This window comes from Argiope bruennichi, chromosome 7, assembly GCF_947563725.1.
Source record: "Argiope bruennichi chromosome 7, qqArgBrue1.1, whole genome shotgun sequence".
In the NCBI taxonomy this organism is placed as follows: Eukaryota; Metazoa; Arthropoda; class Arachnida; order Araneae; family Araneidae; genus Argiope; species Argiope bruennichi.
Genome location: NC_079157.1, coordinates 99,998,387 through 100,070,475, shown reverse-complemented (window position 1 = coordinate 100,070,475; position 72,089 = coordinate 99,998,387). Strand labels below are relative to the sequence as shown.

Here is a 72,089-nt window from a genome sequence, read left to right as displayed (position 1 = left end):
CGGTCTGGCTACGAAGCTTCGTACCCGGAGTGCGTCTGAATGGCATAAGACTCTTATTAAGATTATAAACTAAAAGATTTAACACGGTTTCATTCTGGTCTAAAAGCATAATGCTTTGAATGGGAATGAATTCTGTGCATGTGCGTGAACTTGACTCCTAAAATTTCTCTTGAAAATAGAAATATTTTGACATTAAATTTTATTTTAAAGGTAGAACATTTTGAAATGTGCTTAGGAAGTGTTGGAATAATGTATACCTAAAATAAATAAAAGAGAAAAAAGAAAAGAAAAATATATTTAAAAAAATCTCATTTTCGAGATTCGAACTGAAGACCAGCAAAACTAAGTGGCTCGTTCTGCCGATCTGGCCACGAGGCTTCGTAACCGGGTGTGCGTCTGAATGGCCTAAGACTCTTATTAAGATTATAAACTAAAAGTTTTAACACGGTGTCATTCTGGTCTAAAAGCATAATGCTTTGAATGGGAATGAATTCTGCGCATGTGCGTGAATTTGACTCCTAAAATTTCTCTTGAATATAGAAATATTTTGACATTAAATTTTATTTTCAAAGTATAACATTTTGAAACTTTATTAGCAAGTGTTTGAATAATGGATAAATATAACTAAAATAAATAAAGAAAGAAAATTATATTTAAAAAATTCTCTTTTTCTAGGCTCGAACTGAAGACCGGCAAAACTAAGTGGCTCGTTCTGCGGATACGGCCACGAAGCTTCGCACCCGGAGTGCGTCTGAATGGCCTAAGACTCTCATTCAGATTATAAACTAAAAGGTTTTACACGGTGTCATTCTGGTCTAAAAGCATAATGCTTTGAATAGGAATGAATTCTGCGAATGTGCGTGAACTTCACTCCTAAAATTTTTCTTGAATATAGAAATAATTTGACTTTAAATTTTATTTTCAAAGTATAACATTTTGAAAATTTATTAGCAAGTGTTTGAATAATTCATCAATATAACTAAAATAAATAAATAAAGAAAAATATATTTAAAAAATTCTCATTTTCGAGACTCGAACTGAAGACCATCAAAATTAAGTAGCTCGTTCTGCCGATCTGGCCACTCGGCTTCGTACGCGGAGCGCGTCTGAATGGCCTAAGACTGTCATTAAGATTATAAACTAAAAGTTTTAACACGGTGTCATTCTGGTCTAAAAGCATAATGCTTTGAATAGGAATGCATTCTGCGCATGTGCGTGAACTTGACTCCTAAAATTTCTCTTGAATATAGAAATATTTTGACATTCAATTTTATTTTGAAAGTATAACATTTTGAAAATTTATTAGCAAGTGTTTGAATAATGGATAAATATAACTAAAATAAATAAAGAAAGAAAAATATATTTAAAAAATCCTCATTTTCGAGAATCGAACTGAAGACCAGCAAAACTAAGTAGCTCGTTCTGCCGGTCTGGCCACGAAGCTTCGTACCCGGAGTGCGTCTGAATGGCATAAGACTCTTATTAAGATTATAAACTAAAAGATTTAACACGGTTTCATTCTGGTCTAAAAGCATAATGCTTTGAATAGGAATGAATTCTGCGCATGTGCGTGAACTTCACTCCCAAAATTTCTTTTAAATATATAAATATTTTGACATTAAATTTTATTTTAAAAGTATAACATTTTGAAAAGTTCTTAGAAAGTGTTGGAATAATGGATAAATATACCTTAAATAAATAAAAGAAAAAAAAGTAAAGAAAGATATATTTAAAAAATGCTCATTTTCGAGATTCGAACTGAAGACCAGCAAAACTAAGTGGCTCGTTCTGCCGATATAGCCACGAAGCTTCGTACCCGGAGTGCGTCCGAATGGCCTAAGACTCTCATTAAGATTATAAACTAAAAGTTTTAACATGGTGTCACTCTGCTCTAAATGCATAATGCTTTGAATGGGAATGAATTCTGCGCATGTGCGTGAACTTGACTCCTAAAATTTCTCTGAAAATAGAAATATTTTTACATTAAATTTTATTTTAAAGGTAGAACATTTTGAAAAGTGCTTAGGAAGTGTTGGAATAATGTATACCTAAAATAAATAAAAGAGAAAAAAGTAAAGAAAGATATATTTAAAAAATGCTCATTTTCGAGATTCGAACTGAAGACCAGCAAAACTAAGTGGCTCGTTCTGCCGGTCTGGCTACGAAGCTTCGTACCCGGAGTGCGTCTGAATGGCATAAGACTCTTATTAAGATTATAAACTAAAAGTTTTAACACGGTGTCATTCTGGTCTAAAAGCATAATGCTTTGAATGTGAATGAATTCTGCGCATGTGCGTGAACTTGACTCCTAAAATTTCTCTTGAAAATAGAAATATTTTGACATTAAATTTTATTTTAAAGGTAAAACATTTTGAAAAGTGCTTAGGAAGTGTTGGAATAATGTATAACTATAATAAATAAAAGAGAAAAAAGAAAAGAAAAATATATTTAAAAAATTCTCATTTTCGAGATTCGAACTGAAGACCAGCAAAACTAAGTGGCTCGTTCTGCCGATCTGGCCACGAAGCTTCGTACCCGCAGTGCGTCCGAATGGCCTAAGACTCTTATTAAGATTATAAACTAAAAGTTTTAACATGGTGTCATTCTGCTCTAAAAGCATAATGCTTTGAATGGGAATGAATTCTGCGCATGTGCGTGAACTTGACTCCTAAAATTTCTCTTGAAAATAGAAATATTTTGACATTAAATTTTATTTTCAAAGTATAACATTTTGAAAATTTATTATCAAGTGTTTGAATAATGGATAAATATAACTAAAATAAATAAAGAAAGAAAAATATACTTAAAAAATTCTCATTTTCGAAACTCGAACTGAAGACCAGCAAAACGAATTGGCTCGTTCTGCCGATCTGGCCACGAAGCTTCGTACCCGGAGTGCGTCTGAATGGCCTAAGACTCTCAATAAGATTATAAACTAAAAGATTTAACACGGTTTCATTCTGGTCTAAAAGCATAATGCTTTGAATGGGAATGAATTCTGCGCATGTGCGTGAACTTGACTCCTAAAATTTCTCTTGAATATAGAAATATTTTGACATTAAATTTTATTTTCAAAGTATAACATTTTGAAAATTTATGATCAAGTGTTTGAATAATGGATAAATATAACTAAAATAAATAAAGAAAGAAAAATATATTTAAAAAATTCTCATTTTCGAAACTCGAACTGAAGACCAGCAAAACGAAGTTGCTCGTTCTGCCGATCTGGCCACGAGGCTTCGTACCCGAAGTGCGTCTGAATGACCTAAGACTCTCATTAAGATTATAAACTAAAAGTTTTAACACGGTGTCATTCTGGTCTAAAAGCATAACGCTTTGAATAGGAATGAATTCTACGCATGTGCGTGAACTTGACTCATAAAATTTCTTTTGAATATAGAAATATTTTGACATTAAATTTTATTTTAAAAGTATAACATTTTGAAAATTTATTAGCAAGTGTTTGAATAATGGATAAATATAACTAAAATAAATAAAGAAAGAAAAATATATTTAAAAAATTCTCATTTTCGAAACTCGAACTGAAGACCAACAAAACGAAGTGGATCGTTCTGCCGATCTGGCCACGAAGCTTCGTACACGGAGTGTGTCTGAATGGCCTAAGACTCTCATTAAGATTATAAACAAAGTTTTAACACGGTGTCATTCTGGTCTAAAAGCATAATGCTTTGAATGGGAATGAATTCTGCGCATGTGCGTGAACTTGACTCCTAAAATATCTCTTGAATATAGAAATATTTTGACATTAAATTTTATTTTGAAAGTATAACATTTTGAAAATTTATTAGCAAGTGTTTGAGTAATGGATAAATATAACTAAAATAAATAAAGAAAGAAAAATATATTTAAAAAATTCTCATTTTCGAAACTCGAACTGAAAACCAGCAAAACGAAGTGGATCGTTCTGCCGATCTGGCCATGAAGCCTCATACACGGAGTGCGTCTGAATGGCCTAAGACTCTCATTAAGATTATAAACAAAGTTTTAACACGGTGTAATTCTGGTCTAAAAGCATAATGCTTTGAATGGGAATGAATTCTGCGCACGTGCGTGAACTTGACTCCTAAAATTTCTCTTGAATATAGAAATATTTTGACATTAAATTTTATTTTGAAAGTATAACATTTTGAAAATTTATTAGCAAGTGTTTGAATAATGGATAAATATAACTAAAATAAATAAAGAAAGAAAAATATTTTTAAAAAATCCTCATTTTCGAGAATCGAACTGAAGACCATCAAAACTAAGTAGCTCGTTCTGCCGATCTGGCCACGAGGCTTCGTACCCGGAGTGCGTCTGAACGGCCTAAGACTCTGAATAAGATTATAAACTAAAAGTTTTTACACGGTGTCATTCTGGTCTAAAAGCACAATGCTTTGAATAGAAATGAATTCTGCGCATGTGCCTGAACTTGACTCCTAAAATTTCTCTTGAAAATAGAAATATTTTGACATTAAATTTTATTTTAAAGGTAGAACATTTTGAAAAGTGCTTAGGAAATGTTGGAATAATGTATAACTAAAATAAATAAAAGAGAAAAAAGAAAATTAAAATATATTTAAAAAAATCCTAATTTTCGAGAATCGAACTGAAGACCAGCAAAACTAAATAGCTTGTTCTGACGATCTGGCCACGAGGCTTCGTACCCGGAGTGCGTCTGAATGGCCTAAGACTCTCATTAGGATTATAAACTAAAAGTTTTTACACAGTGTCATTCTTGTCTAAAAACATAATGCTTTGAATAGGAATGAATTCTGCGAATGTGCGTGAACTTCACTCCTAAAATTTCTCTTGAATATAGAAATATTTTGACATTAAAATTTATTTTCAAAGTATAACATTTTGAAACTTTATTAGCAAGTGATTGAATAATGGATAAATATAACTAAAATAAATGAAGAAAGAAAAATATATTTAAAAAATTCTCTTTTTCTAGGCTCGAACTGAAGACCGGCAAAACTAAGTGGCTCGTTCTGCGGATACGGCCACGAAGCGTCGTAACCAGATTGCGTCTGAATGGCCTAAGACTCTCATTAAGATTATAAACTAAAAGTTTTTACACGGTGTCATTCTTGTCCAAAAGCATAATGCTTTGAATAGGAATGAATTCTGCGAATGTGCGTGAACTTCACTCCTAAAATTTCTCTTGAATATAGAAATATTTTGACATTAAAATTTATTTTCAAAGTATAACATTTTGAAAATTTATTAGCAAGTGTTTGAATAATGGATAAATATAACTAAATTAAATAAAGAAAGAAAAATATATTTAAAAAATTATCATTTTCGTGACTCGAACTGAAGACCAGCAAAACAAAGTGGCTCGTTCCGCCGATCTGGCCACGAAGCTTTGTACCCGGAGTGCGTCTGAATGGCCTAAGACTCTCTTTAAGATTATAAACTAAAAGGTTTAACACGGTGTCATTCCGGTCTAAAAGCAAAATGCTTTGAATAGGAACTAATTCTGCGCATGTGCATGAAATTGACTCCTAAAATTTCTCTTGAATATAGAAATATTTTGACATTAAATTTTATTTTCCCAAGTATAACATTTTGAAAATTTCTTAGCAAATGTTTGATTAATGGATAAATATAACTAAAATAAAGAAAGAAAGAAAAATATATTTAAAAAATCCTCATTTTCGAGAATCGAACTGAAGACCAGCAAAACTAAGTAGCTCGTTCTGCCGATCTGGCTACGAGGCTTCGTACCCGGAGTGATTCTGAATGGCCTAAGACTCTCATTAAGATTATAAACTAAAAGTTTTTACACGGTGTCATTCTGGTCTAAAAGCATAATGCTTTGAATAGGAATGAATTCTGCGAATGTGCGTGAACTTCACTCCTAAAATTTCTCTTGAATATAGAAATAATTTGACTTTAAATTTTATTTTCAAAGTATAACATTTTGAAAATTTATTAGCAAGTGTTTGAATAATTCATCAATATAACTAAAATAAATAAATAAAGAAAAATATATTTAAAAAATTCTCATTTTCGAGGCTCGAACTGAAGACCAGCAAAACAAAGTGGCTCGTTCCGCCGATCTGTCCTCGAGGCCTTGTACCCGGAGTGCGTCTAAATGGCCTAAGACTCTCATTAAGATTATAAACTAAAAGGTTTAACACGGTGTCATTCCGGTCTAAAAGCATAATGCTTTGAATAGGAATGAATTCTGCGCATGTTCAGGAATTTGACTCCTAAAATTTCTCTTCAATATAGAAATATTTTGACATTAAATTTTATTTTAACGGTATATCATTTTGAAAAGATTTTAGGAAGTTTTGGAATAATGTATACCTAAAATAAATAAAAGAGAAAAAAGAAAAGAAAAATATATTTAAAAAACTGTCATATCCGAGACTCGAACTGAAGACAAGCAAAACTAAGTTGCTCGTTCTGCCGATATGGCCACGAAGCTTCGTACACGGAGTGCGTCTGAATGACCTAAGACTCTCATTAAGATTAAAAACAAAGTTTTAACAAGGTGTCATTCTGGTCTAAAAGCATAATATTTTGAATAGGAATGAATTCTGCGCATGTGCGTCAACTTGACTAATAAAATTTCTTTTGAAAATAGAAATATTTTGACATTAAATTTTATTTTAAAAGTATAACATTTTGAAAATTTATTAGCAAGTGTTTCAATAATGGATAAATATAACTAAAATAAATAAAGAAAGAAAAATATATTTAAAAAATTATCATTTTCGAGACTCGAACTGAAGACCAGCAAAACAAAGTGGCTCGTTCCGCCGATCTGGCCACGAAGCTTTGTACCCGGAGTGCGTCTGAATGGCCTAAGACTCTCTTTAAGATTATAAACTAAAAGGTTTAACACGGTGTCATTCCGGTCTAAAAGCAAAATGCTTTGAATAGGAATGAATTCTGCGCATGTGCATGAAATTGACTCCTAAAATTTCTCTTGAATATAGAAATATTTTGACATTAAATTTTATTTTCCCAAGTATAACATTTTGAAAATTTCTTAGCAAATGTTTGATTAATGGATAAATATAACTAAAATAAAGAAAGAAAGAAAAATATATTTAAAAAATCCTCATTTTCGAGAATCGAACTGAAGACCAGCAAAACTAAGTAGCTCGTTCTGCCGATCTGGCTACGAGGCTTCGTACCCGGAGTGATTCTGAATGGCCTAAGACTCTCATTAAGATTATAAACTAAAAGTTTTTACACGGTGTCATTCTGGTCTAAAAGCATAATGCTTTGAATAGGAATGAATTCTGCGAATGTGCGTGAACTTCACTCCTAAAATTTCTCTTGAATATAGAAATAATTTGACATTAAATTTTATTTTCAAAGTATAACATTTTGAAAATTTATTAGCAAGTGTTTGAATAATTCATCAATATAACTAAAATAAATAAATAAAGAAAAATATATTTAAAAAATTCTCATTTTCGAGGCTCGAACTGAAGACCAGCAAAACAAAGTGGCTCGTTCCGCCGATCTGGCCTCGAGGCCTTGTACCCGGAGTGCGTCTAAATGGCCTAAGACTCTCATTAAGATTATAAACTAAAAGGTTTAACACGGTGTCATTCCGGTCTAAAAGCATAATGCTTTGAATAGGAATGAATTCTGCGCATGTTCAGGAATTTGACTCCTAAAATTTCTCTTGAATATAGAAATATTTTGACATTAAATTTTATTTTAACGGTATATCATTTTGAAAAGATTTTAGGAAGTTTTGGAATAATGTATACCTAAAATAAATAAAAGAGAAAAGAAAAATATATTTAAAAAACTGTCATATCCGAGACTCGAACTGAAGACAAGCAAAACTAAGTTGCTCGTTCTGCCGATATGGCCACGAAGCTTCGTACACGGAGTGCGTCTGAATGACCTAAGACTCTCATTAAGATTAAAAACAAAGTTTTAGCAAGGTGTCATTCTGGTCTAAAAGCATAATACTTTGAATAGGAATGAATTCTGCGCATGTGCGTCAACTTGACTAATAAAATTTCTTTTGAAAATAGAAATATTTTGACATTAAATTTTATTTTAAAAGTATAACATTTTGAAAATTTATTAGCAAGTGTTTCAATAATGGATAAATATAACTAAAATAAATAAATAAAGAAAAATATATTTAAAAAATTATCATTTTCGAGACTCGAACTGAAGACCAGCAAAACAAAGTGGCTCGTTCCGCCGATCTGGCCACGAAGCTTTGTACCCGGAGTGCGTCTGAATGGCCTAAGACTCTCATTAAGATTATAAACTAAAAGGTTTAACACGGTGTCATTCCGGTCTAAAAGCAAAATGCTTTGAATAGGAATGAATTCTGCGCATGTGCATGAAATTGACTCCTAAAATTTCTCTTGAATATAGAAATATTTTGACATTAAATTTTATTTTAACAGTATATCATTTTGAAAAGTGCTTAGGAAGTGTTGGAATAATGTATACCTAAAATAAATAAAAGAGAAAAAAGAAAAGAAAAATATATTTAAAAAATTGTCATATCCGAGACTCGAACTGAAGACCAGCAAAACTAAGCTGCTCGTTCTGCCGATCTGGCCACGAAGCTTCGTACACGGAGAGCGTCTGAATGGCCTAAGACTCTCAGTAAGATTAAAAACAAAGTTTTAACACGGTGTCATTCTGGTCTAAAAGCATAATGCTTTGAATAGGAATGAATTCTGCGCATGTGCGTGAACTTGACTCCTAAAATTTCTCTTGATTATAGAAATATTTTGACATTAAATTTTATTTTGGAAGTATAACATTTTGAAAAGTTCTTAGGAAGTGTTGGAATAATGTATACCTAAAATAAATAAAAGAGAAAAAAGAAAAGAAAAATATATGGAACAAATTCTCATTTTCGAGACTCGGACTGTAGTCCAGCAAAACTAAGTGGCTCGTTCTGCCGATCTGGCCACGAAGTTTCGTACACGGAGTGCGTCTGAAAGGCCTAAGACTCTCATTAAGATTATAAACTAAAAGTTTTAACACGGTGTCATTCTGGTCTAAAAGCATAATGCTTTGAATAGGAATGAATTCTGCGCATGTGCGTGAACTTGACTCCTAAAATTTCTCTTGAATATAGAAATATTTTGACATTAAATTTTATTTTCAAATTATAACATTTTGAAAATTTATTAGCAAATGTTTGAATAATTTATAAATATAACTAAAATAAATAAAGAAAGAAAAATATATTTAAAAAATTTTTCTTTTCGAGACTCGAACTGAAGACCAGCAAAACTAAGTGGCTCTTTCGGTCGGTCTGCCCACGAAGCTTCGTACCCAGAGTGTGTCTGAATGGTATAAGATTCTCAATAATATTATAAACTAAACGTTTTTACACGGTGTCATTCTGGTCTAAAAGCACAATACTTTGAATAGTAATGAATTCTGCGCATGTGCGTTAACTTGACTCGTAAATTTTCGATTAAATATAGAAATATTTTGACATTAAACTTTATTTTTGAATTATAGGATTTGGAATAGTTCATAGTAAGTGTGGGAATAATGGATGGAAATACCTAAAATAAATTTAAAAAAAAGAAAAGAATAATATTAAAAAAGTGACCGTTGAAGTAGATTAGTAAGTTGCGAAAGCTTAATGTAAAACGCTATGAGAATCTATGTTTTACTACAGATTTGTTCATTCATTTGTTGTTTATATATCAGGCATTTGTTTGCATTATATATATCGTGCTTCTCGCCGGAAATTGTTTTGCATAAAGGTAGGACTTCGAAAGTCTTTACTTCGGAAGAATTGGTTATCCCAAGTGCAAAAAGTTTCGAACGAAAGCATTTTGTATAAGGAAGTTAAAAATCACTCGGTAATATTTACTACATGTATTTATTTTTAAAAAAGAACAAATAATTTTTTTTAAAAATTTTTAAAAGCAATATTTTTTTATAAATTACTTGCATGAAAAACACCTATATCATAATATTATTATAATCACAATAATTCTTACGATCTTAATAGATGAATCTGAATTGTTACTTTGAGCAATAATGTGTAATAATGTTTGAATCCTGTTTGTTATGTATTTCATTAAAGCATATCAATAGCTAAATAATAATTCACTGTTGTAACAATATTTCAAAGGTATAACAGTGTGAATAATGATGTGTTGTTTCATTATTTGCTTGTTTTTCTTGAGATACGGTGAGCTTGACTTCGACTGAAAATCGACGTTTGATTTTTCAAAGTTCTTTTGATTTTAAAAACTGCAATTCAAAATGACGAAGGAGATGGTAGCTACTGTTTGCCTTTTGCTCTTCTGGTTGTGGAGTTGGTTTGAAATATTCTTACGATCTTATTCTGCAATCTTAATTATTCTTAATATTCTTAAGTTCTGCAATTTTAACTTTTGGCATTGTTTCAATCTTTTTTCATATGTGGTTTTCTTCATGATTTTGAACCATTTTTACTCTAAAGGCAAAAGGCGTCAAGATATAGCTTTGCAAGCGGAAAGTGAAATTGTGAAGGATGTTTCCACTCAAACGAATGATTTGTTTGATGAAATGAAAGTTCATGAACGTATGCTGCTTCTTGTCAAACGTTTTGTAAACAAATTGCTCACTTGGTTTGAACATTGATAATGAAACAGTTAGGATGATTTTCCTGCAAATACCTGTACCCTACTTGCGATTTATATTCCAAATGAACTGAAACAAAAGAGTGTTTTCGACAAATAGCTAGGATTCCTCTGCAGTTTCTTCTTCTATTCAGCTGAAAAGCACGCACAAGATAAACTTTTTGTGACATATTATGTTTGAAACTCCATTACAAAGAGACAGTTACTATTCAAACCACCGAAAAATATAAACTGCAATCATTTCTGCTCACTTCCAACAATAGTTCTGTCAAAAAAAGACCTAATATTGAGATTTCCTCAGCACTGAAAAAAAGAAGCAATGAAAAATCCTCAAGTAAAACTACTCTGGTATCTCCTCGTCATTTTTGAGTATTTTGTAAATACTCGTGTAAATATTGTACATAGATTTTATTTTTATTATTTTGTTTGTATATATATTATCACTGCGGACTCTATTTTTATTATTTTTTAGTACATATACTTTTTATCACTGTGGACTTCATTTTTATATGAAGATAAATAACTTCTTCTGATATTGTGAAAATACTTATCCAAATGTGACTATATGAAGCCTCATGAAGGCACCACGGACTATGACATTTTGGCCTGCTCTTTAAGGCCTACCCGATTTTGACTTCTGCCTCAGTGAGGTATCCCGGACTTTAACTGTGGACATGTAATTGGAAGATTGAATGAACATACGAGACCAGCATCTGGCATTGATACTTTTTCAATGAACTGATATCGCAAATTGTAGCGCCACGGCTCTGGCACTGACTTCTGGTTGAACATCTAGTGGGTCTGTAAGAACGTACAAGACTGAATCACACTTCTCAGCATCTTCTGACTTGGCGACAGCATCTCTGGAACTAGTTTCTTTGAACATTAAAAAAATGGATCCTGAGCAATTTCTCCTTATTTTGATATAAACATTTTTTCTTACAATAGTCAAAATTTGCAATAGCTGGTTAACTCAAAAAATAAAATTTCGGCTTCAACCACATATGTGTATTTGTTTCCTTTATTTTATTGGTTTCTCATAATACCCCTATTTATATCGTCTCTAGCAACCACATGATTCATCCATAACCTTAATAGCATTAACTTCTTTGTGCTAACTACCTTTAAAATCGACAATTTATTCCGCTTTTGGTAAGCTGAAAGCATTCGTTATGATAAATAAATAAAGAATAAAAGAAATAATTTCAAATTTTTTTAAAAAAATTAGAAATTAAGAAAGTATATTAGAAATGAGTTTTAATATTTTATCTGAATTTTGATATATTAATCAAATCAAAAAGTGTGTAAGTTCTGTGTTTATTGATATATATAATTTGCATACCTTTTTTTATATTAAAGTTGCTAAAATATTTTGCAGAACGAATCTATTCAATATGTAATATTTAATGAACTACTTATTGAAAATGCTTTATTAACTTAATTCAACATGAATTCTAATTAAACTTTTATAAGATTTGACGCAAACTCTTAAGACAGCAGCGTTTTGCTAAGTTTCTATTTATTCGAAATTCTAATGTAAATTTCCTCAAAAGAATATCTTTGAGTTACATATTCCCAAATTACTAAGTAAATAAGTATCAAGTTTGGTAGCATTAGGTAAAAAAAATTCACACTTTTGAGAGCCTGTGTAGTTAAACACATAGTTATATACACACATTCATCTCGATTATTATTATTATTATTATTAGAGATTTGAATTAAATTTTGATGCATTAATTGAATGAAAATGGACCGACTATAATTTATCCAAAGAGGTTAATTCTTTTTATTAGTACGTTAATCGAATATTAAAGATTGAATCTACTGAAGATATGAAATTAAATTATTTTTTTTATTGTGATCATATATATTTTCAAGCGAGTTTCAAATATGTATACTTAATTGGATAGCTTCATTCTTAGAAAATATTAACTTAAGTAAATTATAAGTTAAAGAAAGAACTTCAAAGCAAACTTTACAATTCACATCTAACCAGTTCAAAGTTTCTAAAAATGCATTCTCCACCAAGATAAAGATCTTAAATTTACCCATTGACTATCAGGAACGAATATACCAATAGTCTTTAGTTTTAAATTCGAAGGCAGATGAATATAACTTGAACATAATGAAATTTCTATGAACACATTGTTAAAAAGCAGACAAAAGTTCCAAATCGTCAAATTCTAGTAATGCATTTCTAGAGCATGGCCTATTTCTAACTTTTTATCTATACTCTTTCCTTAAACTAGTGAATGAATTCCAATGATTCCATGCAACTAATTTACGTTTGAAAATAATAAAATCATTTAAGGTAAAGGATAGAAACAAATCTATTGATTCATCTTGTGCTTTTCTACTTTTTATTTAAAATCAACTCAATATTCTTCAAAAGACTTGGATGTATGTACGTCTTACATTCAGTGTACGGATTTGTTACAGGAGTGGCTTTCAAGAAATTTAATACTTTTGTCAAAACAATTACTCGAAAGGAAACAAGAATATTTGATAATTAAATACAAAATGAATTCTAATTATACAAACTTTATTTGCAAATTTAATATACAAAAATTAATCGTTACAAAAAAAACTGTTACAAAATTACAACAACATAAAAAGTAGAACATAAACGCATTGAATTAAGAATTCAGTACCGATATCAAATTAAATTAAACAGGTATCAAACTGCTGTCTTATATAATGAGCTTAACAGAAATTCAAACAATTTTGAAAATAAAAGTACTCAGTTATCATAAAATTTATATATTTGAAATGGAAAATTTAATACAAGTATTGATTATCAAAATGTAATTAAGGAAACAACACATTTATATAAATTATTATTTAAGGATAGTATATAACTTGAACATTCATTCTAAGATTTTTCCAATACATAATTCAATTTAGAATAAGTGAGAATTTAATATTTTATTAAATAGCATAGAATAAAAATTAAGAACTTCTGAAAAGCTGATAAAACTTAATTTACTCATATTAATAAAAGAAAGCAATCTAACCTACGTTATTCAACATTCATCGCATCCATTCACATTTTTTCCTCAACTAATATTTTATTACACTCGAGTAGATTTTTAGAAATTTTGATTCATGCTAATCATACGCGAGTATCATTTTCTGCAAAGGCATACTGATCATTGTGGGGATCAGGCACAATGATCAAATGCCTTCGAAGAATCTGAGGACATTTTGATTGGCTGGCCGGCCGAGTCAATCAAAGTATCCTCTATCGGCGGATGTATACATTTAAGTGTAATCGTAAGCCAAAATGGCGAGATTTAGAAATTATTACTTATTAAAAGATTAATGGTGAACTTGAAATACTAAGCATTACTAACTTTTTTTATTTTTAATAAATTAATTAATCATTAATTTAAATAAATTTAACAAGAATAAAATCTTAAAACCTAACTGCAAATCGATGCAATGAACAGATGCTTATTTAATATAACTACAAATACTATGCCAAAATTTTTCTGAAAATATTGAAATTAGATTTCAAATGAATGATTATTGATACCATGTTTTTAAATTTCTGTTCAGGAAAAATGAATGCGGTGCATTTTATAATTAATGAAAAGAGAAGAAAGCACTATCGTATCACATAATTTAAGAATAATTACAGTTCCATTAATTAATATTTCCAAATTCAATATATGAGCATAAAACATCTTTGCAATGCACAACACTGTTTCACGTGCGCAAACACGTAACTTAAGTTAGAGAAATATCTATTGAAAATATTTAAATTTCAAATAATCTTTTAGAGAACAAAGTAGACATATGGACAACGCTTTTGCCATTTTTTTCATACATGGTACAGACGCGTTTCCCCCGCCATTGACGGCGATTGATATATTTTAAATTAGACAAACATACAAATACATATTAAAGCAAATTTCATTTTCATAAATTTTGCTTTCAGATTAAAATTTGAGTAAAAAAAAAAAAATTAGAGATACTGATAACATAAAGCATAAAACAATATTTCAAAGGCTAATGTTAAGATCCTTAGAGAAAAAAAAATATTTGTTGCTAAATCAGAATTATGCGCAATATCCATTACAGTCAATATACTGAATTTATGGTAACTTATTTCATAGTCAGAAAGTGAAGTTCTATGAATCATTAATTATTACCAATTTTTAATAAATTTAATAAGAACAGAATCTTGATTTAAAAAATAATTGCAAATGGATGCAATGTACAGATATTTGCTTAATATATCTACAAAAAACGTGATAAAATTTCTCAAAGTGCTGAAATTAAATTTCAAATGATGATCTTTGATATTATGTTTTTAAATTTCTATTCAGGAAAAATGAATCAAATTGCTTCCTCGATCTTTGACATTCAGACATTAAAAAGAAAACGAAGAATATTTTGTAAAATCTGTCAATAAATTTAAAACTATCTGCAAACAATAATGCTGATGAGAAGGAATAACAGCTAATCAATTGACAATAACAAAAACATTAAATTTTTAGAATCATAATAAAGAAATCGATGAAAAATAATCTTAACAAATCATCCAATCATGAAGATGCATTCTCCGTTGACAATGATGGATAAATGTCAAATGCAAATTAAGTAGTTACGTATTTTTTTATTTCAAGTAATTACAATAATCTTACAGTGGTTGTGATCCCTGGCTATATTGCTGGGGCAGTAAAAAAAGTTTTACTTGCAAACTTTTAATAAGAGTATGGTTACAAATGAAATTTAAAAGCCAATTTTATACATCTTGAGAGAAAAATTCTTCTTTCGGTCTTGTTGGAAATTGGTTTTAGATAACTTAGAAAAATCAAACACACAAATTTTAATTTATCCATAAAAATGTTTCATATGTCTAGAATATTAAAAAAAAAAATACTTGTTTCTAAAAGAGTAGAATATAAACATCAACTTTGAAGGAAATATAATGAACCAAAAGCTTAACAATTTCCAAAACTTAAGAAATATTGATTCATATGCCAAACAGGCTTTGAACGATGTACATTTCATGCACTTCAACCTTTTCCAAGTTCGAAATGAATTACTGCATTGGTTGAAACAAATTATTCAAAACCTTAAAAATGGAAGAATAAAACATTTTAGAGATGTATTGATATCCTCAAGTAATGTTAACCCCATATGTACTCGCATTTCAACTATGCAGATCATTGACAATATTTTGGTACCAAATGTGCATTTTAGGTTTGGTCTAATATTTACAATTTTACAAACTGCATCTGTTGGATCTTCATGCAATATTTCATTTTAAAGGCTCCGAGTTCCAATATGCGCTTGCTAAAAATTCCGGATGCCATCCATTGTACTGCGATCATTTCGGTGAAAGTATGTCAATATCTGGAAAGATTAAATATCTGAATTAATACACATCTGAAAATATCAAGAATATCTGGAGTAGAAACGACTTAATTTTGCTCTTTAAATCAATTATTCAGTTGTTCGATAAAAGAATTTGCTTTCAATTTCGTTATTCATAGAAGAGAAAATAAAAATTTTTAAATGTAGATTTGCTAACACTTCGCCTTACTTACCTTTTCGCTTTTTGAAATTTACTGTTTTAAAATTGCATTTAAATCATTAGCTAAATAAATATTTCGTTCTTGAGTTTTTCGAAACTTTTTATTCTCTGAGGATTAGAAGTGACGCGAATAATGAATGCTCGAACAATCATACAATAACCGCAGTCATTGGTTACATTTCTGAATACAGTAGGTTATTTTTGCCAAGTCCTCAAAAACGTTCACCAAACCCTCTTATGCTCTCGAAGCAGACGCATTCGTCCATAGGACAAAAAAACATGGTCTAGAGTTTCGCTTGAAAAATATTTCTTTCGCAGGTTTGTAGATGACATTTTCTGGTTTATACATACATGAAAATGACCTTACTGATATCCGTATGTACCGATTACTACGATAACATTTTAAATATTAACTGCAATATGTTTTTCATTCTAAAAAGGAATTAATGAAAGAAGACACGAAACAAAATTACATGGAAACAATTTTTACTTATTTCTTACAGAGTAGGATTGAAAAGGTTTCTGGCCATGCAGCATCTCTCTTGAAAGTCTCAAATAAAATGATTCTCGAATGTCAGATCTTTGAAATTTCTGTTATGATTCAGGAACTTAGCATGTCTTTGAATGTCATCTTAAGAGAATGTTTTCCATGAATTAAGCACAATTAATGTGTATTGAGGGAGTGAGTATGGAATCGAAAAAGTTGTGTGATACCTAGTGCTAATGGAGTTTTTTTTCAGAACAGAGGAATCGGTAAATTGTCAAACCTATTAATATAACCAACAAAATGAAAAGGTACACTTTTAGTTATTTGACAGTCGAGTCAAATGATTGGATACAATCTTCATTTCGATTCGACAATTATCTTAATTTGCACCACTTACCGAAATCACTTCAGTACTGTTCTTTCCTGGGCATCCAGACATCCTCTGTATTTCCTGTTGAGCAGTTCCATGTATTTCCTGTTGAGACACGGTCATTTGGTCAAAACATGTCAATATCTGAGAAAAATAATTTAAATCAACATATATGAAACCATCCATCAATAATACCGTGAAATGCAGGAGTATATGCAATTACAATTTTGCTCTTCCAATCTACACCGGTAATTCAAAATCGTGAAAAGAATTTGCTTAAGATTTTATTTATAGAATGAAATAAACCGTTTCTTAACTAAGATTTTTTTTTTCAGAAATTTCATCAGGTCATTTTTTCCTTTAAAACTAAATCTTTTCGTATTTGAAATACACCAGTAAAACATTTCATCTAACCATTTCATTTCATTCGTTCTAAAAAAGAATTCTAATTTTTTTTCGAGAGATAGCGTATTTATTTAGAGAAAATAAATGATGCATCCAGTTTATTAATTACTCTTCAATCTCAATTGATTATACTTGATATTATAAGGTTTATACGAAAACGAATTTTCTTCGTTAGAATGCTCTTCTAGAAAAAAAGAACCACAATATGCATTGAGATAAAATATGAAATTTCATTTAAGAACAAATCAATTTTAATTTTTTAAAATTTCTTAATTAGATGCTTAAAGAAGAATTTGATGATCTTAACAATAAAAAACATTTACTGTTACGACAAATCAAAAAAAAAAATATTTTTTTTTACTTAATAGTGTTACGTTTGGTCATTCCAGAAAGAAAGTTTCACTTTGGCCTCTACAGAAACAATACAAAATCATCTAAAAATATTTTTTTACCCTTCCATAGGTTATGGAACCGATTATCTGACATGGTTCCCGGTCAAGTAATATTTTTCTAGCGACGATGACATATAGATGACCATTCCAAGCAGACTCCCTTCTCAGGCAAGTAATCGCTTGGAAATGCAACTACAGAAATTTGTCTCATGGCATGACACGTATTTCATATTATAATTCTTGTAGTTATTATACTGGGAGGAATCTGAATGAAATATTTTGATAAATTCTTCTAAATAATTATCTTTCGCATCTTTTTTGTATCCTCCAAAAACTTGCTTTCTAGATGAACAAATTAGCTTCCAAATGCCATATCATTTATCAGTTTCATTAATAAAATTCGAGTACTTACTGTGCCTTTAGATACATGGACGTACCTTAAGCGAATACTGCCTCGCTTCCAGCAACAGTGATATAAACAGTTGGCACGTGTATGAAACTGAGAAAATACGGTGTTTGGTGGCATACCTTTATCATGCAAACTGGTATCTATTAAGTGTCATCCAGCCTATGAATAAATAATGAAATAAAATGAGTACATTTTTATAGTTCCATTTACCATTTGAATAAATCAAATGATTTTATTTAATCTTCATTCCGATATAACAATTATCATAAATAGCATAACTTACCGATATTACTTTGTGTGAAACAGTAAAATGCTTTCAGGCCATCTGGACAGCTGCTCTCCGTACTATTTGCCAATAGCTGTAAATGCAGTCCCTCTTCTTATGGGGAATGACGTTGCGCAATTGTTCCCATTAAAAGTAATGTCTGCTTAGGATAATCTGCTTCTTTAATGATTTCTGTGACTTTCCATTTCACTCAAATGATTAAAAAAAATTGAATGAATCCAACAGAAACTATGTGGTTTTAGTCAAACAGTTTACATACAAAATCTACTGTTCCAATCATTTTTAACATTGAACATGCCAACTTAACATTAATTCATTTGGTACATTTGTAGAAAAGGCACAAGAAAGCAATCGCAATGGTTCTTGCCTCTATCATATTAGCCTGTACCAGGTAAAATCCATATAATTGTGGCACTCGCATCGTTTAGAAGATACGTGTATTGAATATCCAGAGATTAATAATGTGTCTCCCTCATTCTATCTAAGCTTCCATCAAGCGTGTATATTTTAATTTATCTTAGAAAATTTCAAATAGTTTAAAAATAGTTTAGCAGCAACTAATTATTAGCGATTAATGTTTTTAAATAGATATGGATATTATTCTGGTGTAAGATACTTTGAATTTCAGCGCAGATGATCCTACAAAAGTTCAGAACATAATTGTAATTGAATTCAGAAAGTAAAAATTATCGTTTTTAAATTTTCGAAGGTGAATTGCAGGAAAGTGATCAAATTTTTTTTTTTGTTTACAATAAGCAAAGTTGATCTCAAAGAAACGTCTTTATCTTGAAACATTATTTCATATTTTTTAAAAGTTCTACGAAAAGAAGAAATTTTTTTTACATATCTAAGTACAAAGAAGTACAATACGAAATTTGTTTAAATAAGTTTAGAATAGCTACATTTAAAGTTTTTATTTTATTTTTATCTCTAAAACTCAGTTTCCCAAGTTTTTCTATTGATTCTCTAGCCAATTACTTATTTTCATTGAAAGTTATTGAAATCCTTCCCCCCCCCCCACTGCATTCGATATATGAGGTTATTCAAACTTTCTTTTTGTTGTGATATGGAGCGAACTAAATTGTTTCTAAATTCTGGGAGAAAATGAAGTTCCAATAAGCTGAGCTAGTATACTTTATTCAGAAGAAATTACATTCCTTCAACTTCAGAAATATCTTATCAGTTTAGGGTTGATCGATAATGCAAGAATCAATCAAAACTAATTTTTTATGGGATGCAAAATTTTACATCAATTCGAAGAATAATATATATGATATTTTAAACTCTTAATTTAACCAAATTAATTTCCAATACCTTATCTTACTTTAGCCCATAGTGAAATATGCTCTTATTTCCTGATCTCCTTCCACGTATGAAGCTGTATAAAATTTACTGCGCAATCAATCCAAGTATCAAGTGAAAGCAATCCCTTCGGAGCCCTTGTCAAAGGTCACCACGTGTATTGAATTGGCGCGTGCCCGGAAGTCCCATGTTGAATAAGACTAGTGATCATTTGTTTCGTCCCTTTTTTCTTACTACTGCCTTTGTATCTTGCCGCGCCTTCTTGTAAATAAATCGTGTCTGTATCCCTGGAGAGAATAAAACGAAATCAAAAATACAAAGTCTCTTCATTGCTTGTGAAACTTGCATTCTGCTTCAAACAAAATAATGTTACATATTATATACATACATATACAGAGAGAGATACCAAATAGCGGAGAAAGAAGAAGAAAAAAGAAGGATGGTTAAAAGAATGAAATGTTTCATAATTAAACTTTATGGAAAAGGAGCTATCATTGTTTTATATGGCAAAAACTACGAGTTGAAATTTATAAGACAATTAAAGTCAACTTTTACTCGAAATTTTGAAATTGACTTAGGCTTAATTCCAGTTGAGCGGTCCTCCTAAATGAGAATGAGTGAATATTATTCGAAGAAATTTACAGATTTTCTAAAAGCGTCCATAAAATAAATATTTTAATTTTACTAACATTTGAAATTTTATGGAAAAAAAAACCCTGATATTTAAGGACTCCTGTCTGTCAAATTTCAAATTTAACGAAATATGAATTTAATTTATTTATGCTCCTCAGAAAGTAAGCATTAAAATGCCATGTGTCTATTCTACTAAACGCCAACAATTTCCTACATTTATTGGTTACAATCTTTATGATTTGCATTTGTTGTTTTGAGCTGCGAGTTCTCATTATGAGAGATTTTCTGAAATAATGTCATGAAGCAAATTTCATTAGTTCAGTAGATTTATCTGTTAATTTTTTGTTCAATCTTTCTTCTGACTTCAGAATATTCCAAGACAAACTGGGAACTCGGCATAATTAATCAGCCATGTATCAATTAAAAAAAATCCATAAATGCTGGATTGGTGGAATTCAAATTAAAGATTTTTTTTAAACTATCAACAAAGGCCTTCAGAAATGAACTGGGTTTAACATTTAGAAAAAGCTAAGCATTCTATTAAGCCCTTTTTTGCATCACTTTTCTACTTCGATTTATTCAACTTTCTGCAGATATATTGTTCGTAATATGAAACTAAGCTATACTGACATAGATGAAGTAATTTATTGTTATGAAGTACACAATTGCGGCACCATTTTTTCATATAACATTTTCCATTTTCACAATCCTAACACACACACATTACCCACACCGCTTCCAACACCACCCTAGACATTACAATCCACAATCACACACATTACCCACGCCGCTTCCAACACCACCCTCGACATTACAATCCACAATCACACACATTACCCACGCCGCTTCCAACACCACCCTCGACATTACAATCCACAATCACACTCATTACCCACGCCGCTTCCAACACCACCCTAGACATTACAATCCACAATCACACACATTACCCACGCCGCTTCCAACACCACCCTCGACATTACAATCCACAATCACACACATTACCCACGCCGCTTCCAACACCACCCTCGACATTACAATCCACAATCACACTCATTACCCACGCCGCTTCCAACACCACCCTCGACATTACAATCCACAATCACACTCATTACCCACGCCGCTTCCAACACCACCCTCGACATTACAATCCACAATCACACTCATTACCCACGCCGCTTCCAACACCACCCTCGACATTACAATCCACAATAACACACATTACCCACGCCGCTTCCAACACCACCCTCGACATTACAATCCACAATCACACACATTACCCACGCCGCTTCCAACACCACCTTCGACATTACAATCCACAATCACACACATTACCCACGCCGCTTCCAACACCACCCTCGACATTACAATCCACAATCACACACATTACCCACGCCGCTTCCAACACCACCCTCGACATTACAATCCACACTCATTACCCACGCCGCTTCCAACACCACCCTCGACATTACATTCCCACACATTACCCAACTCTCTTCTAACACTACCCTCGAAATTGATTGCAATCCTCACACACACACACACACACACACACACACACCTAGAATTCATACACTACCTAAGCCCTCAGCTACTCCTCCACTCCATGATTCTATCATAGCAGTACGTGTGTTGCTGACACCTGGTCCTGGTTACAATTCCCGTACCCTCACAGGCATAATTACTCTGATAACTCCATAAATCTCCGACACTCAATTTTACATACATCATCCGAAAACTGGACGAGTTCATTTCTATTCCCCGACTGATGGCAAAATGACTTACTACGCTTTCGTATCTCCCATTGACCCTTTCCACATTCGACTATGCTATATTCATTGCATACTTCATTCACTGCATAATGCACCATTGCAGAGATTAGGCTTCACATACAATACAGAAAGAAAGTACATTAATCTACGTATAACATGAGACGCGAAAAATTTCAGCACTAGGCAATTTTCTCATTCGCATTATGCATTTCAAACTTACGACAATACCCCTCATTGCGTTTTACATTGAAATTAACACGAAAATAGAATTTAAAAAATACCGAGCACAGGTTTTTTTTTTTTTTGATGGTTTTGATGAGCGACATATTTATTAAAGCAGGGAAATAGTAAATAAAACAGGATTTGTCATTTGCGAATGAGAAAGTATTCACTTTCGAAATTCCATAAAAATATTTTCTATATTCCGTACTGCTTTCCCTGACAATTTAAGAATTTTAATATTAGATTTCTCTCAAAGTACAATACAGCTTGTCCAAATCTGATCTCTGCCCATTCCCGATTATGTCTCGGAACTCAGAAAAATTCGATTCATTGCAATCCAATTACATTATGAATAAATCAAACTTTAAATTGATGTTTAAGATAATGCACGAATGATTCGATTCTTAAATTTAAAAATACGTGTTTGGATGCACGAATCTGACTAAAAGCATGGAGCACTATTAACATTTTCCTTGGCGTTTCTTTAAATTACATTTTCAAATATACGAACTGAAAATATTTCAAATATTAGTGGCATTTAGATGGATACAAGACTGAAAGTATTTTTTTTAAATTTCAGCTAATAACATTTTGAATTTTAACGTTAATCTAATGAAGTAATTTTCAGGCGGAAAACGATAAAAATACACCCACTGAAATTTTAAAACATCTAATTTCGAGTAATAGCATGTCTTAGAATTCATGATTTAAGTGAATAAAGAAAAACCTAACGAAATGAAAGCGGATAATACTAACCAAATAGCACTAAATGTAGTATATAAAAATTCAAAAATATCAAATATGTTAATGCAATTTAGATTTCTTTCATTAATATAAGCCTACACGAATGATATCAAAATAAATGGGGGAACTTCCACTACTAACTAAAAGGAATTTAAGGAATTTATTTTAATGTGAAACAATAGTAAAGAAACAAGAAAATTTAAAGAGAAAGAATTAGTTCGAACAGCAAGAGAATGTTGAAGATAACGATCGGCAGTATTAATAGGCACTATGGATTCGAAATACCAGTTAACGAAAAGTACTGCATTCATACTCAATAACACCTACTACAAAGTAATGCCATTTAATATCCTATGAAATGTTAGTGAAATCAGAATTTCAATAGAAAAAAATTGGCTTATCACTCATAGAAATTAATCATTTCCAAAAAAAAAATCGGTAAAAGTTTTTTTAAAACTAAAAAAAATCTTTTCCAACTTGCTTTTACATTTTTACGATCCAGAAGAAAAGTTTCGTTTACAACACACATATTTTAACCTTGAATTCTCGAAATGTTCTTAAGCATTTAACATTAAATCATTTCTCTAAACATAGAAAATTTGAAATTCTTCAGTTCTATAGTGGAGGAAATTAATAGTATTAACGCTTGGAGTTTTAAAATATATACCAACATTTTATTCCTTTTCTTACAAAACAATTCATCTTGGATTCGATAAAATTCTGTTTAGGGCCTAATATCAAGTATCAACTATAAAATTTTTAGGCGCAACAGCCAAATTCACCTTTCGATTAAGTATTAAGACTTACTTTGACAGTAAATTTCCCCATTTGAAAAATTTAATTTATATAATTCAATCCGCAATTTCCCATATCACAATTCAGAGGCAAAAGTTTGAATAACAGCAAATAATCAGCAAAACTAGATCACATTTGAATATTAGGTAGAAACTACAGGAATTGGAAAAAAGCTCGATGAAATTTTCAGTATTAATTAGAAATATACCCAAATGAAACTATACCGAGATTTAAATGTTAGCCCTTTATGAAGAATCAATATTTAGAGGGTATTTGATAGCTAAATAAGAAAAAAATAGCGAAAAGTATTGGAATAAAACTGAACAATATTTTGTGCGATTTTGGAAAATTCACTTTAATGATTTTAATAATAATTATTGTATCAGAAAAATATTTAATTTTCGTTTTTAACTTCAGGGAATTGCAATTATTGCCAAGTTACTCTTGCTTTGCGGTTCATTCATTTCTGAAAGAATTCGATTGCTCCGTATTCAAATTGCCTTTCGTGTTCTTTTAAAAGTATCTTGATTGGAATTATATTTTCTCGATTTGTAAATTCTTGGGAGGCAACAAAATCTAAACCTCTAGTATTTTGAAATAATAGGGAAGAAACATTTATAATTTCTGAATATTCGATGCATGTAATCTCTAAGCGAGTGAGATGCCACAATTTTGTAGACATACCTGGTCAGTCGAATGCGACAGAGTGGGAAATCCAAAAGAAAATATCTTCCTCTTCCATCTAAAAATGGCTTGGTTCAGTGTGGTGCGATTTAGATGGGGTTCTTTTCCGAAACCAGCTTCGATCCAGTATTGTATTTTTAAAAAGAAATCGAAAGGACGACACTTGGCAGCGACGATAACATGGATATATGCAATTCATCACATAAGGAGAGTTGGATATATAAAAGTGAAGGTGTCGCTTCTACTTCACACTTTTTTGCGGAATGATGAGCTGCAAGAGAAAATGTGATTTGTAATATTTACGCAAATTATAAACAAACTGCAAAAAATAATTTTTTTCTTCCATTTTTTTCGAATTGGGACATATCACATTTTATGTTGATTCATATCGAAAATTCTTCGCTTAACGATTATTTCTCATTACGAATAAAATTTGGAGTGAATTGCATTTGACAAAGCGAAATTTCACCGTCTTATCTAGGCCACCAAATCACTGTTTACAATAGTAAAAATTCATCCTTGAGTTGCTTTATTTAGCTTTTCAATAACATAGGAAATGTACAATGAAAAATTATTCATTCATTCTGATACAAGGGCTAGAGCTGACCAAGCTGAACCAAATGAGAATGCAATTTCTGTGTTAAAAAGGCAATAGAATATTAAAATATATGAACATGTCACTGCATGGCAGAAAACATGATCTTGCCCTAAAAAAGATGTTACAGTCCTATGCGTTTAATAACATTTTACGTAAAATGAAGGAAATATAACTTTCATTGGCATTACTACAAATATTTTCGCTCATGTACATTTAAAAAGGCTTCTTAGCATTTTGAAAGCGTTACTTGTTTAACAGGGTTTTTCTGTGTCACCACAGTGAGCTTTTTTATGCGATAAATATTATATACTATTATGTACAACAAGTAAGCTGTGGTATATAATCATAATTTTATTTCGCAATATTTATCGGTTACGCCCACCGCTTTTAAAGCGTTTACAAAATGTTATGGTAATGAAATGGAGATTTCTATTTGTTCAATTGTAAGCTTTTTAAGAAAACCACGCCACGAAACTAGAGCTTTCTGACGGTTTTGCATAATGTGCCATCAAAAAATACAGCAACTATAGAATGCAAATGCAAAAAATCATGGGTTTATATTTTAAACAAAACTTTTCGATAAGTTTTACACAGTATTCCTTTTTTTCCACACCTTTGTATTAACAACGGTAAATGGTAAAAATTTATAAATATTGATATTCTTTGAAATCATGTATTTCAAGAAACCTCTACTCGCCAGTCATAGCATCACAGCCAAGTCGAGTATCTATCACCTCTAATCCCTATTGCATAGAACGTATTAATAGTTCCGTGCTATTAGAGGCAGGGACTGTCAAAATTAACATCTCATATTATGCTGATCTTTTAAGAAATTTTCCAATTAAGCCAGCAAGCTTTCCATATATTGCGAGGTGTAATGACACTCATTATGCACTGAACGTAATGCTCTTCGTGCAGACATTAATTTTTAACTATAAAAACTATTAAATTTGGCTAATAGTAACTCAGTGAGGAGTGGCATTCACAAAAAGATTCATTTCCCCACAAAATTTTACATTTTTAATTAAAATTTAAATTCATTCCCGAATTTACTTCTAATGAAAAAAAAAATTCTTCAGCCATTCTGGAATATACGACAAACTTATTTTTATACGAAATCAATTTTTTTTTCAGTGATACTAAATTTTTTCAATGTATTTCATTTTTTCAAATTTAGTTTTAAAAAATAGTAACAACGCTTATATTATGTAATACTAATTCTGCTTACTAATAATTTTTATCTTTATTAATAGTAGAAATACAGATAATTATCACCTATGTTATTTACAGTTAAGGGAAACGTTGCCTTGCTAATTTTAAATCCATTTGATACTAGGCTGACACAAGCAAATTCATTTGGATGCCGGTGGATATCAAATCCCTGATACAAGAACCTATCATTATTGCTAATTTTATCTTGAGAAAGACATACAGTAGTTTTTATTTTGCTCAAAAAACAGATGTATTCGAAATTCAAAAGACTTGAAATGCGCTTTACCTAAATTCAGGAGGATTTTACAGTGCACTTTTTTAAACTTGTATTGAACGAGAGGCAATAATGTGCCAAAGCAAATTAATTTTGAAAAGTGAAATTACTATTATCTGCGACACCATAGATTTTTTTTAACTTTGAAAAGAATAGAAATTATTTACTAAAAAGTAAATAAACAAGAAAAACTACTAAGACAATGAAGAAATGATGAACTGAATTATGCTCATTTTTTTAAAAATCTAAATCATATTCTAAGTCATGAAAATAAATTTTTTTTTAATAAAAAGTAGTCATTTGGAAGGATTTATGAGCTTCAATAACAGTTCTACACAAAACTAGTTTGAATGATTTTTTTTATTTACTTTCCATTCAGATTTCTTCCTTTTCATGAAAACTAAGAATTCTGTCAAGTTTTGCACTTTTTCATATGTGTTATTTTTTGTAAAAAGAAAATTCTAAAATTTTCTTTTCTATAAATTTTTTGTACACTTATTTATAAGATGAATCTCGAACATTCTCCATTTTTGATAGCATTTTGAATGAAATATTCCTTAAAAAAAACTGAAAAGCCCGAATTTCCCATAGTAAAATATTATTGTCGAATTTTCAGTTGAAATTCCCGATTCCAGAAACTAATTCAACAAAAATTTAAACAATATAATATTATACTTGATAGCAATTAAATTCCATAAAGCTAATGAAGAATTTTCACATTTCAAATTGATTAATTCATTCATCTAGTAAATGGCCCTAGTAATGGTTTACTCAATAATTATATAAATTGTACCACACATTTGAAATCTCGGTTCTTAACAGCAGTTATATTCATATGAACTCGATTAAAAAAAGACACAACTTACCCATTATCATTTAGTCCAGCATCAATAGTGAACAGGTTTTAAAAATGGTACCTGCTGGTACTGAAGACTTAGGAATATTTAAAATATTCAGCAATACATGGGACATTAATAATTTGTATTATCTTTAGAGTTCGAATATATTCAAACGTTTAATATAATTTACAAAATTAGTCTTCAACCTTATACAAGGAACAACAAAATGGAAACTAGCAAATCTTCTGAGTGTTTATCGATTTTTGAGAGTCTTGAAATGTCTCATAAATCCTTCTCTTCTTCCAAAGAGAAATGCAAGGTGGCTACTCAACAAGCCGATATTAAAAAAGGACGACGAAAATAGGTATCCAAATTTGAACCCGAAAGAGGCGAACGCAGTAAACATAAATATTATTAAATAACCAAAAATAATTTCGATATATTTGAAAAGAAATCTTTCGGATTTTATAGAAAATGAGGGCAAAGTGGAACAAAGGTGGCCTGTAAAATGGTTAGCAATCATAGGTGATCATTTTAGGTGCTATAAGCGAATTTTCACATAAAGGACATCGAAAAGTGATGACTCAGTAGCATAAGCGTCAATGAAGATACACCATGATATTGTTTGGCCCCAAATCCTAACTAATATTTTCTGACATGTTCCGAAAAAACTTTTTTAAATACTTCAAAGAGCTGGTTATGCAGTTTTCGTCCTAGTAGACTTTATTATTTGTTTTCTTTTTCCTGTTTCCAGAATGGATACACAGGTATGAATCCGATTTTAAAGATCAAAGGATTATAAATTGAATATTCATATAAAAATGGCGTAAAACTATGCAAGAGGGTAAAATTCTAAACCCCTAAACAAACATTTTGTAATAAATCATACAAAACAGATTTAATTAATACTACGCCATATAATATTTCCAATAAAAAAGCAGGAAGCCGAAGACCGCCACTATTTGATCGAGAATATAAGAAATGTCAAAATATAGAACTGACGAGACGTTATTTTAACTTTTCTGTTCCTTAATTTAATGATATGAAGTACCATTTTAATGCAATACGAGCCTTATTTTAGGACTGTGTTTATAATTTTGGTATGATAATGAGATTGACGTTCCTCCCTGTAAATTTCGCTGTAAGTTATTAATTGCGTGATTTTAATGCAGTAGAATTTCAACATTTTATAATGAGTAATTGTGTAAATAAAAATGTTTAAAATCATTCCAATATTTTATTTCAAGTCTGCTATTCAGGGGCTGATTGCAGAATTTCTGTTTGCGTGCAGAAATTTTTCGAACTATTCAACTATCCAAAATGGGTTTGTGGTGAAAGCTTATAAGCCAGTTAACAACTACGCTGCACGAGCAATTGCTTTTGTATCATGGTCATGTTACTGGACTGCGAACCACAAGGTTCCAGGTTTTATCCTCGCTCATATCAATCCGCCATATTGGTGACCTCGCACGATGAACCTTCAACCTTCGTACAGCTGTTAAGGCGCCATCTACTCACAGCAAACCAAAGTCACCAGATTCACTTGACGCAGCAACACAAAGTCGTCAGATTCGCTTGACGTAGCAACCCAAAGTCACCAGACTCACTTGACGCAGCAACACAAAAAGGCCGCAGCAACCCAAAGTCGCCAGACTCACTTGATGCAGCAACAGCATTAGCAACCACTCCCCACACACGCTCGCCATAACGCTTGGCGCTACTCAAATGGGTACAGTCGCATTATAATCAATAGCTAAATGCATCAAAACCCATATCGTTTGTCTCACCTCCGACTCACTGGAGGGGGAGAGTCTATAGTGAATAGCTTATAAGCCAGTTAACAACTACGCTGCACGAGCAATTGCTTTTGTATCATTGTCATGTTACTGGACTGCGAACCACAAGGTCCCAGGTTCTATCCCTGCGCATCTCAATTTGCCACAGGTTATTATAAATATTGAAGGATATTAATAATATAATATCGCACACTCCCGCCTCAGTGATTATTATAAGCAAAAAGGAAAGAAAAAAAATTGAAAATATATTCTATCTCGCGAAAAAAGTTTTATTCTTGAGATTTTACATTTATTGTTATTTTTCAAAATTTCGATACACAAGAAAAATAATGACTCTTCAGTAAATACTAGACTTGATGGGAAATTAATCTTCCCTCCAGTTTGAAGGCATGAAAAGTTTTGTTTGGACATCATCATTATGAATACTGTTCAGCGGACGGGAACGGAATCCACGCATCCTATTAGCCGAAATTGAATCCTACACAAGAGGAAGACTCTTAACTTAGGGAGAACAGGACTTATCAGGATCATAAACGGAATCGCACTTATCATTCTATGATAACGAAGATGAAATGTTATCATTTAAATGTTAGGTATTATGCAATAATTATCCACATACGATTCCAATTTCCCACGGGAAGGTTAGTTAAATTTGATATGACTCATTTCTTCTTTTTACAAAATATCGAACAGATTACCGTTTTTTAAAAAGACTATCTTAAAAGTGCCGAATAACAAAATATTTTTAAAAATATTATGCCTGAAAATTATTATCGGATTTCATTGTTTAGGATATTAGTTTCAGCCCTCTCAATATCGATTTTTTTTTGTCAGAGTAGATTTTGAGCATCAGTCATTTTGAATCTTGATAGAATTGTTGGAGATGCATCTTTTACGGCAGCTTCTATGTCGTTCAAATATAAGAATTATTTTTACTATAAAATTGTGAATTTTCATTTGACAACTTTCTATATCATGAAAGGGGGTGGGGGGTATTTTTATCGCGAAACGTAGACTTTATTATCAAACACCATAATAATAATAATAAAAACAAATTTTAAAAAAATCTAAAAGGAAATAGTTTCGCTTTCAGAGAATAGTTGAAGTAAATTTTGAAAGTTATTCAGATTCATCCAATTCTGAGGCAAACATTTTTTTAATTCAATTACAGGGAAATTATTATCATTTTATCATCTGAAAACTGTCACTTTTACTTCCATTTGCTGATATTTCCCGCCAGAATATTTTTTTTTTTGAATCACGTGACCATTCTAGTATACAAGTGCCATTTCGTCACTTTATCGTTTCCCACTTATAACCTTTTTCTTGGAATTCTTATAAGCGACTACTTCTCAAAGCGTTTGAAATCTAGTATTAAAAATCTCTATCCGTATATTTGAGTTCTGTCAAAAAAGTTTACAATTCCATGTAAGTAAGTAAATCTCAAAATCTTTTCGTATATATGTAGATGATATGTATATCAAAACGTTTTGAAATCGATAACGTTATTAAAATAAAACTTTAATGAGTATATTTGAGAATTAAATTATCCAAGTAAAAAAACTGAATGTTGTGCCACCTGTTTAAGGTTTCTGTATTGCATGTTTTGATAAATTACTATTTTCAAAATGCAAACTTTTCGATTCGATTATAATAAAATGAGTTTCTGTTGAGTTTTTAACTAAGAACATTTATTTTAATTTCATGGTTGTGGATTATTTTTAATTTATAAATGATTTTTTGATTAATAATTCTTGCAATGACTGCTTAAACTATGCTGGATCATTAAGATGAGCAATGAATGAATTTCAGACGTAAACTATCCTGTTTCTAAGAATCTCATTATTTTGAATGAGTTAATCTGTTTATAATTTTAGAATGAGTAATACCTGCATATTTATTTCTTTTAACATACAATAATACGATATAGGAAATATTATCTATGCCATCTGCTTTGCATTTCAATTTCTTATGTAGGCTTATTATTTTATTGAAAGTGTTAATAAACGTACATAAACAATACACAAGATATGTTTGCGACTATGTTAATATATCCAAATCTTCATTTCACCTAATAAGATTGAATTGCTTTTATTGGGAAGTTCAGTCGTTAATATTTGAAAAGGAAATTCCGCTTTTGAATGTATGAATTTTTTTCAAAAATTTGGAAAAATGTAATATTCATATGCTTTGAAGGATATTCGAGATTTTTAATCTGAGATTTAGATGCAATTTTTTTGTTGGAATGTCATTTAAACTGCAAGAGTTGCCTTTATTTAAGGGTCCCAAAAAGTATTTTACTGAAAATTTCTGTAATTCCTGTAAATTTCTTTTGTATCATAACTATGGAAATGCTACAGAAATTTGTAGATAATTCATTTTTCTCATAATTAATGTTTCATCTGAGATTTTTTACTTTACTTTCAATATTTAACAGCGATCTAGAATCTCTGTAATAGGAAAATAATTATCATTTTTTCATAAAAATATCAAGACATTCTACTTGGAATAAAAAGTACTTGGAAATATCACGTGGTTATAAAAATTTCTGGTTACGACTCATCAATATCATTTAAATCCGTAGAAATATTTGAAATTCATGACGTAAAAATTCTGTCTTTTTGGAAGTGGGATTTTAAGTATTATCTGCATACTTAAAATGATTTCAATGAAATTCCATTTTAATAGTTAATAAACTAGTTGAAGAATAAAACTCGTATTTAGTTCTTTAATTCAATAATCTAAAGTATAAATGTTAGTTTTTTTTTGGAAATTCCAAATGAATTATTCCTGCTTAATGTTGTGTACCGACGCAGTTAGTAGGTTGATTTTAATGAAACACTTTATTTAATGGTCAAATAACCATTAGTATCTAGCGTGATTCAGTTAAATAAGGTACTTAATAATACATCGATTACTAAGTAATTTATAGAGTTATTTTTCTGGAATCAATCATTCAAATAATTAATGGATTAAATCTCGGAGTTACCAGGTCTGTTACAAAGAGTCTTTTTAAAAAGATAAATATCTCGAATTTTATTTCTTTTCTTAAATGAAAATGATGCTTGGCTTTATTCAAATGGTGCTAATCTGAAAATATAAATATTAGTTTTTCTATGATCCCAAGCCTGAAGAATAAAATTTATGACAGCTCAGTCTCGTTTCAATAACTGTTTTCAGAGATATACTTCCGTCTCCAGATATCAAATTTTTCTGTAGTCATATATAATATAGATTAGTTCAGTCGCTAATTTTTTTTTTCATTTTTAGATAGCACTTTCATTTACTTAAATATTTATTTATTTATTTATTTATTTTTTTTTTTTTTGCAAAATTTCGTAAGATTTTTCCCCTTCAAAATTTTCTTAAACGCAGCACATTCGATATTAAAAGAATACCGTTCATCTCATTTTTTGCCTCAAAAGACCAAGATATTACCTGAACAAGTGAGAAATATTTAAATATTCTTGCATCGTTATTGTAAGAATTATTACTTATATAAAGTAAAATGGAAAGAAAACGCTATTAGATTAAAGTCGCAGTTTGATGAAGAAATTGACCTCCGCAGATGTTTTTTCAAGCCGTGAAGAAACGCTGTTGCATGTTACATAAAAATGAATTCGTTTTCAAATAATTACTTTTCATATACGAAGTACGGAGAAAGTACTGCAATAAATAAATAAAAATTCGATCCGAGGTTCTGATGAATCCAACATTTAAAACTTCCTTGAGTTCAATAAACGTATTTAGATGTTATTTGAAGGCAATAATAAAAAGTTTTCAACTGGACTCGTTACATTTGGTAAAGACACTTTAGATGAGCTTGCAGATATTTATAAAATTTATAACGAATTTAAATGGGAAAAAAATGTCTGTCTAGCGGTTGGAGTACAATAGGACTAGATAACTACAAAACGTAAAACATTAAATAAAAATGAGTACTGATTTAATATCTGAAATCCAGATTCTTATAGCATATTCAACCGATCAAATCCAAGAGTTGAACGTCTGTCATTTAGTTTGCATCTAAATACAATTATGATCTTACGACTATAATTGCAGTTCCATATCAAATCTTGGTTCGAATCTGTTGGGAGAAATTCGCCCAAAATGATTAATCGGACTATACATTTAATAGAAACCCTTGATTTAGGCCAAAGATCTATATTTCGTAACTAAACTACCCAAAGAAATGGCGACCTTACCGGAAGTCCATAATGTTATGCGGAAGAGATGAAATCGTTGTTGGAGAGTAGGCAAAAATTCGGTGAAGCAATTTCCGCTGATTTTCAGAAGAAATAGGTACATGATTAGCAAAAGGCTTCATTTTAATGAGGCGATTTAAGTTTTTTCATTTAAGGTGCCATAGTCCTTGAGGATATGTATTTTGCAGAGCATTTGAAAGGTGGTTATATTCCAAAAAAGTGTGTGAAATCACGGGAATATTTGTTTGAATTTTTCCGCTTTAATTGATTTTTTTGAATTAGAATGTATCATCATAAGGTCGCTGTGCTAATTTCATTTGAAATTTTGAAATATAAAAAATAGATTCAGTAAAGAGGTTTAATACTTATTCTATTCCTATTTATTAACTTTGCGAGGACTGCAATGAAGGAGTCATTTCCAGATTTCGGTAAAAATAATGCTCATGAAGATGGTTCAAACTACGCCTTTAGAGCACTGCTGTGAGAGCATATTAATTATTCTCAATAAAATAAAAATTGTGTACTTAAAATATAGGAATGTTTCACTATTTAAAATCTGCAGGTCTTTCGTCTCTCAGCTGAAAATACGTATTTAGAAGCTATTACTTAAATATTTCCTTGGTATTTAAATTTATGACGAAAGTTATTTTCGGATACAATCTTAGTATCAAAATGATATCTTTTTTATTCTTCATCCGTTTCAAAAATAGATAACTATTCCTCATTTCATATTTAGGGCACCTTCTTCTGTTCATGGACTTGTACATTGTACAACAACTACTTTCCTATGTACACGGATGGTTCCAAAGCAGTCTCATGGAGGCTGTGCGTATGTTTGTGACAGTATTGTTATCAGTCAAACGAATTTACTTCAGTTTTTACCTTATATATAGCGTATATATATCGTTCTATACAGTATATTGCGAGTAATATGTTTAAAAAGGCGATGATTTATTCCGATCCCTTCCAGTCCCCATTGAAAAGTCATGCCTACATTTCCGATATTAGGAATTTGCTTACGGATCTATTTCGAAATGCTTTTGAAATTCTTCTCTTTTAGATTCCTTCTCATGTGGGTATTCAAGGAAATAAAACATTGGACAATGCTAAAAATTAGTGAACGAATTATACAAATATGTCATTCATTATAATGTTGGGCGGTCTTGTATTCGTAAGTGGCTTTTCCAGAATTGCTTAGGTGATAGAAACCTTAAGACCGAAAAAAAAAATCTTTCAGCAGCCACCACCAACTTGCCGCCTACGTAGTGATGGTTTAATTATCTGATATTTTTTTATTGAATGTATATTACTGGACTCATTGGGTCTTAAACATTTTGAATCAGTTTTTTGTTGTCTCCTGCTTTTAAATGAACATAAAATACGTTTTAATATTTTTCAGTATTTAAAGGAGGCTGATTTTATCAAAGAAATTTGATTTCTTCTTATGATTGCTCTTAATTTAGGACCCCTTTCCTGAAGTTAGGATCATATCCTTTTTAATATGTTATCACAAATTTATTTTATTTTTGCATAGTTTTAAACCTTAGCTTTAAAGTTTTCATCTGGTATCGGCGCAAAATATCCAGAGAAGTGATCTTGCCCTAGAATAATACTCACTTAATTATTCACTCGTAATATAGGTTATTAGATTCCTTATTTAAACCTTATTATAATTCGTAACGAATTTTTTTAGTTCGCATTTAGGAATACAGCTAATGAGTCCCAAATTTATATTAAAAATTATGCAATGTTCAGAAATGGAAAGGAAATATTGCAGAATTCACTTTATCCCCCTCCCCATTTGCCCTCACTGGAATTTTGAATCACAAAAGCGTATGCCATCTGTTAAATCTGTAAATTATTTATAATTATTATATTAAATTATATATACAAAGTATTTAAATTAAAAATTATAATTATAAAAAAATGTGTTATATATTTGATTTTTAAAATTAAAGGGCTATTTTTGCAATAATTAAATCTCCACTTTTAACAATAAACAACTGCTTTATTCTACAACAAAACAAGTTACAACAGCGCTTAAAATAGAATATTACGGTTTCTGGTATAGTGTAACAATAAAAATAATATCAGTGTTTACTTAACTTTACAGAAACAATGTAATTTTAAACAGTGATATTCTTTTAAGCAGTGTTTTTGTTAAATGGGTCATTTCTGTAATTGAACCTGCTAGAGGTGTTGAGTTTGATTTTGAGCTCTTTTAAGAACGCATTTTTATTGGTGAATAACCTTTTTCCCGTAGTAAGAAATGGGTGTGCTAGAATATGTTTCTGTGGGCACATTCATATGGATTTATTTTCGAGTTTTTATAATGAATGACTGGATTTCTTGCGTTTACTTTATTCCGTATATTTTAATATTGAAAAATTGTCTGATGAATGAATTTAAAAAACGGGATAACGGATGTCAAACTTTAATGGATCACAAGCCAAATAATGCTAAAATTGATGCTGGAACCTCCATTGATGAAGCACTTCTGCTACTTAACGAGGAAGAATCTGACTCGAATTCTAACATTGACGAAGCTTTAACTCTTCCTCAACCAGAACCAGCTACCATCCAAATCACCCTAAACCCTTTCCTCAATCCTTTTTCCGAGTACATGATTTTCGATGATCCTCTGGCACATTTGGAAATGACTGAACAAGACGAACTTACTGCCTGTGCAGACTGGATTATGAAACACCAAGCATTTTTTTAAACTTGAAATGAATGCATATATAAAAACTTCAGCGAACAATCTACAATAGCTATCTTTGAAAATTATTTCATCATTTGTGGACCTCCGTTTAACAAGATTCAAAAGTAATAGGTGTTCTTCAACCTTCAGAAAATGCAACTAGAAAAAATAATAGTCGTATAATCTACGGTTATGAACTGTGAAAAGTGCCTGATTATTATAAGAAATCTCTTCCTCATTCCGAACAGACTTTTGTACCTAATCCTCTCACCTTCCGGATTGAAAAATAAAGTAAAAGTTCCTCAAGCTTCAAAAGAAATCCAGTCTTGAACATTTGTATATATTGTATATAGTTTTTTGTACATATTTTTTGTTTGTATATATATATATTTACACTGCGGACCATTTTTATTGCTTTGCTATTTGTGATATTGTTTCCTAATGATGGACTTTCCTGTATTTGGACTTGACTTGAAGACCGGATGCGGTCACCCTACTTGTGACTTTGTCTTTCTATAATGAAAGATATTCATCTAATTTTCAAGAGACTTCGCTGAAAGCAGAGATCGCTGGCCTCCTAACATCGCATCAAGCTTCTTTATCCGATCATCTTTGCTTGAAGACAATTCATTTTGGACTCTTATCAATAGGCGCATTCAATAGCATTTAATTTTAATCTACTTTCAAACCATCAACCCTCAAAATAAAATAGGCTCAACACCAAAATTGTCTCTATTACTGTGTTTATTTTCTTTTCATTCTTATTATGCTTTTGAATACTTATGCGCATAATTAAGATTTAAAATATTTATATTTATTCTTTCAAAATAATGTTTTATAAAGTAATTATTTTCAAATTACTTTTTTTGATGATATTTACGTAATGGAATTAAATAAACACAGAAAGATACTTGCATAAGTGTGCATTTAACTGACTTTGCCCAACCATGCATCAATTTACTCTTAACAACTTTTTTTAAAAGAGTTTTTGAGAATATTTTGAATAATGATTTCTTTTTTAAATAGCGTCATTATAAAACATTACGCATTTAATGGGGTGAAAACATAATATAATAAATGTTTTAGTTGTGTCCCTGAAGTCTCGATATCAAGGACATATTTTAGTTCCAGGCTGATGCTATTGTTATATAAATTATTATTTTAATTTATTTAAAAATAATAATTTCTTTAAAATTATTTTTTTAAAAAATTAATAATTTTTATTATGTTAAATTAATATTAAAGTAATTAATTTTAAATTAATTTTAAATATTTTCATGTTGTACAGTAATTATTGAAATCATGCTTAGAATGGAGGCTGTTCGATTAGTTCGATTTTTCGGCTTGGAATTTAGTTTATTTGTTTTGCTCGTTGTTATATAGATAATGTACACGTCATGGAAATTTCTCAAATTTCATGATTCACTGTTAGTTGATATACTAGTTATGGATTATACAACCATAATTTAAATAGACTGACCATTTAATAGATAATTATGAAAATATGGAATTTTTCCTCAAATTCCATATCAGTTGTCTCCAGTTGTAACGAATCAAAAATATAGATTAATCGACTATATAACTATTAATCGACTAAATTATAATTTTTGATAACATTGCAATAGTCTGTTGTCATCAAGAATATAATAGAAGAAATGTGTGGATAAAATGTTTATCAATGAGAGGAAAACGAGTGTTTTCTGATCACAAAGATCCACATGGTCCTTTATAACAGTATAGTTACTCTCAACTATTTTAAATTGTTTTCACAGATATTTTTTGTAAGATAACCTATCATACTTTCGCGTTCAAATAAATGCTGAATAGAAATGTTGGATGCACTTAGTTTAATTCCTTTCTTGCTTTCTACTGTAAACGTCATTGCCTTTCCACGGCTTCAGAATGGCCTTGTCAACCCAGAACCGTAGATGCTACACAAAATTTCCTTTCCATTATGAAATTTCAATTCAAAATCCATATGAAATAATTTCAAAGCGGTTTATCAGGATATAAATATATATACAGGTGGTTATCAAAATAATGGAAACACCTTAGATTTATAAAGAATCTTTTATTAGTATGGTGTAGGACAGTCTTTGGCATGTAGTACAGCTTGGAGTCGCCTAGGGATCGATTCATACAAATGTTGATAGGGTTTAGAGGAATATTGTACCTTTCTTCTTGGAGATGTTGTGAAAGTTCTGGGAGATATGCCGGCCGAGGATATCGATTCCGCATTGAACACTCTAAAATATGCCATAATGGTTCAATTATATTGAGATTGAGTGACTGTGCGGGCCAAGGCAGTAGTTTAACTTCATCCTCATCAAACGATGACTGGACAAGTCTCGCTGTATGGATAGGCATATTATCATTCTGATAAACTCCATCTCTTTCAGGAAACAAAGTTTGCATCATAGGTTGGACCTCCCAGCTAAAATTTCTCTATACTTCTAACCATTGATTGGTTTCGATGGTCTTTATAATGGATATTTAGAATTATGATAATTAAGGATTATCTCTTTTCGAAAATAATTAAGTAATCTGTGATCAATTTTTAAACAATTTTGGGATATTAAAGTACTTTTTACAGGTATTTCGCTTTATACAAAGAATCAACAGATAAATGATATCAGAAAATATTTCCTAACAGTAAAAAAATAATTGCAATGATAACAAAATTGCGAAATAAGTGCATAATATATAGTTTAATTAATAATAATTAAAATATATATTTCTACATAATTTCTATCTAATAACATGGAAAATATTAATATAAGCATGTGCACAGCATTTTGAGAAAGACTTGGCGCACTTTTATAATCCGATTTTAAATTTTTATCTGTTTGAGACAATGATAGAAAGTATTTGACATATAATGTGAAATTAAAAGACGTTTTTAAGTAAATAAAAGAATTAAAATATTTGCATAAATAAGAAAATCACTTTTAATAATGCAAAAAAAGTAAAAAATTATACATGATTTAAATCAACAAATTCACCTACTGATGTTGCGAAAAAAGAAGCCATTGTTTTCGAAACCAATATGCTTAGTTTTTAAAGAAAAAAGAAGTGCAAAAGAAAATTTTTTCGGGAAATGTTATGTCGACCGTACCCAATTCTGGGAAGCGAAATGCTGCGCGACAGTTTTTGAGTAGGTCAAGATTTGCGATATGGCGGCATAAAAAGTATTCTTGCACTAAGGTTCACCGCGAGTCACATGACTCATGTTGGGTATGCTTATTTCGAGAAGAAACAAGCGACTACCTTCCTTCATTTATATCTCAAATCTATGGTTTTTTCTTATGTATTTATTTAACTAATTTATTTGCCAATTACTGAATATCACTCGGAATATTTACATCAAGAATCTCACTGTTTTATGATATTGTTGCAAATTTAGATAATTCTGAATTACTAAAGTATCTCAATTTTCCACTGTTGCTGTGAATTCCGCCAAATTTCAAAATTATTTAATTATTATAAACATTAATTGTTAACAATATTTCCAGATTAGTGAACATACTTCCAAGCTAAAAACTGAAAGTGTCGAAATATTCTGATCAATTGTTCAACAGATTGTTCGAAATAGAAGGAATATAATACCATAGCAAGAATTTAAAAAAAAAAATCCTTTTTATCTGAAAATTGAAAACACACACACACACACACACACACACACACACTTTAAATTCATTTCCCTCAATTGCGTTTTTTGGGGGGAAAATATATTTTCTAAAAAGACTACTAAAATACTAAAAATATCAATTTGAAATTTGCCATTAGTTTTAGGTTAGAATACTACTTGGAAACTGAACCAAAGTATTAGTACAAAGATTACCATCGTAAATTCAGAATTTTTTCAAAGCTTAAAATCACATTAATTTCACAAATCTGATTTTTCTTTAAATTTGGTAACTTGCAAGAACTTTAAATTAATCCAAAACTGTTGCTTCAGTCTTTGGCCAAATACGTCAAATATTGTATATAACAAATAATATAAAATTCTGGTCAGTTGCTTTTGTTGGGAAGTGTTTGAAGAAAGGTCAAACTCGAAGCAAAAGTTTTCTTAAATATTTAATACTAGCCGCCTTTGGCGACCAGCTGGTTCGCCAATCTTAATGTTCGTTTAAATTTTAATAATTAAATATTTTACGCCATTCCTACTTTAATAGATTCTTCATCAAAATATTTTAAAACTTCAAATTTCGAAAGTCATATAATTCACTCATAATATTATAAAGACCTTCAGTCATAACGTAATATGTATCTCTCTCATTTTCTGTTAGCTCCCGTAGAATTTATGCTTTAAATTAAAGTGGAAAGAATGAATCTGCAATTAATATAATAATATTTTTTACTGAAACAAAGCATTTTTTTATAATATGATTACTGATAATATAATCACTGAGCGTTTAAACTTTATGGGCACTAAACAATATCTTTCTTAATTTATGTAATATCTCAAGAATTTGTCAACAAAATTTTCTCAGATTCATCATGAACAGATCGATTCATTAACAATGTTTAATTTTAAATGCATCAATCACTAAGAAAATGAAATGAATCGTTTAAAATAATCGGTCGAAAACAGGTTTAAAAAAACTACTTAAAAAATGATGTACTTAAAACTATAAGCATATACAAAAAATATATAACTAACATAAATACAATTTAATTACAAAAGCATGCAACTAACCTAAAAATAATTTAAATCAAGAATCATCCGTTGATAATATTGTCAACAATCGGAACACAAAGCGCATGTGTGAATTTTCTTCGCCAGTTACGGTAACGCAAATGCGTGAATTTTTCTACGCCAGTTGGGGTAACGCTATGCAGATTATACATTTTTAATTTCCTTTATTCTGTGTTATTTTAATTCAAAAGTACTTCAGAATGAATCTGAAACATGAATTAATTAACAATGTTTAATTTTAAATGCATAAAACATTAAGAAAATAAACAGAATCGTTTGAAATAATCCGCCGAAAAATGTTAACCCTAGCCTCATTACTGTTGGGAGGAAAAAAAAAACTGAAGCTTTACTCATTTGGCGGTGGAGAAAATGGAAGATTTTTTTATCGGAAAAGTTGGCGGTGGGGAAAATGGAAGATTTTTTTGCCGGGAAAGTTAGTTTTTAATTAATTATTAAAATTCAGATTAAAATTTCAAAAAAGGGACCCCAGGTGCACATTCCCGACCTCTAAGGTATACATGTACCAAATTTGGTAGCTGTAGGTCAAATGACCTGGCCTGTAGAGCGCCAACACACACACACACACACACACACACACACACACACACACACACACACACACACACACACACACACACACACACACATTGAGCATTATTATAAGTATATAGTTATCAGGCAGAAAATATTCTAAAATGTAAACTTTTCCCATAAGTGTCATGGTAAAATAGCAATATCGCTTCAAATGCCATCCCTTAAATAAAACACGCTTCCTGACATAATTGAGCACTTCAAATTCAAATTTAGAAATATTTTCCTATAAATCTATACTCATTAAATCATTTGAATTAGCGCTTTCTTAATACAATTTTTTTAAATGATTCTTTTCTTGATTTCAGGAACATTTAAGGCTCGTTCGAGGGATGGAAGAAATGGAGAGAGAGATTAGGTCTGTAAAAGAGTCAAAAAGTGAAAGATCCCTGGAGTGATCAGCTGCAAGAGGTAATTCGATTTTACGATTTCATTGCATTATTTAAGAGTATGCGAAATAACAAAGGCGTATTATTGATTTACCAAATCATTTGCCTTTACGAACCTTCCAGAGTTTGATAAAGACCTTTTCAAAAATATTCAATAATTTCCCTGCACCTGCGTATGCATAACTTCATTTGATATGAAACAAGCTGATGTATCCGGTGTAATTTCAGAGTAAAATATTTCTTATGTAAAATCTGTTCTTGTTCAAATTACAATATCCAGTGCTTTTATGGAGTCTGATATGCTTTCAATTTATAATAAAATTTCAATTCAGTTAAGTGATTTGTAACAACTTTCATTAAAATGTTTTAATGAGTGTTACAAGGCAGATGATTAATCAACTTTCTAACAAATAAAAATAAACGGAGCAGGTATTTGTTCTTAATATAAATTGTTAATCATTCGCTTTTTAACTTTTTTTTTCTTCCACATATCTGCTAAAATCTTTTAACACAGGTCTTAAGTATATTTTTTCTGCAGTAAAAGAGATCTCTAAACATTTTATATAAGTTAATTTTCAAAACTTAATAAAATAAGAAAAACAATTCGTGCGGCTATGAAATTTGTATCGGAGGAAAGTTAAATTCAAGTTTAAAATCAACACGAGCAAATCGTTTTTCTAAATTTTTTTTTTTTTTTTTGGTTTGGTGAATTTTTAATTAATTTTATTAATGACAAGATTTTAATAGTAATCATTTTTTTACTATCATTAACTAAATTTTAGAATTAATTAATACAAATCTTACCAGAAACAATTTAAAAAATAAAAAAAAATGTAAAGAAAAAAACAAAGGCAGAATAGTTAAAAATTCTCATCGATAAGTAGAAACCTATCATATTACCATCTGACGAAACAATAAATTGGTTTTAATCTAAGTTTACAAATTTGCTTTTAAATGAATTTTGAAGGTTTTTAAATATGGAGAAAATATTATGCTGCAATGAAATCTCCATTATTAAATAGATAATATTGGTCTTTAAAGAGGTGTAAAAATATCTTTTGTGTAACAAATTTTTGAATCATTGATGAAATTTCTAAAATCACAATTTTCGCTGTCTGATTCAGCATCTCAAAAAAAGATTTTGAAAATTGCACAGCTGACTAAAAATTTTCTTCAGATTAGCGATTTCAAATCGCTTTTTTATATTATTGAAACTAACACGCATTTGCATTTTCTATTTTCGATATTCCCATTGATTACAGGTACTTAACTCGCGAGAAACAAGGAAATGTAAACTTAGTTATTCTATGATAGTTATAATTTGTTATATCAAATTTTTCGTATTTTCCCGAAAAGAAATTCCGTATATTACATCTGAACTACGATAAATTAATTTAAATTCGATCATATTACTCTGCCCCCTCCTCATTATTTCGAAATGACTGGATCTCAGCAGAAAGTTATTACTTTTTAAAACTAATTTTCTTAACGTTATCAATATGTGATAGTATTTATAGAAGATATATTCATGCTTCCTCGATCATTAAACTCTATACAAATGTGTTGCCAAATATCTTAAAACTCGAGTCATGGCTTAGTAAAAGCTGGTTTTATATTTTACTTCAACATATGATTACTTCTCCTTTAAAATTGTTTCCTGTGATTCTTGAATTACATAAAAATATGGATTTTGTAATGTAAATAACGATAATAGCAAATTTCAAACATTTTAAATATAAGCTTGGAAACTGTATCAATTTATTCTTTTTACAATGGTTGATTTTAAGTCACTCATACAAACCCTCAAAGGAGAATCGCTCTTATTCCTGAACATCTTATCTAGGTAAATATTTGATTTGATCGCCGTCGTCCTTGCATAGGGGTAGCGCATCTTCCCCGTGATCTAGGCGTCCCGGGTTCGAGTCCCGGTTCGGGCATGGTTGTTCTTCATCTGTGTTCTATCTGTGAGGTGTGTGAATGTGCCCCCCTGTAAAAAGGGGTTGTGCAAGCGAATGTGTGAGTTTCACCTTCATATCAGCTAGAAGTCAGACTTCTGCCCTCGGGTGCTCAGGGATCTTTACCCTCAGAAGCTACTTTCTGTGGTAACGCGGACACGACATCATTATCATCATCATTTGATTTGATCCGCTTCTTTATTTTTCAAATTTATTTCTTTCAATCTATTATCAATATGTTATTATTAACTCTTTTATTTCGTCACAAATTACATTATAAATCTTAAAATTAACGAAAAAAATTACTATAAATAAAAAGTATTTGAATTTTATAAGTTATTAAAATTTTAGGTAAAAGTGTATTATTAAATTAGTGATGAGAAAAAAAAAAGCAAAAATATTGATTTAAATAATAAACTAATGTTGAAAACTCTGTTAGTGAGCAACTATCAATCAAGTCGTGGCTTCAAATCTGGCGGATTTTTCTTCGTCCCGTCGAATAATTTTTTGATTTTGAATCGCACGGGACACACTATACGTATAATAATACAAAACTTAAGCATCTGTTTAAAGATAAACGTATTGCTACTTGCTTTAAAATAAAATACATTTTTTAACTATTCCGTTTTTTTATCATACGTTGCTAACTTGCTTATTAGAAAAATGAAATATATTGAACAGTTTTCAATTTATAGTACTGATTATTGTATGCATCTCCGATCACTTTGCTTTTTCGAGATACTCTTGTTTGCAATTACCATGATACGTAAATTTTTGGATACGTTCAATATACTATTGATGTATTATATTCTGATACATATCAAATGAATTAAATGAGTTTCATCAATAATTTTGAGTACTATTTTTATTTGGAAGAAAAGCAACGGAAAGAAATTTCCGATCTTCCAAATTTTTCATTGGCGTAAAATGATTCAGTTGTTGGCATTTACAGAATTTGTGGATATAGCATTTTATATATTGGCTTAAACTTTAGTATTAATTTTACATTATTGTATTTTTTATGCCTACATTAAATAATACAATTGTTTTAATAGTTCCATATGTTTTAAAATTTAAATTAGAACCTTGGACAATTAACATTATTAAATCCATGACATGGATTTAGCGGCAGATGAAATAAGCATTCAGGCTGCTGTGGGAGAAGCAGAAATGCAGATACTAGCGGATGAGCCACCCCTCATGCCAGCGCAACAGCAACAGGTTGTTTTGCCGCAATCAGTATTCGCTAATTTAAGGGTACGTCTGCTTTTTAAATTATATCTGAATTTTTTAAGTATTTAATAATTCCTATTTGTATTGCAGTTAGTATTTCATAATAATCATAAAACTAATTGTGAGATACAAAAATGTACTACTACTTGAACTAAGTCTTGATAAAAATGTACTTAAATGTATTGCTGCTGATTATCCTTCTGCATTATAAATTGTCAGAAATGTATACGTTGAACGGCATAAGTATGAAATTATAGAAAATTTTGCTGTTATATAAGTTTTGATACTTATAGGCATGTGAATGTACAAAACAACAGATAGTCGCTATTCTGGAAATTTCGCTCAAAATGATATAAAATCATACGCTTGATGCTAAAATCTCGATAACAAATTTCATCATTCTAGCTCTTTACGTATCGTTTTTATCGTGTTTTTCACTCGGAGAGAGAAAGGTTCGGAAATCAAAATACTTTCTCTGTCAAGCTTTTTCTCTGAAACTATTCAAGCTTTGAAAGATTTCCCACTCTCTCTATTTCCTACTTCCTGTTTTCTTTTTTGGAATGCATCGCTGACTTTTCATAATTTTAACTACTCAGTCCTATGTAGAGAATGAAAACCACATAGCAATAAAAATATAATCAACCAAGATGCAAAAAATATCATGAATTTAGACGAAAATAGGATTTTGGCACGACAGGATTAAAACTGTTACCAATTATTTCTACACATTTATGCATATCATTCAGCATTTTTATTTGCTTTAGAATTTGTTATGATGTTAAACTGAATGATCCGAGGTTTAATATTTACACCTGTTTCGAAATGATCGAAAGATGCGTTATCCCTTGATATTGACTGATTCATAACTTGGCGAAATAGGCATTGTAGCTTTCTCACAGCTTTGGGGGCACCTGCGATCTCTAGATATTTTTTTTGCATTTGAAGAAAAAAAAAAAATTAAAGGTCAAAGGTACTGTACTCCAATTTCTTCTTATGAAATTAAGTAGCGTTGAAATTTTAGAATATTATTCTCATAGTATCCATTTTTAATTACAGTTTGCAAATTTTATTTTGCGCTTTTTTTATGAGTTTAACATGTTATATTGTTTTATAATAAATGTCCGATCATATAATTAAAAAAAATTAGACTGTATTATAAATCTTAATTACTTTTTTCTCTTTTCCTTGTTCTTAGTTTTGAATTTGTACTCTAGAGGACTTTAATTTATTCTGGTATATTTAATGAATGCCATAGGTGAAAGAGTACTCCACAATTGCGGTCCAAACATTTTATATAAGTACTACCTTCATAAGAACCCTATCACAGATTTCTAAAGAAACTCTTTGGCCATTTCCCAAAATTATTGTACGAAATAGCACCCTGAGTGCGCATAATGTAATGTAGATTTTGCAATCTCGCATATCCTGAGTGTGCTCCACCATTAATTCTCATCCTATAACGTAATTTAACTCATCATGATTTAATATACGGGATTTAATATACGGGATTTAATATATATGATTTAATATATATATATATATTAGTGGGAGAACCTCTCAATCAGTATATTTTTAACTTTTTACGGCTAGTGGTTTCTATCTTTTTCTATAGATATTTTTCAACATTTCATTTGTTTTTCTTAACATACCTCTCAAGTTTTGATCACTGCTATCTTAACGAATTATTTTTTTAATGTACTTTCTCTATTTTAACTATTAACTCCTCACGTGGTATCATCTTAAACTATATGATTGGCGCAGTATAGCCTATTTTTGGCTCTTGCGCCACTAAATTTAAATTAATCAATCAACCAACCAACCCAATTATTGTATTTAAGCGATAATAGTTTAAATAAATGATTTAGCTTGATAAAATAGCACAAAATCCGGCCTTGGCATTTAAGCATCTGATATAGCAAGGCTAGTTCAGGAAGAAATCCTGTTAAACAGTGAATCTTAATAGTTAATTAATGTTATTAAATTTCTTTCAAAAGTAATAGCAGAACATTTATAGTTCTACAGCTAAAATAATCGACAAATAACAACTGTGGCTGATTGAGATTCGCGAGGATAGAACTTGGGACCTTGTGGTTTGCAGCCCAGTAACATAACCACAATACAAAAGCAATTGCTCGTGCCAGCGTAGCTGTTAACTGGCTTATAAGCTTTCAGTACACGACGTGTAATCTTCGAAAAGAAAAATGGTTTGACTGAAATAAACTCTGGCTGATAATTTATCGAACTAAATTGACTTTGAACAGAAAGATTAGGTGGTCACTTGTGTATTTTTATATAACATTACAAAGCAAAAAGCTATAGAAATCAGTTTATTTTGTTTTCTCTGTTGATATAAAGCGGAAAATAACACCGGCATTTAATTAGGTACATTAAAATATAAATGTAACAATGCAAATATTTTGAACAAATGAAGTTCGGCAAAAATGTTCTTCCCGTGTTTTAAATATATGCTACATAAAGATGAAATTATATTTGATAGAATTTGCCAATACCTCATATCGGGTGATTTTGTATGAATTTTCATAATTTTAGAAAAACTGGTCCCCTTGAAAAAATATTAGAGTGTTTTAGACTTTAAGAATATAAGTGACATTAAGATAAAGGGAAATGCCCTACAAAAGTGTCCATTCTAATTACAAATTTACCACATTACTCATCTCTAAATATAAAATCATTTGTATGAGAGGTTCATTCTGTGATCTTGAAGTCGAAATACAACCTGCACTCCTAAACATTGCAAAGCTATTATATTTTTTTTTCCTATAAAGAGAGTGTTATCACATTTAAAAGTAAAAAAAAAAAAAACGAAACTAAGCCGTGATATTTCTATAAAGACAATTCAATGTGTATCGGATTTTTAAACAGAAATATATTTTAACATTCTATGTATTTCTTCCTCATGATTGTATTGTAGAATATCTTCATAATGCCTGAATTTCTACAAAAGAAAGTTGTTTCCAACAATATACTATAACTCATAAAAAGATTTTCAAAACTTTTTATGAGTTATAGTATAACTTTTAAAATTTTATTATGTGGTTTTCAGATTTTTAATTATTTAAGGTTTTTCAGTATATTTTATAATTTGAAGTTTCAAGATTGTGGAATCTAAAAATTATTTCACAGATTCATTAACTGATGGCACCACATATGCGCATTTAATTTTAAACTAAATTATTGCGTTCGTCATCAATTGATAGCTCCCAATTTCTTTCTTTTTTAAAGATTTTACTGTTGAGTCTCTTGGAAGCTATCATGTTTAAATACATTATTTGGTATCTTCTGTTTTCGAATATTTTAATGTAAATAATATTACATTTGATTATAGAAAGATTTACTCTTTGTTTCGTTATTTTTAAAGTCAATATGCATTGAACATAATCATAATTTAATAGCTATTAAAATATTAAAAATGTACGCTTCTGAGCGATTCAATTGCGCAACAATTTAGAATTTTAATGCATGAAGATGGGAGAAATAAATTGATTTAAAAATTTTATCTTTACAGGCATGCTAAATTTAGAAAACCCATTCACGAAGTCAGCTAATAATTTATGGCATTAAAACATGATATTTGTAAATCAATCTATCAGTCAAAGAACTCTGCAATAAATTAAAAGCATCAATGCAAAGTTCTGATTCCTTTCAATCTCTTAATCACACTATGATTGATTATATTAATTCGGGACATAAAAATTTTATCTCCCGAGTAAAGAAACTCTAGTAAATTAATAAAAAGCATGAGTTGTAATTTTATATTGCTTGACGAATTATTTTAAATTATTTCTTATATTAGAGTATTTCCCTGTCTTCATTACAAGCAGACATAAGTAAACATAATTACCATATTCTGTCTAAAAAGTGTATTTTGACATTGTTTCAGGATCTCGCCCATAGATGGCGATTCTATCACATGATAAATTTTGTTCATTCGTTTTGTATCTTAACGTTCAGTTGAAGAATGGTATTCTGTGTTCGAGACATGCAATATGTCAACGAAAATAAAATGGTGTTAATAAGACAAGATTTTTTATATGAAGAGATTTACAGACATAGTTAAGCCGTCAACTTTTGCACGAGTTGAATATACAGAGTGGTTAAAATTAAAGTTCCACCTTGGCATGGTCATTAAAGGAAAACTGCTTTACCAAATGTTATCAAACTTTGTAATAAATTAGAGAAGGTTATGGGAATTTCTTTTTCGCCTTAAAAACGTTGAAAAACTTACTAATAGTGGTGAAATGGCGCTGTATGCAATAATATTAAGCAAATTAGAACATGAAAACACCGGTTTAAAATGTGTTTTATTGTTTCTGAAATGTGTTACAAAGCATGTTCAATATGTGTTATCTCAAAAGCACTTTATGCTGATAATCTAAACAATTTAGCTGAAATGAAAGATGCGATTCACCGAAGTGTGCATAACTTTCCTCCTGATATGCTAAGAGCTACTGTTGAGAATGCAGTTATGCTATTTAACTTGCTTTCAGAAAATGGTGAACGCCACATTGAACATGCTTTTTAGCACGTTTCAGAAACGATTAAACACATTTTGAATCGATGTCTTCATGCCCTATTTTGCTTACCAATATTGCATGCAACATTATTTCCCTCCTGGTGGCGAGTTGTTGAACTTTTTTTTTTTTTTCGACGAAAAGAAATTTCCATGACTTCCTTTAAACTATTACCAAGTTTGGTAACATTTGGTCCAGTATTTTTCCTTTTATGATCATTTCAAAGTAGAACTTTTATTATAACTACCCTGCATATCGATAGTATGTGAAATTTGAGATGTATTGGAACACATTTGCTACTGTTGTATCTAACAGTTGAATGCCAGCTCATAAATTAATTCTTAACCCTTTTGGTACATTTGACGGATCAGAACGTTCCGTATTTGTTTGAATTTAGGTTTCTTTCTTTCTGTCTTTTTTTTTTAAATAATTCTAATAGCTTAAGCAATCTCAATATCATACGGCAGTATATATTCTGAATAATAAGAATAAATTTTGAAATGCTGTAAAATTTATTTTTGTACAATAGTATTTTTGGAATGCTAAAGCTCAGCTAATTTTTAATTAAAATTCCAGCTCCTTAGCTGAATAATTGTTATGAACTTTTCCCCCATTACTTTTTAATTTGTATGCTTCATATGTTCTATTATATTTAAATAATTATATAATTTTTCCTAACTCAATACCTTTAAAAAATGGTTTGTCTCAATTTCATTTTATATTATTCTTTAAATTATTTTATATGGTATTAATGATAAAGAATGCTTTTATTGATATGTTTATTCAATCATGATTTGATAACTATCAAAATTTTGACACTGATGGAATTTTCATTACAATTGAGTCATTCTGCAATATTTCATATTCGATTTGGGGGAAAGTTATTGTAATAAAGGGGATTCTATGTTTTTAGAAAAATATGTTAGCTGATTGATGGAAGTTTACTACCCATATTTATGATTTATTTTCTTATTTTATTTCTCTGCATATGCTTACAGTTGGAATGTATGTGATGTTTACAGTTGAATAGAAGAATTGCCATATGAAAAGAAATTAATATTTCAGGGCCCTCCAATGACAAAAACAGTTCTTCTTTGCCAACAAATTTACCTGCTTTTGAATTACAGTGGTATGATGATCCTCAGAAGTCTACTCAGAGTGAAATGTTTCTCAATGATAAGAATTTTTCATTGGAAACTTCCAGAGATCCTGGATGCAGTGCTGGAGTTTCAGGGATTTCAGTTCCACATAAAGAACCGTCTATGGCTTCATCATCTGCACAAGCTGATGTATTAAGGTATGAAATTTTTTTGTGAATATTGTATGAAAGTTATTGTTTCTTTAGGACACTAGATGTCTTATTTTGTTGGATAAATGTATAAATATAAGAAATTGTAAAATGAGTATGGTACTTAGTTTGCATTGTTATATGATAAGCAGTTATCTCTACTACTAATAAAGAACATGTTAGTGTACATGCATGTGCTTGTCTTTTGCACTCTGTAAGTTTAGCTTATACATATATTCTGAAGGAATGTCTGTATATATATATATATATATATATATATATATATTCCAGAGGGAATGTGCACTTTGGTGTTTTTCTACAATAACATCCAAAAATGTTATTACTCAAAACATCATCATTTTAAAATTAAAAAAAAAAACTACTGTCTTTAGAATGATGCTAATTTAGTTGTCATGCAATTTTCCTACTAATTTTGATAGCTAAATTTTTTTGCATTATATTTTAACAGTACTTTTTATTTTTGCAATGAAATTCAAACTTATTCAATTGATCCATTGGATATTTAATTGCTTTTGTTGAAACCAAGAAAATGAACTGACATTGTCACAAAAGATGACATGCAATTAAAAAGTATATTATTCAGACATTTGCTTATTTAATAGCCATATGACATCATGAGACTAGACTCTTTTGGAAGGTTTATGTACTCAATAAGCAGAACAAGAGTAAGTTTATTAAATTATCATGATTTAAATGTCAGTTACAGTTTGATACTTAAAACTATTTTGTTAAGGCACTCATAAACATTTAGTTACACTTAAGAATTTAACTGAGATTAAATTCGGTAAATATACTTGGTGAACCAGTAGGTTGCTAAAAGAGACTAGTCTAAATATAAAAAACATACTCCTTGCCAAAATATTGTCACAATATTAATCAGTTTCTACTGAAATTTATTTTCTTTTCTTAATGGTTTAATATCTAGCTTCATATCATCTTAAGAATACAATAGATTTATATATATATATATATATATATATATATATATATATAACTCAATATCAGAGTGTGAAATTTTGTATGCATATATATTAAAATTATATATTAGAATATGTCAAATATCTTTAAAAAAAATTTAAATACCTTATTTTAAAAGTTTTAATTTTAAAAAGTTTCATGCATTTTAATTTTTTTTCTTTTTCATTACAGTACAAGCCTGGTTATCGAAACTAAAGCAAACGGGGCATTTTGGACAATGAAATGATTCAATCATGAACATCCATTATTGTTTATTATCTAACTGCAATATATAATTTTAAAATGTTTTGTGTGTAAAATGAATTTAAGTCAATGTTTTTGTAGGCTATACTTAAGATCCTTTTAAATTTAAACATATATTTTTAAAATTATAGTAGGCACATCACTAAGTAATAGTTTTTATAGCATTATTAATCATTTATAAACTCGGTAATTTTTGTTTACTCCTTGCGTCTTTTTAGAAATTTCAGAACCATACTCTTTTACCATCTTTTTAGTAAAAGAATGTCATCAGGTTTTGTTTTAACTTCATTGCTCAACGAATCTTAGAGCAACTTAAAATAATGATTATTTTCATTCAGATTGTGATTATGAATATTGACCAAATTTTATATAGTTCCCTGTGTATATGGTGATGCTTCACATGTTGTACTAACATTTCCTGACAAATTTTATGAAAGCTTACAATCTTGCCAGGTAACTTAATTGGTTTGCATATTATCTTAATCTGTTCCTTACTCGTTATCATTACCCTTCTCATTTTGTAGTGCATTTTTAAAAATTTTTTTGTCTTTAATATAGATAGTTACAAGAGATCATACTGTATATCTTTTACCAGTAATGCTGCCTCTCATTAATTTCTGTATAATTTCAACTTGTATTGTCACCATTAGAGTAAAACACATTTTGATCTAAACTTTTAGTTTATAATTTGTGTGCATTGTCTTTCTTCTTAATAAGAAAATTATGTTCATTGATTGTATTGGTTGAAAGGAAAAAAATGTCTTCTTTTTTCAGTTGTGAAAGTCTCAGTTCTGGAGAAGATGACAGGGCTTTGGGAAGTTGCCCTTTGGATTCCGAACCAGAAAAAAAAAAAAGGTTGAAACTTCATTTGGCGGGAATTCTCTTTCATTCTGCTTATAGTTCTGTGATAATAGGTGTCTGCAATTGAATCTGCCAATGAATCCAATTTCTAACAATCTGCAATTAGCACCAACATCTGTTCGACAGATAGTTGAAGAATATGAAATGCCATTCCAGTGAAATTGATTTTTGTTGTTGATACTGATAAAAAAACAAAAAAATTATCATACTAGAAATTTTTTACTAAAAATGCCAATTTATACTTGAGGATGAAATTCATTTATGCTTGTATCAAACAATCCATGATAATGTAAGATAAGGGAACTTAATTTTGACTATAACTTTTGAATTAGATTTTGTTAACATCAATGTCGTATGGATGGCTTTTGTTTATTATTTTCAGAAATATATGATATTATAATACTAGATATAACTTTTAATTAAGTCATATTAGATTACAGAATTTTTTAAAAACTTGCTTTTGAATGCATCTTTTGTATTTATATATTACACATATTGGCCAATTAATTAAATTTAAAAAAAGGTTTCGAGTATTGAATATGAATTTATTAATCAAACATTAATGAAAATATTATTGAAAAATGACATGCATCAAATGATCATAAAATTTTTTAAAAATGTGTATATGAAAAAAAAAGAATATTATTAAATAAATTAATTATGTATGAGATTCATGGAAAGAGATTTCTAGTATAAGAAAAGTATTTTTATTATACTTTCTGACTATTAATATGAATATCATATTTTAGAAAAGAACATTGCTTTAAATACAAATCTAAGAGTAGTGGAGGAAGAACATATTAAAAGTGCAATGATGGGAAATAAAAATCTGCGAAGAAAATTAATTTAGAATAAAATATTAGTAGAGATTGCCAATGAGAAAAAATGTCCAATTCCTGCCGTTTTTTTAATCAGAATCATAGACACTGCTTATTTCAGAATCCTGTGCTTATTATTTTGGGATAATTTTTCTCTGCAGAAAGGAGATCTGCAGTGTGTAACCAGATTGCTTATCTAGAGTTCTGTATTAATTGCATTTTCCCTTTAACTGCTGTTTTATGATGTTGATTTTCATTTTCTTTTTCAATCAACTATTTTATTTTTATGCATAATTTGTATAATACTTATGTATATTTGTTATTAAGACATGACGCTTCCATCTGGTATCTGAGTTTCTTTTATGCAAACTCAAAAAACTTTTGCTATATCAGAAAACAACTAGTATTTATTTTCTTATTTATGTAGGGGAAAATATGTTTCCTTTATTTTGGATCTTTCAGTGTTAACTTTACACTTTATTGATAGATATTCTGCTTTTCCATATTTGAGTCGTATAGATATTTCCAAATTGCTCTGCATTTATATAATTGCATGGAGTTGTATTTGGAAAACATATTATAAAGTCAGAGTTTAATTATCATATAATAATTTTAAATCTTTTGTCAAAAACCTTTAAGGTTTTATTCACCTCTCTAATTTACAGCTTTGATTAATAAAGACTTTTTGAAAGTATATTATCTCTGAAATATAATGTAAATATATATATATATATATATATATATATAAAATCATTATATAATTTCATTACAAAGAGCTAATAGGAAAAATTTATTCTACTTTATTTTTCAGATATTTGAGGTCATATTTTTTTAATATTAGAAAAGCTTGTTAGCTAGTTTTTTTTAACGCCATGCTGTACAATAGGATATATTTGAAATACTGTCATTTTTATTTCTTCTTCTTGTTATTATTAATTACTTCTGTTTTGATTTGAAAAGTAGCTTCTCTGGTAAAGAAGTTTAAATTTAAAAATTAATTTTTTATTATTTTTAATTATAAAATTCTTTTATTTCTTTATTTGTTTATACATATTTGTACATTTTTGATGGGAAAAAATTTTACTCAAGGGTTTGTGTAGAGATGATTGGAATATTAAACAAATCTAATAAAATATGCACAATTATATTCATTGGCAATTTCTATGCCAATAGTATTCATATTTATTTCTTTGAATATTGTCTGTTGCTAAATGTCGAAATCTCTGAAAATATTTATCATTCTTTTATTTGTAAATAGAAATATTTTTACAGAAAAGGAAATTGCTGTCATGCTCTGCTAATTTTGAGCTTATGTTCAGTATTTTCTTAAGATTAATACATGGTTACTTATAAAGTATTCCATGTGTAATAATTAATATTCCGGAATTTGTGTATAATTTGACATAACAGTTGTGTGTGTGTTTTATTTTTAAAGAAACACCCATTAAATGAATGTTTTATATAAAACTGTGAATGCAAAAAAAAATCTAGCCTGTTAATGTTAATCGGGAGAATAATTTTATGATTGTTTTTTAAATTAAATTTTAAAATGTAGATATATATTTTATAACTATATATTTAACGTTGTTTTGTATGAATATTTTTATATTGCAATAAAGTAATTATCCATCATTCCTAATGTTATTTTGTATGATTTCCATTTGTAATATATACTTTTTTTAAAAAATATGTAAAGAAATACTGCAATTTTCAAATAATTTGTCATCATGATTTGAATTTTTAGACCTTATTAAATCTTTTTTTTAAAAAAAATATGAAACTTTGTCAATACATAGATTTGTCTTTGTGCATATAAAAACTGTTATTCAAAACTTAATACAATATAACTCATAAAACAGTCTAGTTGGTCTGCATTCTTTATATTTAATTATAGATTCACTAAAACTTGTTGTCAAAAAATATTTACTAAAATATGTTTTCTTTTTTGGCAATATACATAAAGCCATATATACGAAACGGTTTATAACATTCACATTTATTTATTTTGTGCAATTTTAAGAAGCTCTACCTTGATTTGTGCTGTAAAATTTCACGGGGAAATTTTACAGCATTAATAATGTTTGGAACTGACTGTAGCAACTCTTGAAAATATCATCCTTTAAAGCAGCAGACAGTGGGGGGAGGGTGGTCCTCTGGTGAAACTGCAGTTTATATGTCTTTTACTTTCTCGTATACGAAATGTAGATAAATATTGGCCGGGTAAATATTGGTGTCAGCTCAGGTCTCGTCCTCGTCATCTGACTGCGGTTCAAAATTACGAGGTCCGTCCCAAAATAGCCCTAGTGTTGCTTTACAACGGGACGTTAATATAATTAAACTAAACTAAGCTCGTTATGTGTGTGTGTGTTTTTATGACAATGGTTAACATTTCCACACTCAGATATAAAAATCGTATAAATTCTAAATATATATACAATAGAAATAATTATTAACTCGGTAACAAAGGGTAATAATAAATGTGGTTGTGTTGTTGTAAAATTCGTCTAATATCGTACTTTTAAACCCATTTCTGAAGGCCGTATAATAATACTATGTATTTCTGTTTTTGGCAGTTCTATACTTTCTCGTATATGAAGTACAGAGAAAGCATTGCTAGTGTCAAAATATTCGAACTCGAGATCTTGACGAATCTCCACATTTCAGACCTTCCGGTATTCGAAAAACACATTTTTAGTAAATGTCTTTTAGTCAGTTTGTCTGTGACAAAGATAACTAAAAATGCTCTAAGCTGGACCGATGAAATTTAGTATATGGTGTTCACCAAACTCGTAGATTTCTATCAGATTTTGAACAAAATAGATTCAGTGGAAGTCTGTATGTTTGATTGTTTAAATATAAGGCAACACTATAACTACAAAATAAAGAGAGCAAGATGGATAAAATTCGGTCCCAGATTTAATATCTGTAATATAGACTGCATCTATCAAATTTGAACTAAATCCAAGTAAGGTGTTGACCGTCTGTCGGTCTGTGTTTTCAAAAGCATGTAAAAGGGGTAATGACTTGAATATATCAAATTTGATGTATGATTTTGTAACTACAAGTGTACACTGTCAAATTTTGATTTCAATCAGTTAGAAAAAAATGCATTCAATGCACAACTTTTATTTTTGGATACTAATTATCACATGTCAAGGAATAAACGCCAAACAAACTCTCCAAGGACAAATACGATATATTGAGTAAAAATGCTAAATTCCAGCCAAAGGTTAATATTTCCTTACTACTGTACGCCAATGCCATGCAATGTGTTCTCTGCCTTACCTAAGATTTACAAGTTTTATGTGGTGGGTGGGGCGAAATTATTATTAGAAAGTTTGCGATAAACTTTTGCGGATACCACTTCCACTGGTTTCTGTTTTGTTAATGACTGTAAATAAATTTCATTTTGTGCAGTCATAATTGAAATTCATTCATTTTACTAACTCATCTAAGCAGTATCAAATTTTGGATCCAGTTAGTTACAGGGTAGGCATCGAAAATAGATACTTGTACTCAACGGAGTACAAAATGTTCAAACTCCGCGAGTCTATGAGGGCTTTCTTGTTCCCTCTGGAGTCCTCCCGCTGGTGTGGAGAGGGGGTGCCAAATCAGGTGTTGTCCTCGTCATCTGACCGCGGTTCAAAATGACGAGGTCCGTCCTAAAATAGCACTAGTGTTGCTTTAAAACGTTACGTTAATATAACTAAACTAAACTAAACTAAACTTGTTCCCTCTGGTTATTAAATTGTTTCGAAAAAAATATCGTCAAGTTTAAATCATACTTGCCTTTGCATTTTCAAAAATCCACTTTATGCTTTAACTTTTTGTTGAAATAAAAAGTATAGACGAACGTTTTTTTGAAAATCACTATTATTTTCACCGGTAATAGCAAGATAATTTCATGAGTCTTCGTTTTGGACCAGATTGGATCGAAAGGCCCCCTTCTTAAAGAACTGTGCGAGATGTGGTGAGGAGAAATGTTGGAAAACCTGTTAACCAAATCTGCGTCTCCCCGGAGTCTCCAGCGGATCTGAGTATTGTATTGCCAAACAGTTTTTCTTCGAAATCATGCATGTCTCACAAATCACCAAATAGATTTTACTTAAATTGTAAAGCAGTTCATTTTAATGATCAATTTTATAAAAAAAAGCAAATAAATTGCTTTTAATGCTTCCAGAATTCAATTCTTTCTGTTGAACGTGTAATGGAGGTTATCAAAATGGCAGTGAGTCGCATAGTAAACATGTTTGATTTCTCTAAAAACAGGAGTTTCCAATCTGTGGATTGCGGAAATAAATACGAACAAATACTGTGTAATCGTTGCTATGGAATGATTTTTCCCTATGATGCTTTTGTAGTTATTGAGTTCACATGAACTCAAATAACAAGCCAGACAGACAGATTTTCTCATAATGTATTTCCTTCAAACTATGATAAAAATCTATAAATTCTGTCGTAGATTCATATACCAAATTCCATCCGTCCAGTTCCAAACATTTCTGAGTTATTGTCCTGACAGAGAGACATAAATAATGCTGAAAAGGGGGTTTTCAGACCCAGGAAAGTCTGAAGAGTGGAGATTCGTTAGAATCTCCAGTTAGAATTTTCTGACAATTACAATTCTTTCTCTTTGTATACTTTGTACACAAAAAAAGTTTTTTATTTATTTTTATTTTTTTTAAAGTTGGAGCAGCAGTAAACCAGTTTCAGATAATTCGCTGTAGCGTTTTTGTTTAGTTTAGTTTAGTTATATTAACGTCCCGTAAAGCAACACTAGGGCTATTTTGGGACGGACCTCGTAATTTTGAACAGCGGTCAAATGACGAGGACGAACCTGAGCTGACACCCCCCTCTCCGCACCACACCACGCCAGCGGGAGGGCGTTTGTCCTTGACGGATTTAACGTGACTCCCTTACACGACGGTTCCTCGGTGGAATCGGGTCTTGAAACTGAAACCCTACGGCTCACGAGCCGAGATCTTACCACCAGGCCACTGCGGTCCTTCGTTGTAGTGAGAAAGAAGCCTATCGTATTTTTCAAACTTTTGGTGTATAAAAAATCTCACAATTGCAGATAGTGCGTCTGGTGGAATCTGGTCTCGAACCCCCATTCTTCCGCTAATGAAGACGAGACTACTGCCCGTCATCTTAGCATCATTGCTATAGTTAGAAAATTTGGAAAATAAAATGTTTCCAGGGTACGATCCTTGTCGACTGACCTCAGTACAAACGGTCTACGATGATTTAATGATAAAATCTCAGCTTCGAGGCTGCAGGATTTCACGTTCGAAACAAGATTCTACTAAAGATCCGTTGTGTAGGCGCATGTTTTGTCCTTTGGTGGGTTCAAAATTAGGAAGTCTGTCCCGCAATAGCCCTCATGTATTACTTTCGAATGGAGCTTTAGACTAACTAAATCAAAACAAGATTAAACTGAGTATAAATTAATCGAATTCGTCTTTCTCATAGAATTTGAAAAGTTTGAAAACGCAAAACTAGTCTCATGAATGAATCATTTAATTGGGCAATCACTGTTTATAATGGAAATTTGAAGCAAAACTTTTGGTTTATCCGAAACATGATTCCTTTGGTATTCAGTAATGGACAATTTATAACCAATTTGACGACAAATAATTAATTTGGATATGTATATTTCTTGTATAATAATTCAATGTGAAATTTTTTAAAAAATTTTGCGTAATGATAAAATGATCCATTCTCTTAATTTAATATGGAACACTATAACTTACATTTCATGTAACTGCATTCTCTTTCTCAATTGCTAATGCAAAAATTCCGCATTTTAATCACATCTTTCCATTTTTTTCGTAGCTAATTAAATTGAAAAGAATTAAGAATCTGCATAGATGAAGATTTTACTAATGATTTTATCGTATTAAATAGACTAATGCATTTTAATTGTTAATCAGCCTAAAATATATTTCTCATTAAATGTGAAAACCTTTTCATTCAATACAAATAAGCTTTGCCAAACCGACAAGATTTTTGTTTCTGAAATTAGAAATTATTCTTCGAAAAACACGAAACGTGCCTGATTGGCTGTAAGTTTTATACATCTACTACGTTTTCTAACCCTTCACAGCCATTTGCTAATTTTTTGAAAATATTATGCTAATCAGTATTTTGACGTCACGAATGCTCGCGCATTCCATTTTCTCCTATTCTCTGGCGTCGTTTTTCATGTGACTGCGAAGTTCGATTTGTTTGTGCTCGATTGTGATGTTACTTTTTTTTTTTTTGAATTCGATTCAGACGTATTCTTTCATTGAACATTGGATTCCTCTACTGCTTTCCGACATTTTAGATCTTGTGAAAATTCAAGTAAAATAATACATTTATTTACAAATTTATTCAATTTAACGATGTCAGTGGAGCTTTGAGTCTCCTGTTTGTAGATCTAAAGTATTGGTAGAAAAAATGGTAATTTATGGAAACCCAAAGACTATGAAAGAGTGAAAACACAAATATCAAATGCGTATCTATAATAGAGCTACAAGTATTTCTAAATTGCTGTCGTTTTGGAGTTTTCTGTTATATTTCCGGTAAGTTCATGTTTACTCATTTAAGTAATATTTTTATTGCCATGTTCTTTAATAATTGAAGTAATATGCCTTATTGGTTTTAGTGCAGATTTGGGTACCTCTCAATTTCACGATAAAGCACTACTTTTGGTTTCTACAATGTTTTGTTTTCATTAAAGTTACTGTTGGGTTACCGATCAAAAATCCTCTTGGCTCCGATCTTGGCATAAAAAAAATCGTCAAAAAAATCAAGTAGCACCCAATTATAAACTTTTACTGCATTATTTTGTAATGTTAAGTATCAAACGCTGTTAAAGTTTATAATTGGGTGCCGCTTGATTTTTTGGCGATTTTTTTTGACGCCAAGATTGGAGCAAAGCGGATTATCGGTCGGTAACCCAACATTAACATTAATGAAAACAAAACATTGTAGAAACCAGAAGTAGTGCTTCATCGCTGACATTTGTCGCCAATCGAAGAGGTACCCAAATCTACACTAGAACCTCAAATGCAAAATGAATATTTTGCTTGTGTATTAAGTTTTTTTTATCCGGGAAATAATTTTTTTTTAAGGTGCAAATTCCGTTGAAGGGCAGAATTGCCCACTGATTGGCGCGATTTTCAAAATCGTTAACATAGAACGCTCTCGCATCTTCTAGAGTTTTAACTATCACAGTTATGTTTTTTGAAAAACGCACCCCCCACCCCACCCCCCAAAAAATCGCTGCAAGCAGTGGTAGATTCTGCACTTTAACCCAATTTTTAGTTAATCGGCATTAAATATAAATTTTTATAAAATAGCAAAATATGAGTTATTATTCCTTTTGAAAAGGCTGTTGTTAATCGACATACAGATGCAAGGATATTTATAAATATTTCGACTCTGCTATGACTATTATAAATTTTAAATTAAAATGAAAATTTATTTTAAGATAGTATTTGTACATTTTTATGTAGCATTGAAAATGAATTTTAAAGTTAAATACATAATATATTAAATAAAATGTTAAATTAAAAAATATTGCAGATTTGAATGCTAATTATTCTTTTTTTAAATTTTATACTATTTATGTGTATACACATAGGTATTTAATTAAATATTTAATTGTGATCCAATGTGTCAATTGTCAATGATTATTAAATTAAGCTTTATGATTCGATTTAAATTCCTTGAATGCTTTTTCAGTTATATTTTAACATATGAAATAAGTTCGAAGTTTTCTTATTTTGAAACCTGTTGTATCTTTAAAGGAAGGAATACTTTCATGGATTATTCATCGATTAAGTATAATCGATTAATATAATAATCGATAATATAATAATTATTTTGCATTATTTTAATATAATACCAGATAACTGTTCACTAGATTGATTTTCTATAAATAACTTCTTATAACTCTATTGCTTACCTCTCTTTTAACATTATCTCTTCTTCAAACAATTGCTTTATGCTCAAAAAATTGTTTACTTTTAGAATTCATTACTGTGTCACAGTTCGTAATTTAAAAAAAAAAAATTAAAACCGTTATGATGTATTAGCACAAATTTTAACTTTCTTATGTAGTGCAAATGAAATGTAAAACAATCGACGATGTTTTCTTAATCAATGCCGTTGTTTTTATAATGAAATTATTTTGAAAGTGAATTTTTCGATTGCCGTTAATCTCCATTTGGCGACATAGGTATCGAATGGCGCCAAGATGTCATTTTAAGACATTTAAAGCGCGAATTGTTTAAATTTTTTCTTAAATTTCTAGAACCAGATTCTCCTGTTATACCGATATTGAATTATGGCATTATTTATAAATTGTACCGAAATGTGTTTATTCTGTATGAAAATAAACTTTCACTTAGTAGTCGTTTAGACTGCATAAAATGCAATTATTTTGGAACAATGGGAATACGACTTTGTTTTTGTAAAAATCATAGGTACGCATCGGGGTTTTTGTTTGTATAAACGTGTTCAGTTGGAGGCAATTTTATTGTAAAATTATTCTCAACGAATTTGTTGGTAGAAATTAATCGATGTCAGTCTTATAAAAGGGGAACTACCTAACTTAAGAATACGATAAAATTGCCAGACTTCACTTTTTTGTTTAAAAAAAAGAAAAGCAATAATCTGCCAAATATGGTAATTTAACTGTATTCTTTAGTTGATATTTGACGAGTTTTTATTTAGCACAATTTGGCAGACAAAAAAAAATCTACCTTGTTCTTTCTTTAGTTCCGCCTGTTAACTCATTGTATTGAGAATTTGATTTTAAAAATACTTTTCGTTAAAAGACGTCTAACTTTTATTGCACATACGGGATTACGTACTTATACAAGATTACGCGTAAAAAGAAATGTTTCATGTCGCAAATTATTTGATGTAAAATAAAGTTTAGCAATAAAATTTTAATTTTTTATGTTTAAAGTCAAATGATGTAAATTAAGCTTGATGAATACATAATGTGCATTTCATGAAAAATGTTTCTCGCTATCATTTTTGTAAATCCGTTCTTGTTGTACTCTCATATATAGTCGATGAAATTGAAATATTATCTAAAAATATCACGAATATATAGAGGGTCCACTCTAATCATGTCTAATGGGTACTTCCTGAACCGCTCGACGGGTACGTAATTCCCAATGGAAGAGGGCGGGGGATGTTTGAAATGACGTCAGGAATTATGTTTGAGTAAATGAAGAATCGTAAGGTCGAAAATTACTTTACTTAATATATTATTGAAAAATTACTAACGCTGAATTTTTAGACAATATCCGAGAACCGTTAAAGATAAAATTACATTTCTATTTGCAAAAATGCTTTAAATGACATAAAAATTCTTTTACGTTGTTTAAGTCAGTAAATAGATATCCGAAAAAATACTAATATAAAAATTTAGGTACTTTTCGGTTTAACGGCGACCAAAAAGTACCAAGAAAAAACTTCGTCCTTTTGTCGATTTTTTTGTAATATATAAAATAGGATAAAGTGAAGAATAGTGTGCTCCCGAGTTTGTCGCCAATATTGCAACCCATCGTAACGCTCTTCTAGCAACCCTATTGCTGTTTTGTTTACTACTTTTTCAATGGTTGAGTTGTATATAAACTACAACTATATTATGAAAAATGTTAAATTAAAAAAAATATCGATTAAAGATTTTAATTTTGTTCTTTATTATAATTAAAAGTTTATTAAATCAAGAAAGTTAAGTTTATAATTAAGTTATTTTCTTCTTTCTTATTTTTAATGTGAATACGAATAGAAAATATTTATTCTTTTGCAATTTTTAATTGTCAGTATGCGCTTTAAAAAATCGTCTGCATTCTCACTTTAAAAGACAGCCGCAATGGAATTCTTTGCAGTTCTCGTAATTCTTATTGGAGTTCTAACGGTTGGTTCCTTTCATAATTTGTTATATTGGGAGTATTTTGAACCTGTAGAATGGGTGAAGGGTGAGTTTATATATTACAGTGGCTCAAAAAATTGAGAGTACACCTTACTTTTATTTGATAAATCTGACTTTCAATATAAATAACACATTACTGAGATGAGCAAACATGTTTTTATTTTTACCCATAACAAATGGTTTAATTTAGAGTAAAAATAAAGAAAAATCAACGAAAAACTTCTAAATTGAAAAATTTTGGAAGCATTTTAAATAAACATACTCGGATTTTTGCCTAAAAAAATTGAGAATACACCAATGAAATTTTTGCAATATCACGCATAGAAACAAAGTGTCACTGTAAAGTTGCATGTCTTTTGGTTCCTATAATGGCCTCTGAACGTCGTGGTACCGCTTCGACCAATTTTTGGCGGTATCTGAAGATATTTTATCCCATTCTTCTTGCAAAACTTGTTTTAAATAGGTTTTGCTTTTAATTTTGTGTTTTTCAGCCACTTTTTCGAGTATGGCCCACAAATATTTGATGGCATTGATGTCGGGGTACTGTTGTAGTGTGTTTAACTGCTGTTTGCAATGAAAAGACACCATATTTCGACGTTATTTGAATTCTGTTTGGGATCGTTGCCCTACTGTAAAATAAAATTCCCATCTAAACCCAAATTTTTAGCACTTTCCTTTAGATTGCTGCGAGGTATATCCAAGTAAACCATGTTTATAATGCCATCTATAAGAATTAAATTTCCAACCCCGGATGAAGCCGTGCAACCCGAATTCATGATTTAATCACCAGCATGTTTACCTATAGGACGTAAATTTTTGGATCCAAAGCAGTATTAGGCTTTCTCCATACAGTACGATGGCTGTCACTGCCAGAAATGCTGAGTTTTCTTCCATTAATTGATATAACTTTCAAAAGTAATTTCTCTTCAATTAATGAGTTTTTGCAAACTTTAAATGCTTTATCAGAATTTGCAAGCTGAGGAACGGTTTCTCTCTAACAATGTGACTTTTATATCCAGCTTGTCTGTCATTTCGCATAGTTTCAGCACTTACACTTTTGCCTATGATTTGAGAAGTTTCTACAGCATATTGGAAGAACCATATGGTCACAGCAATTTAAAGGGAAGTGTTATAAATGTGGGTTTAAATGGAAATCCCCTTTCCCAGCAGGACAAGACCCAAACAGAATGCAAGTAATGTCAAAATATGGTGTCATTTTCATTGCAAACAGCAGTTACACACAGTACCCCGACATCAATGCCATCAAATATTCGTGGGCCATACTCTAAAAAGTGGCTCAAAAACACAAAATTAAAAGCAAAACCTATTTAAAACAAGTGTTGCAAGAAGAATGGGATAAAATATCTTCAGATACCGCCAAAAATTGGTCGAAGCGGTACCACGACGTTTAGAGGCCATTATAGGAGCCAAAAGACATACAACTTAAGAGTGACACTTTGTTTCTATGCGAGATATTGCAATAATTTCAGTGGTGTACTCTCAATTTTTTGAGGCAAAAATCTGAGTATGTTTATTTAAAATGCTTCCGAAATTTTTCAATTTAGAAGTTTTTTATTGATTTTTCTTTATTTTTACTTTAAATTAAACCATTTGTTACGGGTAAAAATAAAAAAAAAATCCTTGTTTTTCTCGGTAATGAGTTATTTATATTGAAAGTCAGATTTATCAAATAAAAATAAGGCGTACTCTCAATTTTTTGAGCCACTGTTTATAATTTTACTAGTTGATGAAGTTGGAAAAGGATTTTTGTTTGAAATTTTGTATGGAGAATGTTCCGATTGCTACTTTCTCAGTTTTTTTTCTTTTCTTTTGGTTATGTACTGTTCCTGCACATAATTATCCACACAGTCCTTGAGTTCAATGTGCTAGCGAAGTTACTAGGTTCCCACTCCCACTGCTAGCGAAGCCGTAAGATGTTTTTTTTAAGTTAAAAAATTCTGCCCGGTGTCTTCGGCATCTGTAGAAGGCACCGGGCAGTATGAAAAAAAAAATACTTATCAGTAAAAAGTTCTAATTATATGGCGGAAAATGGTAACCATAACTGTTCCGCGGAAGTATTTGTTTATTTTATCCGCCATCTTTATTGGTGACTTGGCATTGTTGCGCAGCAGTGTGCACACTATAATTCACTTTTACCAATTAATATGCTTTGGAGTATATTTTTATAATTTGGCGAAAATTTTTCTTGGTGCTTTTTGGTCGCCGTTAAACCGACAAGTACTTAAATTTTTAGTTTTTCTATCCTATTAGTCGTATTTAATATTTTTGGTACACTGATAGTTTAATCAAATTCCGAACTCCTTCATTTAAAACTGTTCTAGTCATGAAGTTTTGGATTCCATAATTTTAATCGCTTGATATACAATGACGTCCCAGAAATGTCCCATTCAATTCATGTACCATTGTAGAACTGTCACCGGCAGATGCAAAAGAAATGTTCATTACAATTACTATCCATTGTTCTTTATATATATTCTAATAATATTTAATCAGATTAATACATATAGCAATGCAAATTCGAAAATGTGCCGTTTCAAAATTTAGACATAATTCGTCACTTGAAAGAAATATTTTTCGAATGCATCAAATACCGTATTTCTATGTCGGAGATTAATCAATTAGCTCCACATGCAAGAACCCCCCGTTGCTTGACCATTTACCCTCGAGGTAGCCATTGAAATGGTTAATGACGTCTAATAGTGGTATTATGTTTTATGGTATATTATATTAAGTGCTACAAATATAAACGGGATCTTGCATAAAAATTTAGATTTTCATCAAAAATTTGGATATTTTAGAATTCTCCTAATTTCTTGGATAATAAGCGTTTTCTGAAAAAAATCATTTGGATTTTTCTATTTAATGTCGAATAAATATGTGTTAAAAATATAAATTTTAGAAATGAATTTCTGAAAAACTTAATTTTTACAATCTTATTTGCGCCATGCATTGAAACATTTTAACAATTATGGGCAGTTGATAAATGATGTAAAAGAGCAAACACAATTTGTAAAGTGAGATTCGATTAAAACACGTACTAAGTGTGTTGAATAAGTGCCCTTTTAATCCTGAAAAATTAAAAGTGTATTTAAATTCATTCTGCTTAAGAGTTTAATTAGTAAAATGCAAAATCTAAGTTGAACAGCATGTCAGTAATTCGTTTTCTTTTTGTTTTCATGTTTATTTTATTGATACTTTTTTTCACATATAAGTGAATAAACATTTGAAAGTTTTTAACTTTTTCAACAAAATTAATTTTAAAAGATCGATTTCTGAAGAATTCTGCATCTCAATTTTTTTCTATAAAAGCAGAGTATAGTCGTCCTACTAATTGTGTTATCCCTAAAGTACAATTTGTATATATTTTGTGATACAAATTACTATTAGAATCACTGTACGAATTTAAACTGTTCGTTGTTTCATTTTTAAATAAAATTATCGCAAATAAATTTGTTTTCTTGCATAGTTCAAAACCTTTGCTGCAGCAGCTTTGTATCATAACGTACCAAAATCCATTTGACAAAACATTTCTTGGAGGGAAAAATCTGGTGAAATTTTTGCTTCCCATCTGCTTAGTTTTGAATCTAAAAACTGTTGAAGCAGCACTTTTGTAAAATGAATAACGTTCCATCTGCTCACGTCAAATTATTGACGCAAAGCAGCTGCGCTATGGTTAACTCCAGTGGAAGTAACCTCGACCTGAAGTTTGGATAGAATCTTAATAAAGCATCTTTCTATTGTGATGATTCGTATATAGACATAATATTTTGCGTACTTTAAACAAACGAATGCCAGATGCTGGCCATGCAGAGCAGCTCATTTTAATTTGGAAATCGAACATAATGTAAAAATACAATTTATTCACCACTTAAAACTGCTTTTACAGTTTTTTTTTGTCATGAATGGTTATTTATCCGTAGCATTGGTACACGAGATGCGAAGCAATGCAAGAAATCATTTCCCATGTAGAGTTGGTAAGCTCGTAGAACAGGCTAGTTTAGGTTGTGGTTTGCAGCAGTATATCCCATTTTACTCTAATGCAGTAATACCATCAGATATTTGTTATGCCCCCTAGGAAGTTTTTAGAATTAAATCGTGCTTATCTGAAAATTAGGTAGGGTAATGGAAAAAAAATATGTAAATTAAATATAGAATCATTGAAATTATAACGAAATATTTAAGCAATTAATAAGAATAGGTCGTGAAAGTAGATGCATTTGCTATTTATCAGTTTTTCATTTACAAAGATTCACAAAAGAATTAATTTACAACATTATCTATATGTAAATTTTAATGAAATAACTGAAATCAAATATAAAATGAATTTTTTTAAATTATCTCATAGAAATTTTTCCTTGTAATTTAAGATTAGTTTGAAATTAAATGCATACAAAAATTAGAATACTTCATATATCGAAAAACAGAACTATTATTGCATTTATGAAATATTTTAAGATATTCATTTTCATTACTTTTTTTCCTCTCGGTGTTCTATGCAATATTTGCTGCAAAAGATCGTGCAATGTTAAAACAAAACATTAAATGAAACCTTTTCCACGTTATACTTGTAAGATTAAAAAAAAAAAAATTGTAAAGATTAACCTTTTGCACTCGGATGATGCGTCTCGCTCACCATTCAAGACGGTGCATCCTTTTGATGTTTTATTTATTTATTTTTCAGTTTTGATTGTTTAAAAATGTCTATAGAATGGTAAAAAAGATGTCGATTAATTTTTTCGGGGAACTAAACTTAAAACAATTGCATGTATATTTATTTTTCAGAGCAATAAACTGTTTTATTATGTGAATAATTATGAATCGAATTACTTTTCCGACTGCAAAAGATTCAATTTTTTTACTGTGCAACTTTGGTGTCAATTCCTTATTAATCCTTTTCTGAAGTAATCTCGTTTACATTTGTTTCTTCTCGAACTAATATAAGGTGAATGTCATTAATTTTAAATCTTTTTTACGGGCATCTAAACGAATTCATACGAAATTATTACCATAGTTGAAATTATGGAGTTTTTTAGCATTTTCACTTGTTGGAGAAACTCATTTTCACGAATATCACTCAATTTTATTTCCGACTTCAAATCGCACCATATTACTTCCACTTGCATTTTTCCTATATTTATCGTACAATTAAAATTTTTCTTTCGAAGGGTGTAGGAATTTTAAATCTGATTTCAAATTCAATTTTAACTTGTTTTCTGCAGATTCTTAATAAGCGCCATTTCTTTGAGCTAGATTAACATTCTCTGAAGTTAATTTTGAAACTTAAGGAAATCATAAATTTTTCGAACCGCTTGTGTTCTGGCTGCTACATAGCGCACTCGCGGTCCTTGATGTCCGTTCTATGTTACTACAAACAATAGCTGTATTTGTGACCTTGTACTGTGTTGATTCTCATTTCAATTCCCGTTTTCAGTTGAGTTGCAGATGGTTTGGAGCACAGCTGCAGCGTTTCGCATGTTATGAATTTGGAAAGGCAATGACTGGACGTTATTGGAGTCAGTTTGATATTCAAAAAATAACTTGTTAAAGTGATTTTTATTTTCTTTTTGGTTTGCACATTGGTAATGTTTTATATTGAAGCTGAAAATTTGCCGTATATGATCACTTTACACCCTTTAGTCATGTTTCAAGAATATATTTTTTTTCCCGTTTGAAGGTTTGAAAGATTCCAATTCATCTTTTGTTCTAAATCATTTTTTATAAATGCTAGGATTTTCTTATTGCAATTCTGTTTGTTATTAAAGCACTTCTGACGTAATTTGGTGGAAAAATCATTATAAATATTATGAAAAGTGAATAAGGTGATTAAATGAATATTAGCGTAGAATCTTTATTCAATTTTGTTTTGGTAGGAGCTGCCAACTAATAGAAAAAGCAGGATATTTAATTCAAATTCGACTAGTCCTTTCAATCCCAGTTAGTCAGAAATCGGGGCCGTTTCGGCAAATTCGCAACAATTGATCAATTAATCCTTATTCTTAGATTTCAATCCAGACTCATTTATCAATGCGAAACGCATTTCTTTTCATGTGCATATATATATATATATATATATATATATATATATATATATATATATATATATATATATATATATATAATAATATAAATTTTATTAAAGGCATCTGTTTTAAATGTGTTAAGAGTACGATGTACGTCGAAATCAAAATTTCACGTTTTCTGAGATTGTTTTGAATTTTCATGGAAATTTTATTATATTAGTCTAATGCTATTACAAAATTTTCACCTATATTCACTACTAACTTTTCGAGTTTTTGGTAAAAAAGAAATGAAAAAATATTATGAAACTTGCATTGTTCCCTGCGTATTTAAAATGGATCATAAATCTATTTTTCAGATTTTCTTGGCTATTTTTACATTTTAGAAATTTACAAAATATTTTTACAATTTTTCATTTTTTTACAATTTTATTTACATTTTTACAATTTTACAAAATATTTTGCTTGCTTAACTTTATTCAAAACATAATTTTTACTTCAAAACTTAAATTCTTTCACTTTTGAATTTAAAAAAACACACATTGTACTAATATTTCTCAAAACCTTTACTAAAAAAAAATTCTAAGATTCGTAATCTGTTTATGCAAAAGTTTCAGAATTGTAACTAATAATGTGATGGACATGGAGTATTTTAAAATTCCAGCATTTGGAGGAAAACGAAATTGTCATACTGCTACTGTTTAAATTTAAACAAGTGGGAGTGGAATCCTAATCTTAATAAAAAAAATAACTAATGTCCGGCAAATGAACAAAGATATAAAAATATTTTTCTTTTGTAAACGAATACTCACATTCTAACTATTCACAAAAAAATAAAAAAAAAATTCGCAGTTTTTGGCGATTTTTCACAATGTTGTCCTTAACTGTGGGATTTGGATATATGGCGTCCTTAAGCAATGTACGCCAGGAAGCCTTTCTTTTACTAAGGTAGTCAATTTAATTCCACACTTCAGTTCATCTTTAACATGCAAATGATTTATTTTAGGTTGATATTTTTTAAATCCACTCCGTTTGAGGAATAGTATTTTTTCAATTCCTACTATTAGTTCACTCTCCCTATATATATTTATATATCTTGTTCAAATCTTCAATCGTTAATAAAATACTTTTTATTCATCCACTCAGGTTCAAATACAATTTTTAAACTTGTAATGGATGATACTTGATGTTAATAGTTTTTTAAAATATTTCATTAATTATTAAATTTAATTTTTAATACTTTAAATAGTTTTAGCAGTTTGTAATGAAAATTGAAATCACCAGGCAGTAGCTCAATTGGTAAAATGCAATGATTTCAGTATTTTTCATGTGAAGGTGAGGACCGCTAGTTCAATTCTTGCGAAAGTAGGAATCGACTTAAATTTTTTTTATATTACTTGTTTATATATGTATTATGACTTCAGACTTTGACATCCGCGTTTGAGCCCGATATTATTTAAGCAGGTGTTCGGTTTTAATAAATATAAAAATTAAGTGAATGGGATGAAACACTTGGGAAATTGATCAGTTATATTTGATAAAGTATATTCTCTTAATGTTTTATCATTTGCAGAGTTTTTCAATTTATTTAGCAAGAAGAAAAATTAGTTTTTTAATTTATATACTTTCGCTCGCTCTCTCATTCTGTCGATTTTAGGCACCTACCTAGTTTGCCTTGTTTTAAATCTGCCATTGTTTATATTAATCCTTTGCAATCGGATGGCTTCTCACAGGTACCATTCGATAGTGCAGTATTTTGATGTTTTAATATTTTTAAATTTTGATTGTTAAAATTGCTTAAGAGTTAAGATGTTGATTAATTTTTCGGAGGAATTCAAATTAAAACATATTTTTCAGAGCATTAAAAAGGTCCTAGTATTAAGTGAATTATGCATCGAATTACTTTCGGTGTGCAAAGGGTTAAATGCCCTGTTATGTCTTTTATCCAGATAATCTAAACCTCACTTTAAGAAAACTTTGTGGATTGTTTAACTTTTACTTGTATGGAATAATGCAATGAAACAACATCCAAAATAATGGTTGACACTAATGGAATCGCCTTGTATTTTGTTTATATTTTATTTTAGACATGGTCTCGCCTTCCAAAGTCCAAAATTTCAGATTCGAAACCAGATTTCATGAAATATTCAGTGGGCATGTACGTCTAGCGCACTTTAATTTTGAGGTAGATTATCAAACTTCCTCTCGCTGATGTAGCGAAGAAGTTAAAGCTT

General features: G+C 30.1%; 1 protein-coding gene across 4 annotated transcripts; it reads left to right on the top strand.

Moving 5' to 3' along the window:
- The first annotated feature begins 30,666 nt into the window (after positions 1-30,666).
- On the top strand, positions 30,667-53,553 carry LOC129975887 (uncharacterized). 4 transcript variants are annotated; one of them, XR_008785057.1, is made up of 5 exons: positions 30,667-30,791; positions 41,868-41,970; positions 44,986-45,160; positions 50,734-50,965; positions 52,127-53,553. XR_008785057.1 is itself a non-coding variant. In XM_056089158.1 (5 exons), exons 3-5 carry the CDS (start codon positions 45,020-45,022, stop codon positions 53,124-53,126), a joined length of 465 nt encoding a protein of 154 aa, XP_055945133.1. In that variant the 5' UTR covers positions 30,667-30,791; positions 41,868-41,970; positions 44,986-45,019; the 3' UTR covers positions 53,127-53,553. The 4 variants fall into 4 exon arrangements, 3 of the variants coding, with proteins under 3 accessions (XP_055945133.1, XP_055945132.1, XP_055945134.1); XM_056089158.1 differs by having other exon boundaries at positions 50,796-50,965; positions 52,973-53,553; XM_056089157.1 differs by having other exon boundaries at positions 50,796-50,965.
- The last annotated feature ends 18,536 nt before the right edge of the window (positions 53,554-72,089 follow it).

Bases quoted from the DNA above. Each gene is read 5' to 3' on its own strand.
- LOC129975887 (XM_056089158.1), top strand. From the start codon at position 45,020: ATGGATTTAGCGGCAGATGAAATAAGCATTCAGGCTGCTGTGGGAGAA. The intron at 45,161-50,795 runs GTACGTCTGCTT...TTTGAATTACAG, and splicing joins CAGTATTCGCTAATTTAAGG to TGGTATGATGATCCTCAGAA. The intron at 50,966-52,972 runs GTATGAAATTTT...TTCTTTTTTCAG, and splicing joins GCACAAGCTGATGTATTAAG to TTGTGAAAGTCTCAGTTCTG.